Here is a 71,920-nt window from a genome sequence, read left to right as displayed (position 1 = left end):
AAAACACACACACACACACACACACACACACACACACACACACACGTGAGCTGGGCAGTGGTGGCGTACGGCTTTAATCACAGCACTCGGGAGGCAGAGCCAGGTGGATCTCTGTGAGTTCAAGGCCAGCCTGGTCTACAGAGTGAGCTCCAGGACAGGCAGCAAAACTACACAGAGAAACCCTGTCTCGAAAAACCAAAAAAACAACAAGCTAAAATACAGGTCAAAAAGCTGTCCACGGGGAGAAATAAAACAGGCTATAAAGAAAAATATCAGCCAGGCAGGCAGCGGTAGTGCATGCCTTAATCTTAGCACTCAGGAGGCAGAGAGAGAGGGATCTTTGTGAGTCTGAAGCTAGCCTGGTTCACATAGTGAATTCCTGGACACCCAGAGCTACATAGTGAGACCCTGTCTCAAAAAAAAAAAAAAAAAAAAAAAGCCGGGCGTGGTAACACTTGTCTGTTTCCAGCAACTCAGGAGGGGGAGAAAGAAGGCAGACCTGAGAAAATCAAACAAGTAATATTTGACGCAACGAATCTACTTCTGGATCTATAATCAAAAGAAGCAAAGAGTAGACAGATCTGGACACACCAATGTCTCACTACAGCCAAAAGTAAAAACAACCCCAGGTGGAGGGCATACAAAGTGGGGTGTATCTGTTCCAGGGACTAGTACTGAGCTGTAAAAAGAAGACAATTCCGATGCACGCGAATCTCAAAAGGTTTAAAATGTTTGGCCTAAACATCATGTAAAGCCAGACAAATATAACTCCACAAATGTGAGTTACCTGAAAGAGTCAGACTTATAAGACCATACAGCAGGAAGGGGCCAGGGCTGAGTGGGGATGGGAAACGATCACGTCATAGGTAAAATACTTGTTTGGGTGATGAAAACTTGTGGAAATAGAGGTAATACACAACATTGACAATGTATTAATGTCACAGATCTCTGCACACTTAAAAACAGTCAAGGGCCAGCCAGGTGTGATGGCGCACACCTTTAATCCCAGCACTCAGGAGGCAAAGGCAGGCAGATCTCTGTGAGTTCAAGACCAGCCTGGTCTACAGAGTGACTTCTAGGACAACCAGAGCTATACAGAAAAAACCCTGTCTTAAAAAACCAAAACCAAAACCAAAAAAAGAAAAGCCTCTTCCAAAGGGCTGGAGAGATGGCTTATTAAGAGCATTGGCTGCTCTTGCTGAGGACAGGTTTAGCTCCCAGCACCTACATAACGGTTCTCAGGCTTCAGTAACTCAAGTTTCAGGGGATCCGAGACATCCTTTTCTGGCCTCTGTGGACACTACATGCACATGACACACAGCCATACATGAAAGCAAACACTCATACACATACAATAAAGTAAATAAATCTTTCTTTTTTAAAAAATCAAAACATAGGAGTATACTCAGTGGTAGAATGTGTGCCGAGCACAGGCCTTGGGGTTCCAAACCCAATTTTTTATATATATATATATATATATATATATATATATATATATATATATATGACTCTTTCAGATAACTCACATTTGTGGAGTTATATTTGTCTGGCACACATACACATACATACACACACACACACACACACACAAACACACACACACCCCAGGTGGGCACAGTACACATGCATCCCAGGGACCAATTTTCTAGCCAGCCTGAAACCTCTAGCAGTGACCCCATGTTTGGACATCTTTGGGAAAGGCCACCTATTCCTCAGGGGTGTCCTGTAGGCAGGGCTCTACCAGGCATATGCAAGAGTATCACAAGGACAGCTCAAGGCACACGTATAATGGACCCCAGGTATCCTCTACATGCCCAGATGCTTACAGATGAAGCATCACCTTGGCCACAATGGGTCAGCCTGCCACCAGGCCCCCCCTGCCACTCTAGAAGACAATCCCTGCTTCCTAGCTGTGTAAGTGACGGCCAAAGAAAAGGCCAACTTGCAAACATCCAGCCACCAGCCTGGAGCACACTCTGATGCTCATGCATGCTGCTCACCTGGCGGGCTCTACTGCCCGCTACTGCCACTAGGCTGTTACCAAGAGGAAGTGGTGTGACCAGTTGCAGTCCAAGGTCAGTGGGTAGCAGGGCCCACACCAGGCAGTACAGCCACCCAGCCTCTCAGCCCCAGCTGGGCCATCTTAAAAAGATATTCTCGGCCGGGCGGTGGTGGCGCACGCCTTTAATCCCAGCACTCGGGAGGCAGAGGCAGACGGATCTCTGTGAGTTCGAGGCCAGCCTGGACTACCAAGTGAGTTCCAGGAAAGGCGCAAAGCTACACAGAGAAACCCTGTCTCAAAAAACAAACAAACAAAAAAAAAAAAAAAGATATTCTCGGACTGCAGGAAAAGGTCTAAGACACAGACGTTGGTGCACAGTCCAGTGTGGCTCAGCCGCATGCTGAGGGAGTCCCTGGGAGGGGCAGAAGGCTCAGGTGCGGGCCTCTGGCTGGCCGGGCACTGCCTCTCCCTGTGGGAGAATTCCCACCGAGCTCCACCTGGTCTGGCTCCAGAGGGTTAGCACCTCGCCTTAATCCTCCTTTTGTTTCCCTTGTGGCCCTCTGAATGAATCTTCTCCGAAAGTCTTCAGACGGTGCAAAGCCTATGCAAATGTGGTTGAGAAAGAACCCGAACTCCTCGGGTATCGACTGAGATTTTGCATTTGGCATTGTCCCTTTGGAAAGCTTAGATCGGAGGTGTTGGGGTACGAAGATTAACTTGCTAAAAAAAAAAAAAAAAAAAAAAAAAACTAGAGGACAATAAAAGGGCCTTTAGCTAAGCTACAGAGGTTCAGTCGGAAGGTTCACTCTGCAGCTGGTAAGGGCTAGATTCATCCCTGAGGTGTCTCTGTCTCATGATTCCATGGACCCACGTGAACCTACCCCCACACCCAGTATACAGCATCTCCCCACAGCAGAAAACTGCTGGCAGCTGTAGCACAGGCCGACACGCAAACACTGTTCTGTAACAAAGGACAGAACTCTTGCTGATGTGATTAAAAAAAACACTCTGACAAACAAAGCTTAAAGGGAGTACAGGTTTATCTAGCTAACAATTCCAGGTTAGGGCCCGTCACTGCAGGGAAATCAAGGCAGGAACCTGAAGCCACTGGTCACATCTCCCATCCATAGCAGAGAGAAGTGAGCGCACGCACGCTCACTGTTGAGCTTCCTCCACTCTCAGAGCGCAGGGCCCAGACCCACGGGACGGTGCCACCCACAATGAGTGTCTCCCACCTCAGTTAAGGAAATCATGGCCATCGCCCACAGACATGCTCACAAGACAACCTGTTCTAAACAACCTCTCACTGAGACTTTCTTCTCAGGCAATTTGAGATTGTGTCACGTTGACAACTGGAACTAACCACACAGACAGGCTCCACCAGGACTGTGGGTCCCAGGGGCTGCAACTGCAGGGATCCGGCTGGACCCAGGGGCTGGTGAGGTAACAGAGCAGACCTGGGAGGGATCCTAGAAGGGCCGAGCAGAACCCCCAAATGGCCCTTTGGAGAAACCTCATGAACCCTTTTGAGGCCAGTGTGGTGCCAATGACATCCACAAGGCAATAGGGACAAATTGGAAGCAACAGTGCCAGGCAGGGGGACAAGTAAAGACTCAGTCCGGCTTGGAAAGACCTCAAAGAATGGGTCAGCTGATTGTTTTACCATTAGGGAAACTGAGGCACACAAATGAGGTCACTCCAGGGCTCCATACGGAGGCAGAAAGCTGTGGTGGGACCCTTAAAGCAGCCCTAGACACCTGCACCAATGCCCACGGCCATGCTGAGGGCCCCTCAGGGCACATTAGCTTCCACTGGAACTCAAGGTTACCATAGTAAACGATGGCCCAGCACATCAGGCAGGACTCACTGGAGGTCAGTGAGGTGCCAATCACTCCCACAGGGTGGCAGGCAGGGGATAAACTGGGAGCCCAAGGCTGGAACTACGTAATGATTCCTTGGGGCTCAGAGCACAGGGACCAAGGTACACTCACCACGTTGGCAAAGGTTCCATATCCTGACCACACATATCTCCACATTGCTTAGGGACCCCAGGACACTTGCTCATGGCCCAGAAAGCAGCCCCCTCTCAGTGAGGTGGGGCTTTTGACTTAGGGCCGCCCCCAGAGGCATGGATCTCCAGCATCCTAACCCACCTCCCAGCCCCACACTGGACAGAAAATTCAATTCTGCGGCCTGCACTCAGCCCCCTTTTAAAGGGAACCTGGGTACCCAAGATGGACTCCAAGTGTCTCCCTCACTGTGGTGGTGAGGGAAGGAAGGAAGGAGGAACACTGTGTCCTCCCAGGCTTCACAGATCCCACAGGTGCTGGCAAGGCTGGATGGTCAGCTCAATTCTGTAGATGTGGAAACTGAGGCTAGGAGCCAGCAAGCCACTCTCCAGAGGCTGGAGGGAAAGCAGGGTAGACCCGCCAGCTAGGCCTGGGGCCACCTCCCTGTGGGCCCCACAGCTGCCTCCACCCGTCACACTTGGACTGCTCTGCCCCAGGCGGCTGGCTCAGAGCCCACGTGAGGCTTTCCAAGCAAATGTGAGCAGAGTCACGAAGCCCAGAAGCTGGGCGCAGCCCTCAGCTCCCACCACGCCTGCCCCCACAGACTCCTGTTTCCAGAGACTATTAAGTGATCCAATTCGGTGCCTCCTGACCACAGTGTCCAGCTCCCTCTGGGTCTGTGAGAATGCTCAGTCCACACTCTCAGGACCCAGGCTCCATTCAGATGGGTGTGAAGGGAAGCACAGACTGGCTGGAAGCCAGCACAGACTGCCTAGCTTCTGAACCTTCTGACACAGTCCCCCCAGCTCCTTTGCTGAAAGCCACAGGCAACCAGGACCAACTCAACCAGTGAGTAAACAGATAAACTTTGGTCTAGCCGCACAGTAGAATAGCACTCAGCCATAAAAAGGGCTGATGTGCTGCCACATGCTACAAAAAAGTCAGAACACATACACGAAATGCAGCCAGGTACAAGATGGCTAATTCTATCTACTCAGCAGTCTGAGGCAGGGGGATTGCTGGAGCCCAAGAGTTCAAGGCCAGCCTGGGCAATACAGAAAGACACTATCAGCCCCCAAGACGTGACTAGAACAGGCAGATCCCAGAGACAGAACCAAGACTGCAGCAGGGAGGTGGGAAGCCACCGTTCAATACAAATGGGATTTGCTTTGGAACAATGAAAACGTTTTATTAATTGATGGTTGCAATCCTCATGTGTGTGGCCAATGCCGGGGTCATGCATGCTTTAAAGAGGTGTGACTCCTAGGAGGTAACCATCAATTCCAATATCTTTTAAGATTTATTTTTATTTTGTGTATGAGTAGTTTACTTAATGTATGCACCACGTGCATGCAGTGCCCACAGGGGCCAGGAGAGGGCATCAGATCCCCTGGAACTGGAGTTACAGATAGTTATGCGCTGCCACATGGGTACTGGGAACTGAACCTTGGTCCTCTGTAAGAGAAATAAGTGTTCTTAACCACTAAGCCATCTCTCCAGCCCCTTCAATCTCAGGGTTTTTTTGTTTGTTTGTTGGTTGGTTTTTTTGTTTGTTTGTTTGTTTTCTTTATTTCCTGGGTTGATTATTTTTGGATGGGAGCTAGGTATTAAGAAGAGGCTGGCCTTGAGCTCGGGACCTTTCTGCCTTCACCCCTGAATGCTGAGATGCCAGCATGTGCCAGCATGCCCAGCTTATTCCAGAGCTGCTGGACAGATGGCTGTTGCTCTTGCAGAAGATGAATGTATTCCACAGCACCACATTGGGCAGCTCACCGTGGCCTGCATGGACTTCTAGTTCCAGGGGACCCAATGCCCTCTTCTGAACTCCAATGGTGAACTGCACTCATGCATGTACACACACACACACACACACACACACATAGTTTAAAATAAAAATAAATCTTTTTTAAAAATCAGTTCCAGAGGGGTTGGGGATTTAGCTCAGTGGTAGAGCGCTTGCCTAGCAAGCGCAAGGCCCTGGGTTCGGTCCTCAGCTCTGGGAAAAAAAAAAAAAAAAATCAGTTCTAGAGACAAGCATGTGCACACCTTTAATTCCAGCACTCCAAAGACAGAGGCAGGAGGATCTCTGTGAGTTCAAGGACAACATGGTCTACATATCCAGTTTCAGGCCAACCACAGCTGCAATGAACTCTGTTCTCAAATTAAAAAAAAAAAAACAACCAAAGATAATAGTAATAATAACCAGTACTCGGGAGGCAGAGCCAGGCGGATCATCTCTGTGAGTTCGAGGTCAGCCTGCTCTACAGAGCGAGATCCAGGACAGTCACCAAAACTACACAGAGAAACCCTGTCTCGAAAAACAAAACAAAACAAAAAAAAGTAATAATAACCTCAATTCCATACCATTCACTTAAGACAGCACTGGCTGACTCCAGCCTGCTGTTCAATCCTCCTTGCCTCTGGGTCACACGTACCAACTGACCTCTCTCAGCACTGAGGACTGGCCCTCGAAGACTGGGGTCTTGAACCTCTGGTCCACATGCCCAGGGTGAGGACTCATTTCTTCCATAGCTTTATACCAACTCCTATGGCCCATGTGCCCCTCCTCATGGGCACCCAGACACCAAAACTGTCTATGTCTGCCACCCTGTCCCATTTTACCCAGCAAGCTTAACCTGGCACCAGTCACCAGAAAAACAGGTACAGCAGTGAGAGTCACGGGTGCTCCCACTAAGAAGTTACTACAGGTACAGCAGTGAGAGTCACGGGTGCTCCCACTAAGAAGTTACTACAGGTACAGCAGTGAGAGTCACGGGTGCTCCCACTAAGTTACTAAATTGTGACAAGAAGGATTTTCATGGCCATGTTCCTGGGGAGAAAAGCAAGGGCAGAGTCAGCTGCTTACCTCCCCCTGGCAAGTGCCACGGCTGGAACTAGACCTTGGGCCACAGGGCCCGGTCCACATCGCTTTACTTCCCCACTCTCATCTGTGGCCAGAGTTAAGTTCCTCAGTTACTGGATATCCAAGATCACAACACAGAGGGAAAGCCCAGACCAGGGCCTGGGAAGATGCACAGCTCAGCAGTAAAGCGCTTCCTGTACACGCGTGAGACATACCCAGAGCCCCCTGTGAAGCCAGGCATGGTGACATGCTTATATCAGTGAGGCCCAGTTCCCAGGGACAGACCTTGTCTCAAAGAACATGGTAGATGGCTCCTGAGGAATAGTACGGAAGGCTGACCTCCAGCCTCTGTGTGCACACGACGGCTCCTAAAGAAAACTACAGAGTTTGACCTCTGGCCTTTACATGCACAGGCATGCACACATATGAACACACAAAAAGAAAAAAAATCCAGACCATGTAGCAACAGCCTCCCGAATTCCCGGGCCAGGAAGATCAAAGGCCATGTCACACAACTGTCCCTGAAGCTCTGCCACCGCTAACCAGCCCTGGGCTAGGGATGGTGCTGAGAGCATTACATGCACCTTACACAAGCCACCAATGGAAGAGGGCGCCAGATCCTTATACCAAACACAGAGAGGCTATGTAAGCCCCCCAAAGGCAAACAGCAGCTAGGAATAAAGCCCTAGCTGGTCTGACCATCCTACCCTCCAGCCCTGAGGGCACCCACTTGCAAAGCCAGTGGCAGAATCCTCACCTGGCTGCTCCCCACCCCCACCTCCTGTACGAATTCTGCTAGATGCCTGAGCAGTGACACTCTATAGTCAAAAAGGGTTCCAACTCTGCTGGGAACCGCGGGGTGGCTCTCCCCAGAGACGCTCAGGACAAATGTTGGATCAAACAGGTTGCCTGGGTAATTTGTTGCGCAGAGGGATCAAGGAACAGGATCCTCCTTTGGAAGGGACTCCACTCAGCATTTAGTTAACCCAATATAACCCAACATGTGCTGGCTGGGCCCTCCCAGGGGTGGGCAGGCAGGCAGCCCACATCTGCAAGAACCTCCTCCAGGGGGCCAGACAGGCTAGGCTGGTCCTGGGACAAGTGCTTTAGGCGGGCAGGAGGGAAGCCCAGGGTTGGTTTCCAGGCTGGGGAATGCCGTTCTCCACACGGGGACCACTAGAACAAAGGCTTTTCTGTGGGCCCACAGCTTCAATTTGAAACAGGAAGCAATCAGGAAAAATAATTAGCTGCCCACTTACTGCCTTCTCTCCAGACTCCCAAAGCGTGAATCTCACACAGACATTTGGGGGGCGCACAGTCACCAAGAACAGTCAAAATAAGAGCCTCCGGGAGATTCCTCCTTTTGCTTCCATTTTAGGCCTGGATTACCCCATCAGCTGGTACTCCTGGGGCCTGGCTTCCTAATGTTAAAATAATCGACTCTATTTTTGCCTCATACACCACCAAACTATAAAGATGTTCCGTCTAGGATACCAGACGACAGGCAGGGGATTCCAGAAATGTCAACCCCACCTCGGACAAGAAAGTCGGCTTACAAACCCCACCTTTAAAACAAACAGCCCCCCCACCTCCACCCCCACCCCCATACCCCTTCTGCAGCCACGACCCAGGCATTTCCGGAAAGAGCAGCGCTGGCCTGGACTTCCCACGGCCTGTCACGGTTTTGTCTTCGCCTTGTTTTGCTAGCACCAGACATGGCCGGAAAATGTAAACATGATCCCCAGGGAGACAAGTTTAGGGGGAGACTCCCTCAGAGCCCTCAGGCTAAGGCTGAAAGCTCCAGAGCTAGAGGAAGCCAGCCCCCTCGCTCCCCCCAAAAAAAACCTGGGTGTAAGGGACTGCAACCCAGGGAATCTGAACACAGAGAGCCAGGCCCAGCCACCTCCCTCAAGTGTCTACCCTGGAAATACACAGGGGGACAGCTGTTCGCCTTAATAAGGCCCAGACAAAGGGACCCAAAGTTGTCCCCCTACCCCACCTCAAACTGCCATCAACACCATTCAGGAGTTCAAGACTATCTGCCGGACCCTTGGACAGCCGCACTCCAGAAAAACAAAACACAGCACACCCGAAAACAATGATTAAATGGCAAGAGGCTTGCTTTAAAAACCACATGGCAATCTCCGAATTAAAAGAACATGTGTAGCATTTCCAACTCCTTCGTTTCTCGAGAGTCCGCCTAACCTCAACCCCACCCCCCAGGACACACCAAAAGTTAGAACGTCCCCCAGCCGGCCACCTCTCCAAAGGTGGGTCCGAATGAGCCAAGATCATACCTCCCCACACCAAGGCACCCACGCAACCGATCCCGGGGCTGGACACTGGTTATCGGTGGCCAGGCGCCACCGTTTGGGGGTCACTGGGATCATGGGGCCACCTGGCAGGTGTCGGTCGGTTTGGAAGGCTGACAGCCACGCAGGTCGAAGAGACAGCAGCCAGGGCCAGGCCGCCCCGCGCGGGGCTCTCCGAACTTCCTAGCTTGCAACTTCGGGCACTTCCCAGGGCTCGGTAGGCCAGCCGCCGTAAGCAGGCTCGCGAAAAGTTTTCCCAGTAGTTCGCGACAGACCAGGCCTGCCCGGGGCCACCGCGATGCCCGGGGGTGCACTGCCGAGCGCGCCCCGCGCCCCGAGGCTTGGGCAGGTGAGGGCCCGCCCGCGCCGCACCTGGCGGGCTCGGTCCCCGGGGAGGGGCCCCAGCGGGAGAGACAAAGGGCCCGCGCGCGGTCCCCCGGCGCGCGCTCCAACTCGCCCGCAACTTGCAAAGTGACTGCTGCGGCCCCGGCCATTGTCCCCCGCGCCCACCTTACCCGCGGCGGGGGCCAGGCTGCAGCACAGCGCCAGCAGCAGCAGCGGCGGCGGCGGCGGCGGCGGCGGAGGGGCCCGAGTCGGCGCCGTCTCCATGTCGTCCGGCGGCCGGGAGCGCCGCGCGCTCACTCGGGCTCCATGGCGCGCGCGGCGGCGGTGGATCCTCACGGCTCCCGGCGCCTCCTGCTCCCGCCTCGGGCGCCGCGGCCCAAGACGACGCGGGAGGAGGGAGCGGAAGCCGAGCCGGTCTCCGCCCCCCGCGCCGCCCGCGCCCCCCGCCAAGCCGCGCCCTCCCGCGGGCGCCCGGGAGCCCTGTAGGCGCGTCCCTCCGGCCCGCGACAGAGAGGCCCCGCGAGCAGGTGAGTCACCTGCCGAGCCCCTACACTGACCGGTGGGAAACTGAGGCAAGGGGAGGAGCCAGGAGGCCTCAGAGCTGGAAGTCGGGGGGGGGGTCCCCCCAGAGCCAGGTCTGGACGTTTCACAACTGCTTGCCACCTGGCCCAGAGACACCCGGGCACACTTGGGAAGCGCGCGGGAACAGGCGCAGAAGTGGGTGGTGCTGGAGGAACTGGGGGCTTTTACTTTTAGATTTATTCTTATTTTATGTGTTAGACCGTTTGCCTGCATATATGTGCACCACATGTGGGAAGGAGTCTGAGGAGACCAGAATAGGGTGTCATATGCCCTGGGACAGGAGTTACATACAGGTGAGTGTGAGCCACCATGTGGATGCAGAGAACCGAACGGGATCCCTGCTAGAGCAGTAAGTGCTTCTAACTGCTGAGCCTCCTCTCCAGCAAGGCCTTCCAGAACCTCACACCTTGGGCAAATCTAGGTGTAATCTCTTCATGTCCTTATAAAGTGAGAGTGGCAGTGTCCACCTTGCAGGGAGAGAGGAAGAACATACCTGGGTACCCAGTCCCTGAGGTGACCTCATAAAGCCAGTGGTCAGGAAGGAGCAGCTGCCTTCCTGTGGTTTGTGCTAGGAAGAGACAATCCAAAATAAGAGCTCAAACAAGCAAGTAAACAGAGACATGAGCAATGGTGCTCATGCCTGTAACCCCAGCTTTGAGAGACTGAGGCAGGAGGAATGCCATGAGTGCGGGGCCAGCCTGGGCTACAGCGAGACCCTGTTTAAAAAGGGTTCATAGAGTCCTTGATTGCCTAGCGTCCGCCCAAGGACCTGGGTTCATCACCACCCCCAGCTCTGCACAGACCCGAAAGGCGTAGCACAGGCCCGGGTGATCAAACTGAAGTTCAAGGTCAGCCGGCAAGATGGCTCCAGTTGACCTGAGTCCTAGGATCCCACAGTGGAAGAAGAGAATTGACTCCCAAAACTTGTCTTCTGACAGGAAACCCTGAAGACCAAGGAGCAGCTCATGGGGGAGGGCCTATCAAGGAGGGTAAAGCCGGGGCCCAAGCCCCAAGTGTCAAGGCAGAGGTTTTAATGAGGAAGCAGGCCAGTGGTGCAGGGAGAGCGGTCTCCTAGGGTGGCTGTATCCAACCTGAGACCGGAAGAGGAGTCAGGAGGCCTCCAGAGGCCTTGGAGGGCCTTTGCAGGGCCTGGAGCAGCCAGTGTCCTTGCTGGTTCCTGCTCACCCAAGCCCAACCCCCACCCCCTCTTCAACTCAGAACACACACCGGCTTCTCTACCCCACTCTCACCCCCCTTCCACCTCAAGGCCTTCCACTTTCAGCCTTGGTTTTCCTTGGCCTCATCTCACGGCATGTTAAATCACCAGCGAGCGTGTTAAATAAGCCAGATCCCACCTTTCTTCCCCTCAACAGCTTGCTGAGGCTCCCATCCAAGCAGAGAAGAAACAGGAGCCTTGGGGCTCCCCACAGCCTGACCTATCCACACCTCCTTTACCTCTCAACTTTATCTCCCGGGCTGCTGGCCCCTTGCAGAGACACCGGGCAAGCACACTCCTGCCTGGAGGAGGGCCTCTCTGCCAGGCTCTCTCATCCCATTTAGTTCCTGAAAACCACACTGACGCTTCCCCCCACCCCGTAGCCCACCCTTGCCAACACAGACTGCCTCTCCTCTGTACCAGCTGCCACTTAACAGGTATGTGTTTACTTCTTTCTCTTTCTTCCATTATAGCAGATATGCCAAGATTTGTCTGTTTAGTGTCCTGGGCCAGGGCCAGGGCCAGGCACGTAGTCGGTGTTCAATAAATAATAAATGTCCGTTAAATGAGCAATGGAAACAAGAGTTCTGATTTTCCTTTCATTCAAGGAGGCCCCTGAGTGCCAAACAGGGTTGGAACGGACGCTGAGGAAACAAATCCAGGCCCAGATGGGAGGTGGTGCTCCAAACAGGATGAGAAATGGCACCTCCGCCTTGCCCTGGGCTGGGCTGCTGGAACCTTGGGTCAGACTCGGTCCAGCCTTCAAGCCCAAGCGCCCTATTGCAGATTCCCTCTCTCCATCTTGCTCTCCACAGCCACCACAGCTGAATCCCACCTCTGTCTCACCAAGAATGCCAGGCTCCCGTGTCCTCCAGGCCCCCGAGGCCCATCCTGTCCTCTCTCTGCTAGCACGAGCCTCTGGTGCTCTGCATCGAAGCCCAAGGCTGTGCATCCACCCACACTCATGTGCCATTGCCCTTCCACTGTTTCTGGCCCACAGACCCCAAGTCTCTAGGAACAGGACAAGCCAGCAGAGGCATCCCAGAGGTATCTGGGTTGCAGGTTGGGAGCTGGAGATGTGAGGGGCTGTAGTGGATTCTTCAAGAAGAGCCCTGGGCCTTGCTGAGGGCACTAGCTATAGAGAGAGCAGAGGGGGACTACTGCAGTAAGGGATGGTTGAAAGTCCAAAGCCAAGTTCCAGACTTGGAAATGGCACACCAGTGAGATGGCTCAGCTGGTGGGGACACTTGTCACTAGGCCTGATGGCCTGTGTTCAATCCCTGTGACCCACATAGAAGGGGAGAAGACAGATTCCCACAGGTTGTTCTCTGACTCCCACATGTATGCTGCAGCATAGGCACACACTGTGTTGTGGAACAACACTTTTCCTGGAGAGACATGTGGCTACTCACCCCAGATAGGGAGCCCACGACAGACCAAAGTAGAGACACCACCAAAGTCCAGCTTGGCAAACCCTGAGTTTTATTGGGGTCGCTGACAGGGATATGGGTGAGGGGTTACCTATAGGAGCAGAAATGACTCAGTGACAGCTGCGTCACCAAAGGTCACCCCAGCACTGTGGCAGTTCACAAAGCTGGGAACCTGGAGCTCACTGCACAGCCTGCAGGCGGCTCACCAGGCTGGTGAGTCCTTTTCCAGGGGCCTCAGTTGTCCTAAACCTCTTCCAGAGAGTTCGGCTGGCTTCTGCTTCCAGGCAGCCGGTCTGGTCTCAAGAGTCTTCTTTGCAGCTTGGCCCTATTCCTCTGAGACAGATTCTCAGCTTCTATCGCATATTATGGCAGAGAGGTCTTAGGGTTTCTGTAGCTGTGAAGAGATACCATGACCACAGCAACTCTTTTTTTTTTTTTTTTTTTTTGGTTTTTCGAGACAGGGTTTCTCTGTGTAGCTTTGCACCTTTTCCTGGAACTCACTTGGTAGCCCAGGCTGGCCTGGAACTCACAGAGATCCACCTGGCTCTGCCTCCCGAGTGCTGGGATTAAAGGCATGCGCTACCACTGCCCAGCCACAGCGACTCTTATAAAGGAAAATCATTTAATTGGGGTGGCTTACCTTTTTAGAGGTTTAGTCCATTGTCATCATGGTGGGACATGGTGGCCTGAAGGCAGACATGGTGCTGGAGAAGGAGCTGAGAGTCCTACATGCTTGACCTCCAGGCAACAGGAAATGGTCTGGGACACTGGGCATGGCTTAAGCATATCTGAGCCCTCAAAGCCCACCCCGCACGTTGACTCATTTCCTCCAATAAGGCCATACCTATTGCAACACAGCCATGCCTCCTAATAGCTTATGGGGGCCAATTACATTCAAACTACCACAAAACCTAGTGAATATGGTCGGTTCCAGGGACTTCCTGAAGTTATTTTGAGTTGTTTACCTTCCTCCTTAAGGAGCAGCCCTGCAGAGTAGAATATTTCAATCTTGAAGGAAATGTTACACAACACACCAGACAGAGCACATAAGCACATGTGCACGTACCTGCGTACACACACATGCAATGAATAAATAAGTAAATTTTAAAATAAATTGGATGTGATGGTACACATTTTTATTCCCAGCACTTAGGGGGCAGATGCAGGTGGATCTCTATGAGTTTGAGGCTAATCAGGACTATACAGCATTGGGAGTCCTGTAGCCTAGTCTTGGGTCAGCATATGACTACCTGTCTAACAGGTTTCTTCAGGGTAAGGCACCCGTGAAAACAAATTCTCACTTGGTAAGGACCAGTAAACCACAGGTGATGGGTGATGTTGCTCTGTATGCTATGAATCTGTTGCTCTGATTGATTGATAAATAAAACCCTGATTGGCCAGTAGCCAGGCAGGAAGTATAGTATAAGTGGGACAAGGAGAGAGGAGGATGCTGGGAAGTGGAAGGCTGAGTCAGGAGACACTGCCAGCCACCGCCATGAGAAGAAAGATGTAAAGTACTGGTAAGCCACAAGCCACGTGGCAACTTATAGATTAATAGAAATGGGTTAATTAATATAAGATATAAGAACTAGATAGCAAGAAGCCTGCCACGGCCATACAGTTTATAAGTAATATAAATCTCTGTGTGTTTACTTAGGTCTGAGTGGCTGCAGGAGCTGGGTAGACACAGAAATACATCAGCTACACACAGGACAGCAAAGGAATTTGCAAAATTCGTGCAGCTTGCAAGCTCTTTTCTCTCATTATATTGTTGATTCTTTGGGTGGGTAGTTTTTAGTTTTACTTTGTCAGTCGCACATGCAACAGCTGTTATTTTCCCTGGAAGTTCTGCTCTTTCTCAAATATTTTCCCCTAAGATTCAGCAGGGGCCTATGCTTCTCAAATCTCTTACATGGAATTACTAACTACAACTCCTAATCCTGGGAACTTTTCTGACTCAATAGAGACAGTTAGGTACATATGAGATAACAACACTTGGAACATCAACCATGTCTCACAGTTCTGGAAAGGAGAGTAAGGCATGCACACACAAAATAGGAAAAAAACCTCAGGGATACACATAGTGCCAACTCGTGAGAGTAAGTTCCCCAGACACCAAGCATATAAAATCAATGATAGGATCTAGTATAATCCAATGGGGAAAATGAAATGTAAAATATGGGATGGATACATCCATCTTACCACACCCAGGAGCTTGTGTTGGTAGGAGAAGTACGGCAGAGTGGTATGGGAAAAGAGTGCCTTACCAAAGTCTGCCTCTTACAGAGAGATTGAGACATGGGGCCCTCTTGTAGAAAAGGAACTAATAAAAGCATATCTTGCAGACATGAAGGAACTATCTGGGTTTGAATATCGTTGTCCTTAAAGCATTGTACCCACATCTATGACTTCTTAACTTTGTAACCTCAGTAGCCGCCAGCTGACATAAGTGCTGTGAGAGCAGGATGTGTCTGCAAAAATGCTGAACTGTGTCTAGAATAAGGTGATGCAGGGGGTGGGAAGGTGTATTTGGGGAAGCATAAAGGGGAACAATGGGGACTTTTATAATGATTATGATGTATTTTTTAAAATATGATGTATTTCTTAAAAGTCAAAAACAGGAGCCAAAACTAAGGCTGTTCATGTAAGCCTGGTAGAAAAAAACTCTGTTTAAGTAGAAATAAAGATGGCTTGAGCTATTCGGGGCCACTGGAGTGTAATCCACCTGGTGGTCAGATTTCTCCCTTACGCTGAAGCCCCTTCCCCGTCTCAGGACCTGAACCTGAGCTGAGGGTGGACCCCGGCAATACAGTGAGACCCTATCTCAAAAACTGAAATAAAGGGGCTAGAGAGATGGCTCAGCAGTTAAGAGCACTTGCTGCTCTTTTCCAGAAGACCCAGGTTCTATTCCTAGTATCCACATGGCAGCTCACAACCATCTATAACTCCAGTTCCAAGGAATCCAATGCCCTCTTCTGGCCTCCACCACATCAGGCACACATATGGTCACAGACATACGTACAGGCAAAACATCAATACACATAAAAATAAAATTTTCAAAAACTAAAACTACATTTATAAGGGATTTGGAGAAGTAGAAGATCCAATGTCAGTTAATTATTAGTGATTAGAAGTAAAAATACACACACACACAACTTCAGGACATCAAGAAGTAGCCAATGATTGCCAAGTGGAAGATTGAGGCTTCTAGCCCCCAAATCACATCAGGGCAGTTTCAGGTGGCCAGACTCCAATTTGGACCTTCAGAAAAATCCAAAGAACACATCAGAATTCATCGCTATTTCATCCTGCAGACTTGTGACATCACAGGGTCAGCCATTTTTAGACCCTTTAATAACACAGTATGCAATCAGAGAATGTGCTAAGCTCCAACTTCCCTGGAAGGTCGCCTGCCACAGCTCCTGACGGTGACGCACTCTCTCAGGTCTGGTGTTTGGTAGTTCTCACCCTTAGCCTGGTCCTCAGATGCAAGTTCCAACCCGGGGAAGTAATGAAGGCCAGCACCTGTCCTATCTAATCGTTTCCGGGGACAGGGCTCAACCTGGGTCCTCATAGGACCGTCAGGGAATCATGTCTCCGTGTCTCTGGTTCCCCTCCCAGGCAGAAACCGCTGACCAAGCCATTCCAAGCACCAGAGCCTGGCTGGCAGGGTGACACCAGCAGTCACAAGTGTGTCTGGGGCTCTGTAAGCCACAGCATCCTCCTTCAAGGAGCTGAGAAGCACCCATTCCATACGAATGCCCAGTGAGCACTGTCTTAGGGTTTCTATTGCTGTGAAGAGGCACCATGACCACTGAAACTTTTCTTTTTTTTTTGGTTTTTCGAGACAGGGTTTCTCTGTGTTGTTTTGGTGCCAGTCCTGGATCTCACTCTGTAGACCAGGCTGGCCTCAAACTCACAGAGATCTGCCTGGCCCTGCCTCCCAAGTGCTGGGATTAAAGGCCTGTGCCACTGCCGCCCGGCTGACCACCGCAACTCTTATAAAGGAGAACATTTCATTGAGGTCACTTATATTTCAGAGGTTCAGTCCATTGTCGTGGTGGGGAGCATGGCAGCATGCAGGCGGACATGGTGCTGGAGAAGTAGCTGACAGTCCTGCATTTCGCAGGCAACAGGAAGTCGACTGAGACACTGGGCAGTATCCTTAGCATAGGAAACCTCAAAGGCCACCCTGACAGTGACACACTTCCTGTAACAAGGCCACACCCACTCCAACAAAGCCACACCTCCTAATAGTGCCACTCCCTTTTGGGTCCATTTTCTTTCAAACCACCATAAGCACCCATTCCTCAGAGCTGGCATCAGACACTGTTGCCTGGCAACCTGCACCCAGAACTGGCAAAGGGAAGTTTCAGTGGGCACTGGAAGGCTTCGGTGGGTCAGCACGGTCTTTGAACTGGCTGAGATGAAAGGCTTGGACTGATTTTCCCCTCTGAGCCTTAGTTTCTTCATTCCCACAGTGGAACTGGAGCAGTGGCATCTAGAGGACCTATCACAGTGCTGATTCAAGCCTCAAGACTATGAAGCTTGTAACTCAGGTTTACCACAGACCCAAGGCTGGACAGAGGGTAGATGGACCAATGCTCCCTCCCCAGACACCCCCTCCTTTTGTTGTTACTTGACTTTGGGGATATTTGTTTTGAGACAGGATCTCTTGTCGCCTAGGCTGGCCTTGAACTTATTATGTAATTGAGGATAACCTTGAACCTCTGGTCCTTCTGCCTCCACTTCCTGAGTACTGGGGATTACAAGCACATACCTCCATGCTGCATTTATGAAGTGCCAGAGAAGCTGGATGGTGGTGGCACACACCTATCTATAATCCCAGCACTCGGGAGGCAGAGGCAGGTAGATCTTTGAGTTCAAGGCCAGCATAGTCTACAGAGTAAGTTCTAGGACAGTCAGGGCTACTCAGAGAAATCCTGTCTCAGAAAAAAAAAAAAAAAAAGGACCAGAAATAGAACCCACAGCCTAATGAATGCTAAGTAAGCGCTCGACCAACTGAGCTACCCCAGCCTCAGCCCCTGCTTCTCCCTCCAGAAGTGAGTCATCTGTCCTTCCTGACTCTGGGGCTGTTGTTTTAGCCTTCCTCATCATTCAGAGGTGGAGGATCTTGCCTTATTCAAAACAACTATTTCATTCTCATTACAAGCTAAGGAGGAGATGTACCTGAGTGGGTTTCTTTTGTGAATACCTGTGGGAGACTTGGAGTGGACTGAATGTGGCCCTGAGAAGACAGAGACACACTGGAATCCCCAAGCCTGTAATTATTAATGTGCAGTAGAATTAAGAGAAGGCTCCTGAAATAGATTGTCCTGGACCCTCCAGGTAGACCCTAAATCCAATGACTGATGTCCTTAGAAAGGATAGCTAAGTGTGGTGCTGCATTCCTGCATACCGTACTCAGGAAGCTGAGGCAGAAGAATTTCCAGTACAAGTATCCTGAGCCAAATGAATTTGGAACCTGCCTGGGCAACTTAGTGAAACCCTGTTTTGAAATAAAGCTTTTTAAAAGGGTTTAGGGGCTGGAAAGATAGCTTTGTGGATAAAATGCTTGCTTTGCAAGCCTGATAACCTGAGTTCAGATCCCAAGAACCCTCATAAAAAGCCAGATGCATAAATGTATGCAATCCCAGTGCACCCAGGAAATGGGAGGTGGACACAGGGAAATCAAACAAAGGAAGCTTGAAGGCCAGCCACCCTGACATACACGGCACTGAACAAAGAGACGCTGTCCCAGACAAGGCAGAAGGAGGATCAACTCCGGGCATTGTCTCCTGATCTACACAGGTGTGCCATGTTAGATGTATAGATCTAGATCACATCTACACACACACACACATACACACACATACACACACACGTACACACACAAACAGATACGCACACACACACCTTTTTTAAAAAGTTTTTAAAGGGCTTGGTGTGTAACTGAGTGATAGAACATTCATCTAGCATGCCTAAGACCTAGCACTGGAAGAAAAAAGTCCCAGCACTCAGAAGGCTGAGGCAGGAGGATGGTAAACTCAATGCCAGTTTGTGCAGTAAGATGGAGAAAAAAGGGGGCCAGCTAGATCAGACAGATGGTTCAGCAGGTAAACGCTTTTGTCATCAGACAGTGTGAGTCTGATGACCTGTCAATCACTGGAACCCTTGCGACCGAGGAAGGTGAGGACAAACTCCACAGGACAGTCCTCTGACTTCCACACACGCACCATGGCGTGTGCGTCCCTCACAACAATAACAAATTAAATTTAAAAATGTAAAGGGGGCCTGGGAAGAGAGGAGGAAGGGGTAACTGTGGACGGGATGTAATGCATGAGAGAAGAATAAGGAAAAAAAGAGAAGAAATGAAAAGAGAAGCCAGGCATGGTGGTGCACACCTTTAGTCCCAGCACGTGGGAGGCAGAGACAGAGAGACAGGCCGAGCTAATGTGAGTGGAAGGCCAGCCTGGTCTACTAAGCAAGTTCCAGGACAGTCAGCTACACAGAGAAACCTTGTCTCAGAAAAAAAATAAATTTAAAGAAAAAAACAGAGCTAAGGATGTAGCTTAGTTGGTAGAATGCTTGCCCAACACATACAAAGCCATGGATTTGATCTATAGCCCCACATTAACTGGGTGTGGTAGTTTATGGCTCTCATCCTAGCACTTGAGAATAGAGACAGGAGGATCAAAAGTTCAAGGTTAGCCTCAGCTACATAACAATTTCCAGGCCAGCCTGGGCTATGAAAGACCCTGTCTCAAGGTAGATGGGTTGGCTAAGGATACGGCTGTATGGTAGAATGTTTGCATGGTATGTGAAAGAACCTGGACTTAGTGATCAGCACTATTTAAAAAAGAAAAGAAAAGGAAGGTAAAAGCTGAGGATGTAGCTCAGTGGTCTAGCACTTGCCCAGCAGCAGAGGACCTGAGTTCAACTCCCAGAATACCCCCTGCCTTGGTTTGCTTTCTATCTCTGTGATAAAACACTTTGACCAAAAGCAACTTGGGGAGGAAAGGGTTCATTTCCTCTTACAGCTACAGACCATCATGAAGGAAAGTCAGGGAAGGAGCTCAAAGCAGGAACTGAAGCAGAAGTCGGGGAGGACTCCTGCTTACTGGCTCGTTCCCCAGAGCTTGCCCAGCCCTGCTCTCTTCCACCACTCAGGACCACCTGCCCCCCACGTCAGTCATCAACCAAGAAAACGCCCTACAGACATGCCCACAGCCCAATCTGATGCAGGCATTTCTCAGCTGAGGGGGCTCTTCCCAGATAACCCTGGCTTGTGTCAAGTTAACAAAATACTGACCAGCGCACTCTGCACTCCCACCTACCCACCCCTAAAGTAAGCTGGGTATCTGCCTGCAGTCTCAGGTATTTGGGGGGTAGGTAACACAAGAGGCTTCCAGTCTGGGCACCAGAACAAGACCCATCTCAAAAATAATGACAGGGCTGGAGGGATGGCTCAGCTGTTACAGGCTAGGCTCACAACCAAACTCAAAAATAACAACAGTCACCCCAATACAGACAGAGAGCAGTTAGAGACAGGCAGAGGACAGATGCCTCCATGGAGAAGAGGCAGAAAGAAGAGTACTAGAGTACTGGAGCCTGGAGCCTGGCAAGGCAGAAAGACCCCCCTGGAGCCCTCTTCAGGAACATGATCTGCCATGTCTTGATGCCTAATTTAATGGGAATCTGCCCCAGGAAATGGGCAAAGCTCCTAATGTTCACAGGCCCATTTCAAGATAAGAACATGGAGCTGACCCAGGTATCTCTGTTTGCACACTAGGATGGCAAAGGTTAATCCCTACCAAGTCTGGTATTTGTTGAAGGGTTTGTCCATGCTGGCCAGAGGGTCATAGGGCAACACCTGCTCCAGGAAACGTAGCATGAGCCATGGGCTAGGATCCTGGACTGGATAAAAAGGAGAAAACAGGTTGAACAGCAGACCAGTATTCCTGTCTCTGTTTGCTCACTGTGGACACAATGTGACCAGCCATAGTACCACAATGTCTTACCATCTACCCTCATGCCTTCCTGCCATGATGGACTTACGTCACTGAACCATGAGCCCAAATAAACTGTCCCTTCCATCGGGTGTTTTCCTGTCAGCCTTCAAGTCAGGGACCAGAAAAGGGACTAAAGCAGAGGGTGATTGCAGCAGCAGCTGTACCAGGCCCGAGGAAAGTGTTCTACACAGCAAGGCCACCTGTTCAGGGCCGAGGCTGATGGGGCGGTGACGGCCACATCCTTGACCTTTAATTTATCAAGCAGTTCCAAGGCACATATGTCCACATGGCTCTCTGAAGCTCTCCTGCCACACCACTGCCCGCTCCCATTCCACCTCTCCTCACTTACACTCTTTTTGTTTATTTGTTTGTTTGTCTAGAGGCAGGGTTTCTTCCTTCCTTCATTTCTTTCTTTCTTTTTTTGTTTGTGTTTTTGTTTTTTTGTTTTTTCAAGACAAGATTTCTCTGTACAGTTTTGGTGCCTGTCCTAGATCTCGCCCTGTAGACCTGGCTGGCCTCAAACTCACAGAGATCCGCCTGGCTCTGCCTCCTGAGTGCTAGGATTAAAGGTGTGTGCCACCACCCTCCGGCTCTTTCTTTCTTTTTTAAATAAGATTTATTTATTATGTATACAGTGTTCTGCCTGCATGTATGCCTGCAGGCCATAAGAGGACACCAGGTTCCATTATAGATGGTGTGAGCCACCATGTGGTACTGGGAATTGAACTCAGGACCTCTGCCAGTGCTCTTAACTGCTGAGCCATCTCTCCAGCCCTAGAAACAGGGTTCTCCTTGTAGCCCTGGCTATCCTAGAACTTGCTCTGTAGCCCAGGCTGGCCTCAAATTCAGGAGATTCACCTGCCTCTCCCTCCCGAGTGCTGGGATTAAAGGCGTGCGCCACCACCGCCTGGCTACACTCTTATTTTGGATGGTGAGCCGCCCTGTGTTGTCTAGGGCTGATATGCTCCTGGAATGTGGCACTTTGAGGCTACAACTGGGAAAGCCTCCATCAAGTAGGTCACTATGTGGCCTAAGCATGTTTGGGACCCCGGCAAGAGAATGAAGCAAGCACTTGAGAGTTATAAATCACACTTCAACACATAAAAAAAGGTGAGATTTTTGTAGACAGAAAGAGACAACAGAAATGTCCTGTACAGCTGGCAAAATGGCTCAGTGAGTAAAAGTGCTTGCCACCGAGGCTGGTGACCCAAGCTCAGTTACCAGGACCCATCTGGTGGCATGCAAGAACAAACTCTCAGAAGCTGTCCTCTGTCCCCCCCCCCACATGCTGTAACATGCATATATGTGCACACACGCGCACACACACACACACACACACACGCACATGCACACGCACACGCACACACACGATAAATGTAGGGGCTGGAGACATGGCTCAGAAGTTAAGAGTACCTGGTGCTCCTTCAGTGCCCACATCCAGATGGCTCACCACTGTCTCTAAGACCAGCTCCAGGGGAACCAATGCCTCTGGCCTTCCTTAAGCATCCGCACTCACATGCACAACCCTTCTCATAGACACATAACTTAAAATAAGATAAATTTTAAAATGTTAGTTGCTTTTCTTTTGCTGTGATAAAAACCCCATGACCAAGGCAACTTATAAAAGGAAGGGTTTATTTGGGCTTATGGTTCCAGAGAGTTAGAGTTCATAACTGTGGAGCCAAGGCATGCAGCAGGAGCAGGAAGCTGAGGACTCACATTTTGAACCACAAACAGGAAGCAGAGAGAGTGAATTGGGAAGTGTTCAAGGCTTTGAGACCTCAAAGCCCACCTCCAGTGATATAATTCCTCCAGAAAGGCCACATCTCCTAGACCTCCCCAAATAATGCCATCAACTGGGGACCAAGTATTCAAATGCCTGAAACTATAAGGGACATTTAACATTCAAACTACCACTAAATTTAATTTTTAAAGCAATTTAAGAAAAAGAAATGGCCAGGGCCTGGAGAGAGAGATGGCTCAGTGGTTAAGAGCACTGGCTGTTCTTCCGAAGGACTGGGGTTCAATTCCCAGCACCCACAGGGCAGCTCAGAACTGTCTGTAACTCCAGTTCCAGGGGATCCAATACCCTCACACAGACATATATGCAGACAAAACGCCAATGCACATAAAATAAAAATAAATACATTTTTAAAAAAGAAGAAAAATATCCTAATAATCATATCCTGCTTAGCTAGGTGGTAGTACAGACCCATAATTTACCTACTCAGGAAGCTGAGGCAGAAGGATCACAAGTTCAAGGCTTGCCTGGGCAACTTAGCAAAACTCCATTCAAAATGTAGAATGTGGGGATAGAAAGATGGCTCAATGGTCAGGAGGACTGGAGCTTGATTCCCAGCACCCACATGTCTGCTTACAACCATCTGTAACTCCAGTTCCAGGGGATCTGATGCCTTCTTCTGACTCCCTCGGCACCAGGCACACACATGGTGCACAGACATCCATGTAGGCAAAATAGCCATTCATATAAAATAAAAATAGATAAGTCTTTTTTTTTAAATATCTAAATGCAGAGCGCAGAGGCAGCAAGCTGGCTCAGCAGGTACAGACACTTGCTGCCAAGGCTGACGAGCTGAGTTCCATCTCCAGGACCCACACAGTAGAAGAATGGCATGCATGTCCCCCGTTTCCACTCCTTCCACAAATACACAGAAGCACAGAAAATGAGCTAGTCCTTGGACCACTGAGACAGCTTGATGGGTAAAGGTGTTTGCTGCCAAGCCTGACGTTCTGGGCTTGATCTGGTGACCTATGTGGTGATCTATGTGACCGGGGAGTAGGTGGGGCATGACGTCACCAATCGATGCCTCCAGGTCTGGGGCCGGGAGCAGCTGGCTGGCGGGGTGTGGACAGGGACCCATCCGTGGGGAGATGCAGCGAAAGGACCCGGACCGGGGGTGTGGTCCAGCGGAACACTGTGCACAGAGTCATAGCACTCTGGAGTGGGTCGCTCTCCTCGAGCCTTTCTACAAGACACATTCTACCTCACAGGCATCCTGAGGATAGACCTGGCAGCAGTGACAGGAAGGACAGGAAGCTGTCCCTGAGAAGTCAGAGGAGGGTGGTGGCCTCAGGGTTGTGGCTTTGAGTCCATGCTAGTCTCTATGGCCCCTGCTCTCTCCACTGGGGTCTTAGCGTCAGCAGCCCCTAGGCTCTGAAGGGAGTCAAGAGGAGACTATTGGGGCTTCCTGGGGCCGACAGTCTAACTGGTGATCCCAAAGACCATTCTCCGGGGCATGAAGTCAACAAAGACAAGGATACTACCCAAGCTCTCCACTAAAGCTTCCAGGCTTGGGGGACACAGCGGGGAAGTTGAGAGCCCTCAGCTTGGGGGTACCTGGCACTGGGAACTTGTCTCCTGTCAGAACAGTACCCCTGCAGGCCGGGGCCACCCGCCTCTCTCTGCCTGTCCCGCAGCCACTCTGGCCAAAGAGCACCACGGGTTGAGGTAAACACTGGCACCCAACCTCACTGTCAGCACACTACAGAGAACTTTGCACTGAGACTCTGTTCACACAAGGAAGGGACAGGTTGTCTCGGGTCCTCTGGCTGCCCTGTACAAGCACTGGGATGGGTTACTTTGGGAGAGCTGTGGAGCCTGGCTTGCTCATGAGGTACAACTCATGGGCCCTCCAGGAAGATCTTAATTCATGACCATTTTATAGAAGGGGACGTCAGACCTCTTGGCAAGTGAAGATGGAGGTGAAGGCCCCTTACTGGGTTGAAGAGGTTGCTCAGCGGTGAAGAGCACTGGCTACTCTACCAGAGGATGCAGCTTTGATTTCCAACACATATACATACACACATATACACACACACACACATACACACATACACACATACACACATACACACATACACACATACACACATACACACATACATACATACATACATACATACATACATACCTTATACCTGCTCTCAGGAAGGGACCTGGCACAGCCTGGCCCACATGGCCTCAGGCCTGCAGTCTGCCCTGTGGCCAGGAGGGGGCAGCAGCATCTTGCTTAGCTTTTGCAGTTGAGCAAAACCACCTCTGCGACCAAGATTTGGAGGGTGGCAGAGTGAGGTCACAGCAACTGTACACACCCTGTGCTGTCCAGACCAGGGAAAGATTGGCCACTGAAGCAACCCAAACACCCATCTTGCTGCCTACTACTGCCTACTGGGTTAAGAGTAGAGCCTGGCTAGGTAGTGATGAAGTAAGATAACCAGTCTGATTCAGTGGCCTGTGGTAACTCAGCTTCAGCTTCTTGCTTTTGCTGAGACCTCTTTACCTTCCAGTATGCCCTACCCACATCCACACCCACGCAACCCTGTCCAGGGCTGCAGCACAGGAGGCTGTTCCCTTTCCCCAGCAACTCCATACACAGCCCAGGCCCAGCCCTCCCACAGCTGGACCTGGCCGCTGTCCCCTCGTGCCTCTGCTGTCTTGCAGTGCTGTTCCCTGTGTTACAAAGTTTTGCCTTGCTTTTCTGAGCGCCTCGGTGGAGCGCTGCCTAACATGCCCTCCCGTACCCTCCTCTGCTGGAGTATTGTCAGCAACGTGACACTTCTGCTTGTCTCCAGGGTCTCCCACTAACAGTGAGCTTCTCAGAACATGGATCCTCCAAGTCCACCTGGTCTGCCTGTGACTGACACAGGCAAGACATGTTCTGGAAGGAGCCCTCAGGCCTTCATGCCCACAATGTGTGCCCACCACTGAATCCCTTGTGACCTGGAGCCACAGCCGTGGGCTGCAGCAGGGCTGAGGATCTCTGATTTGCACCTAGGGATTCTCCCCAAGCCTGTGCAAGGTCAAGGACAGTTCCCACATGCAAGGCTGGAGCTGCTGGGGGGAAGCTGTAGCAGCTGCCCCAGTCCCTGAGCCCCAGTGGGCATGCTGGGTCCTGGGGCAGGGGAGCCCTGGGCAGACCTTCACTATCAGCCTGGGCTGGGCGTCCACAGGGGCTCAGGATTTTCATCATGGGCAGCAGACCAGAGCTTAGGAAGGAAGCAGTATGTGTTAGGATTCTGCCATTCCTCCAGCTGCACTGACCGCACATGTACAGTTCAGTAGCTGAGCAACGGGGTCTTACATCATCTTACGCTGCATGATTACATAGTGCACGCAGAGTAGTCACACAATCTGTGCATGTGTGGCATAGCTCTGTAAGCCCACAGGCGCATGTGCAGGAGAATCCTTAAAAAGCCAGTCACAGACTCCTCCTCTCTCTTCTGCTCCCTGCCCCCATGTGTCTTTCACATCCCTGGTCACTCTCTTCTGCCCCTCCCCACTCCACCTATTAAAGCTCTGATACTGAGTTTTGTCGTGCCTCGTGACCTTTCTCGCACTGTAACAAGCGCCATATTTTAAAAACAACATTGGTGCCGTGACTTGGATGCTGGCACATGCTATCCGAGCGGCTGCTGCATAAGTGCTTCCAGGTCCCTGTTTTAAATGTGTGTGCTAGAAAAGGCCATGCTGGCTAGTGTGTGCTCTGCCCCTCGGGCCATCAATGGAGCCTTGTTCAAAGTGCCACCTAGAGAGGAATACTGGTCAGCTGACTGCCCTCATGCACCTTGTGGCATGGGGACATCAAAGACCTCCAGCAGACCTCCTAGGCTTGGCCATGGGTTCACAGGGAACCCAGGATGCAGCATGGGGTGATCCATTTCCTTCCTGTTGGGCACTGAGCCACTTACTCAGTCCTGAGGGAGTTTTGGAGTACCACCTCTCCTTCTCATTTCCCTATTGTCAGGGTAGGGGACAGCCTTTCCCACCTCACCAGACCCCCTCCACTTAATTGTACTTTCAGGGGTACCTAATGGGAAGAGATTTTCCAGCTAAGGTAGGAGCTTTCATTTCACTTTCTCCCTCCATGTGTCTCACTCCAGACCGGTCAGCGGTGCTTCTCCTCCTCATGCACAGTGACACAGACAGGACCCTGCTCGCTCTCAAGTCCCAGAGGACATCAGGATCCACTGCCTTGTCACCAATTCCAGAAGAATGAAGTTTCACCCCACAAGCTTTTCTCTTCCTGGTTCCCTCTTCTAATTAACTACTCAGCCAATTGTTACAGGATCACCATAGAACTGGAGTCCAAGGACCATCAAGTATATACCCAGGCGGTAAGGAAATAGTAACAGCCCAAAGGTATTTACACCCCCAGACCCAAAAGTGTCTGGGCTCTGCAAAAACAGACTTTAATATAACCATCTATTACTGTTAAATGCTCTCAGCAATTGATCACCTGTGTCTCCTGGATGCTAAACTAATAAAGGAAACAGGTGCCTTAAAATAATCTGTCTCTGATAAGGCTTATCTCAGGTAAAAATTAAAAGCATGTTCCAAATCTCTCTCCTCTCTCTCTCTCTCTCTCTCTATCTCTCTCACACACACACACACACACACACACACACACACACACACAGACATGCTGCAGGCCGCAGGAATATATCATAAGAACTCAGCTGGTTATGGCAAAGTCACTACCTGGAGGAATTAGGGAATTCCTCCAGAGGAAGCCAAATCCCAAGGAGTTTTTGGTGTTACTTGGCTTGTTATATATCAGCTGTATTCTGTTATGAAAATCATGTGTGCCTTCATAGTTTTCCCAATTGACTTTTCCCTAAGAAGGGCTAACAGTGTAGACTGATCACTCTCTGGGCATACCCATTCCAGGTATTTGGAGAACAGCCTCAGGAAAGGCCTTCTCTGGAATCAGATATCTCCCTTGGCCACTTTCAAGGACTAGCAGTAATAACAGTCCACATGCAAGTCTCCTGATTTAAGGTAAATTCCACAAGGAGACACCGCCTAGGTCAGGTGGATGTTAAGTAATAGCTTTGCACAGTTTAGCTCAGATCCTTCTTTCTTACAGTCTTACTAACTTTATAGACCACTAACTCCTTACCTAACCACTTCTAGGAATATTTAGATAACCTTCTGCACTGACAGCTATGCTCAGCCAGAACCCCAGTTCAAGCCTCCCTGTAATTATCATCATTGGCAGCATCCGGCTAGATGGAGGAAAGTACCTTATCAGAGATACCACCGTACTTTCTAAGAACAGACTTAAGCATCCAGGCTACCCATTTGAGAAGGCCTGGCAGATGTGCCAATTAAGCTTTACTTCCTGCTTTCCCAAACCTTACCTCTAGTTCCAGATCTCCCTTTAACTATCACCAAAGGCATCTAGCTGTACACAGGTTGCCTAGCGACCGAGCACACTTTCCCCCACCCTAGAGAAAAACGGCAGATAGCTTGGACAGATAGGAGCCACAGGAAAAAAGAAGACGGTTTTATTTTCTCCCATTGACCTAGCAACTTATAGATTCTTAACATTTTCTACTAATCACATTTAAGAGTTTAATAGCTGAGCACATAAGATCCCTCTTCTTAGATATTACCCGAATTTAGCCTTTAGTTAATTCATTTCCCCATTGGTCACTTCCTTTGGGGTTGCAAATGATAATTTAACAGTTATTGCTTCCCTATGTGATTCCTATCACCCCTCCGTTTGACCCTGGAAGCCTGGCTTTGCACTGCTAAGGGATTACTCCTTGTAAGTGTATATACACCAGGACTTCCAGGGCACAAGGAGGACAGAAAAGAGAAAAGAGAATGAAAGAAATAAACGGGTAAGAACTTGAGAGGAACAAACTGAGATGGGGAAGAACTAGATTGAAGGGCTAGAAGAGAGGACTAGAGGAACAAGATGAAAGATGAGGAAGAGCCAGATGGGGAAGAACAAGATGAGGAAGAGCCAGATGAGAGAGAAGGAGATGGGAGAGGAGCTGATAGGGGAAAGAACTAGATAGATGAGAACCTAGAAGGTACAGAACTAGATGAAGGAATTAAGATAGAACCTAGAGGGGACAGTAGATTAATATAGAGAAATCAGGCAAGAAAGGAGCTAGACATGAGAACAGAACTGAAGTTGTGTATAAAGGATGTTATGCCAGAGGAATTAAAGCAAGTGGACTATAGAGCTTGGTGTGCTGAGATTCTATTTCCCAAAAATAGTCCTCACCATTAGTAGTTCTCTCTCCTGAGCCCCTGGGATGTATAATATTAAGGCTGGTCCCTCCAATATTATATAAGACACACACACACACACACACACACACACACACACACACACACACACACCAATATAAGCAGAGTACTAAACACTACAATGTTATGGTCACCAACCCAAGACTTTAATATTCCCATGGCTGCTTCTTAATATGTTTAAAATTAAACATATTAAGCTCCAGATTTCTGAGCTCCAGAGAATCCACCTGGACAGGTCAGTGAGCTCTGGAACCAGCTTGAATCCACCTAGACAGCACTTTGTCAGATGATTCCCAAAGCAGCAGACAACCCCAGGATGCCTGTCTACCTCAGAAGCCCCCCTTCCCACACCCCCCAAGAGTCAACTGACACCCACCAAGTCAACTGGAAGCAGTTTTTTGGGAGAAACAACACCCCTATTCCTGTCCACCCACCTTTTTTATAATAAGCAAAATGTCTTGAATGTTAGAATTCTGCTGCTCCTCCAGCTGCATGACTACACAGTTCAGTAGTTAAGCAAAGGGTCTTACATCATCCATGCGCTGCGTGATTATGTAATGTGCACAGCGTGGTCACGCAATATGCGCGTGCATGGCGTAGCTCTGTAAGCCCACAGGTGCATGTGCAGGAGAATCCTTAAAAAGCCGGACACAGACTCCTCCTCTCTCTTCTGCTCTCTCCTCCTCCCCACTCTCTCTCTCTCTGCACGTGTCTTTCACAGGCCTGGTCATTCTCTTCTGTCCTCCCCCACCCAATAAAGCTCTGATACTGGGTTTTGTTGTGCCTTATGACCTTTCTCGAATGGTAACAAGCGCTGTATTTAAAACCAACAGAATGGATTCTCCTCCACCACCCAGGAGCCTGATGGGGCTTGGGGGGAGGGCCTGGAAGATGCAAAAGGCAGTCCTGATGTGTAACTCTTCAACTCTTCAGTGCAGCAGGCCTGGGAAGCTAAGACAGTCTCTCCTGTCAGTTTTCTACTGAGGTAGTCCCTTATCTCAAATATTCATGCTCTCTTTAATTGAGGGAAATAAGGTCTTTGCTCCACACTGGGGTAGCAAGTTTGTGTCAGTGTATTAGTTCATTTCTATTGCTGTGATACAACACCATGTCCAAGGAAACTTATAAAAGATAGAGTTTATTTGGAGCTTACAGTCTCAGAGAATTAGAGTTTATGATGGCAGACAAGGCAACAGTGTCTCCAGCAGCAATTAAGAGCTCCCATCTTTAACCACAAGCAGGAGGCAGAGAGAAAACTGGGAAGAACAGGCATCTTTTGAAATCTCAGAGCCTGCCCTGTAGATGTAACCAACCATCTTGCTAAATAAGAAACACAGAACCAATGCAAAGAAGAAAGCCAAGAGATCAGAGCTAAGAGCCTTACCCGTCTGCTGCAGCTAGCCTCTTCAGCCAAGAGAGACCTACTTCCTGTGTGTTTGTCTTTATATAGATTTTCTGTTCTGCCTTCTCACTGGTTATAAACCCAACCACATGACAGCCTCATCACTGCCTGTTTGTACAGCCCTCCAGATCTTCTATGGTTGGTATTGAGATCAAAGGCGTGTGTCTCCAATGCTGGCTGTATCCTTGACCACACAGAGATCTACCTAGCTCTGCCTACCAAGTGCTGGGATTAAAGGCGTGCGCCACGAATGCCCAGCTCTGCTATGGCTTGCTATTAGCTCTGACCCCCCAGGCAACTTTATTTATTAACATACAAATAAAATCACATTTCAGTACAAATAAAGTATCGTCATACTGCCCCAATGACACATCTCTTCTAACAAGGTCACACCAGTCTTAGTTATCATTCTATTGCTGTGAAGAGACACCATGACCAAGGTAACATTGGAGAAAGCATTTACTGGGTGCTTGTGTACAGTTTCAGAGGTTTAGTCCATGGCCATTATGGCAGGGAGTGTGGTAGCAGCAGGCAGTCATGGTGCTGGAGCAGCTAAGAGCTTACATCCTGATCCACTGGTGGGAGGCAGAGAGAGCATCAGACTGAGCCTGGAGTGGGCTTTTGAAACCTCACAGCCCACCCCCAGTGAGAGGCTTCCTGCAACAAGGCCACACCTCCTAATCCTTCCCAAACAGTTCCACCAACTGGGGACCAATTATTCAAACACAGGAGCCTATGGGGGCCATTCTCATTTAAACCATCACAGTGTGGGTATCCATTACAGTCTCCAGAGACCATCAGGTCATGAAGACTTGCACCTAAGTCAACGGAGTAATCCCTAGATGGATTCCTGACCTGACAGTATTGGGAAGTATAAGGTGGGAGACGGAAGGAAGTGGGCTGCTGGAGGGGTATCCTTGCCCCTTCCCGGATGTCCCTGTCTTCTGTGCCATCTGTGCCATGTGTACGTGTGGAGGTTGGAGGACAACTTTTGGGAATCAGTCTCTCCTTCCACTGTATGGATTCTGGGAATTGAACACAAATCATTAGGCTTGCATGGCAAGTGCTTTGACCTGCTGAGCTATCTTGCCAGTTGTGAAAATTGACTTTTTTTTTTTTATACAGAGTATCACTATGCAGCCCTAGCTGGCCTTGAACTTGACATGTAGACCAAGCTGGTCTTGAACTCACAAAGATCCACCTGCCTCTGCCTCCCATATATCAGGACAAATGGCCATTATTCCCTGTGCTTTTTTTTTTTTTACTTCCTATTTTGAGATAATTTTGACTTACAGAAGTTTTGTGAAGATAGTATCCAGTTCCTGGTTCCCCATATGTTAACCCAGTTTCCCCCATAAGTTAGCGTCTTATGCAACTACAGAACCATTGCCAACAGAAAGAGATTAACCCTAGCACAATGTTAGGAACTTGATACAGAGTTGGAATTGGGCTAGTTTCCCACACAGGCCAACCTCCTCCAGTAACTCTGAACCCATGCAGTTAGTGCCCACTTCTCTTTGGGCACAGAACTTCTCCAGTCTTGAGAGTTCACAGCCTCTTTTTCTGTTTTATTTTATTTTTTTATTTTTTTTTAAATTTTTTTTTGGTTTTTCGAGACAGTGTTTCTCTGTGTAGCTTTGCGCCTTTCCTGGAACTCGCTTTGGAGACCAGGCTGGCCTCAAACTCACAAATATCCGCCTGCCTCTGCCTTCCGAGTGCTGGGATTAAAGGCGTGGGCCACCACCGCCCGGCCCTGTTATATTTTTTTAATGAGCATGTCTATGTGTAAGAGCTAATGCATGCAGGTGCCCATAGAGGCCAGCAGAGGGCATCAGATACCCTGTAATTGTTATAGAAAGTTGTGAGCCGCAGTGTGGGTGATGGGGATTGAACTCTGGTCTTAGAACCTGAATCCTCTGCAAGGGCAGTAAGTGCTCCTAACCAACGAGTCATCTCTCTTGCCAGCCCCCAAGTCTGTAATACTGGGGCTGGAGCCCAGTAACTAACACATGCTAGACAAGCACTCGATCACTGACCTGTTTCCCCTGCCCTTGTTTTGCCTTTTGCATTTGGTGACAAGTTCTTGTTAGGTTGCCAAGGCTAGCTGTGAACTACCTCTACAGTCTGGGTAAGCCTTGACCTTGCAATCCTCCAGCTCCAGCCTCCCAAGCAGCTGAGATGACACACCTGCACCTTTAGCCTGGCCATAACCTTTACTTCTTCACCTCATCCTTGCACAGCTTGGGTTCTGGAACCCTGACTAGGGGCAGTGAGGGATGAAGGAATGATGCACACATGTACAGGAAAAGCTGGGACTGGGTGAGCTGTGCTCTCTGATGTAGAAGGCACAGCACCCAGGAAGCTCAGGCTGTTTATAATACAGAGTGGAAGAGGGAAGTTAAACATACAGATAAACAAGGAGGCAGGCTTAATTCATCTCAGTAGGAACAGTCTCTGTAGGGGAGCAGTCTTTGGGCTGGGGGGACTACTGTGGACATTTTTTTCACATTGTCAATATTCACATTCGAACCAGAGGAAGGCTTTTCCACCTCCCTGATCTTCATCCAGGTAAGGTTTTGCCGTTCACATAGACCGGAGGCACTGGGATCTTTAACATGGCCATGCTCATGTCAGCAAGACACATTCAATCAGGAATCAAATCATTCTCTCCTGTAGTTCTCCACATTTTTGTTTTATGACACTCTCACTGTGTATAACCCTGGCTGGCCTGAACCTCACTCTGTAGACCAGGATGGCCTTGAACTCAGATATCCACCCACCTCTGCCTCCCGAGTGCTAGGATCAAAGGCATGTGCCGTGACACCTACTATCTTTGTCTGAAGAGAGAAATGAGAACAGACACAAATTTTGACATTCCAGGAAAATGTGCACAGAACTAGACACAACTGACTTTCAAAAGTATGTTCACTGAGCATTGCTATTATGTTTCTCCTAGTGGGACTACTTGGGAGATGAAAACAAACACAAAGCCCTCCCTCAGGTGGTTTCAGCAAGCCCACGCTTTGCCAGGCAAATTCCAAACAGCATGAAACAGAGGTTGAGCTGCAGGTGTGCTGGTGGCGCAACAGTGAGGCTTATAGTCTTGCCTGAACCCAGAGCAGGGTCCATTGGTCCCCACACACCCTCAGCAATTTGGTCTCTGAGCCCAGGACCCAAGTCAGGCTATAAAACTGGAAACAGGCCAGGCAAGGTGGCACATGCTTTTAATCCTAGCAGGGAAGCAGAGGCAAGAGGATCTCTGTGAGTTCAAGGCCAGAATGATTGATATAGCAAACCCCAAGCCAACCACGGCTACAAGATGAGACCTTGTCTCAAAACAAAACAAAACTGGCAATGATAATCAATCATTCCTCTACAGACAGGTTTACGTTTAGATTGGGGTAGGGGGACCGGGGGACCGAGAAGGATCTTACACAAATTGTCATTCAGTAACAGAACTTGCTAACTGACTTGCAAAGCCTACTTCACAGATGGATGATCTCTGTGAGTTCAAGGACAACCAGATCTAGGAAGAGTTCCAGTACAGCCTGGGATACAAAGAGAGACACCGACTCAAAAATGTATGTTTGTGCACTGGAGGCCAGAGGGCAATCAATCACCTGGAACTGTCCTTTCATATGGTTGTGAGCCACCATGTGGGTGCTGGGAATTGAATGGGGTCGTCTGCAAGAGCAGCAGTGCTCTTAACCGCTGAGCCATCTCTCCAGCCCCAATGTGGTTCAAATTAAAAGCAAGTCCCACAGGCTTTCCATTCCGTCCCACTGTCATGCCACGTGTAAAATTCCAAAGCCCTTTGTGAGTCTCTTTCTCGACCTGGAAAACAGAAGCAAAGGTCCTCTTGCAGAAGTAAGTGTAATGCCTGCCCTTCGGGTGAAGTGCTTAGCCAGAAACTGGAAGGTGCAGTGAGCGCAAAGCAAATCTTAGTAGCCAAGCCTGTGAGCAGGGACTGGAAGAGCGGCCATAAGGGGTTGAATGGCAGAGAGGCAGGGAAGGAAGTTCAGGAACCGGGCCAAAGGAACCGCCCAAAGTCCCTCACGAAGCCTTCGAGAGCCGCCCACCCAGACGAGTACATCTGCGGTTGCCTGGCCCGGGCCCATCTCCCAAGCTTCTGCAAAAAGACGTGTACATAGACACAGCCTAAAAGTCCCAGGACCGTTCACTTCCGCTAGACCGGCTCCAAATAGCTCTTTCCGGCTGGGACAGGACCAGGTTAGAGGCCAGCTCCCCAAGCAGGCGTGGCCTATTCAAACCACGCCCATCGCCCGCGGCCGCGCGTGCACAGCGACGGCCTATTGGTCCCGCCTTCGTGACGTCTTTCCGGGGCGGTCCGGGTGGGGCCCAGCGCTCACCCGCGAGCTGAGCGAACTGGGTGTCGCTGCGGTCCACGTCCCCGCGGCGCGGGGCTGAATCGCTGAAGTGGCTGCGCTGCGGTGCGAGGGCCACAGGCCTACCGCGCCCGGGTAAGCGACCCGCGCTGCCATCCAGGGGACTGTCGTGAAGGCCTCATAAACCGGTTGGGGATGGACAGCGAGGTGCGGGGCGGAGGAAGGATGAATGGGGACGTGGTGTGCTAGGCGGTGAGGAATGGAAGCGAGGAGGAGAAGGGAGGAACGGGCCGAGCCCTTGGAGGAGCATGGATGCGCAGGAGGAGGAGGTGGGCTGACGGCGATCGCCGACCTGCCAGAACCCAGAGCTGGGCAGTTTGCGAACACTATGGACACTTGAGAGTAGGCGAGTCCTGCATCAATCAGGCGGTACCCTAGAAAGTGTTGGCCTCAGAAATAGTTGACCCTTTGGGTGACTCAGGCCTGCCCCCCAAATCCTTTCTGCCTGCGAATGAGGAAAAATCATCCTGTTTCCCTCCCTGCTCCTTTGCGCCTGCCTTCCCTTGTGTCCGCTAGCTTGTGCGCTTAACGGTCTGGCTGGTGCTTAGGAATCCGACTAGAAGAACTTGAATTACTTACGCCTCCACCCCTAGGAAGCAGCTCTAAATTTTCAGTGAAATCAACCAGAAAAATCTTTAAAATACAAGTTTTCCATTTATAAGTTAGACCTGACTAATGGACAGCGAAATGCTGGCATGACAAGCTTTAAAACAAGAGACCTTTGGCAAGCCGGGCGGTGGTGGTGCACAACTTTAATCCCAGCACTTCGGAGGCAGAGGCAGGTGGATCTCAGTGAGTTCGAGGCCAGCCTGGTCTACAAAGTGAGATCCAGGACAGCCAGAACTGTTACACAGAGAAACTCTGCTTCGAAACAAACAAACAAACAAAATGTAAAAACAAGAGACCTTTGGCATTTTAGTGGTGAGACCTGAACTCCCAGAAACCTTGAGCTAAGCAGTGTAATTAAGTAATTAAGATAATATCTAACGTTCCAGGATCATGGGCTCATGTCTGTCACATGAACACATCCTTTAGATCACAGGGCAATGTCCAACCAGGTGATGTGTCAGGATTAGGTGGCTGTAGTTTGTCTTGTACTAGCTTTCTCAATTTCTGTTGCTGTGTATGTGTAACTTCCCCAGCTTGCAGTAGATATGGGACCTGCTGATAAGGATTACTAATAGTCATTGCCAAGCCTGGACTTCTCGTATTGAATCTGTGTATGTTAGGAAAAAAGTTCACCAAATCGAGGTCTAGTTTTATGTGATTTGTAATAACGATCTATTCATCTCAGATCACAAAGGAGTTAAAAGTCAAGGCAAGATTAAGAATGCAAGATATCCAACACTAGAGGAATTGGGAGGCATCTTAAGGGCACAGTCTAGAAAAGGAATGAAGTTGACACTTGGGGACTCAGACACGTCACCTGGCTGAACTCTGGTAGGAGCAGTCCAGGAAATACAGACTTAGAGTCTTGTGTATATAGACATTACCCTGTGGTCTTAGTCATGTGTCCATGTGGCAAATGGGAATTTGGAACATTAGATACTGGCCTTCTTGTGTGAGCTGGCAAAAGGTGCCTGCTATGTCTTGCAGATCCTGTGGGGAGCTGATTCCACAGAGGAGGAACTCTCAGCACTGTCTGTCCGTCTGTCTAGCCTAGTCTCTGACTTAAAATGTAGTTTTTTATTATTATTTTTCCTTTATTTATGTGTATGGGTGTTTCATCTGCATGCATGTCTGTGCACCATGTTCATGTATTAGCCTTTTAGGCTAGAAGACGCTGTCAGATCCTCTGGGACTAGAGGTAACAGACTATCATTAGACGGTGCAGGCCTGTACCCTCAGCACTGGGTAGAAATAGACGGGGATCCTGGGGGCTAATTGGTCGGTCAGTCTAGTCCACTTGACAAGTTCCAGTGGGTTCATCAAGAGACCTTGTCTCAAAATATGTAATATAATATAATATATAATATATGGTAGGTGGCTGGAGAGGTGGCTCGAGATTAAGAGCACTTTTAGAAAATATTTAAAAATATTTTTGCCAGGCAGTGATGGAGAACGCCTTTAATCCCAGGACTCGGGAGGCAGAGGCAGGCGGATCTCTGTGAGTTCGAGGCCAGACTGATCTACAGAGCTAGTTCCAGGACAACTAGGGCTGTTACACAGAGAAACCTTGTCTCAAAAACAAACAAATAAACAAACAAACAAATATATATGTATATGTATGGGTGTTTTGCCTCCATGTATGTCTGTGCACTATGTGCATGCAATTCCTATAGTGGCCAGAAGAGCGTATTGGATTCAGAACCACCTGGTCCACACTGAGAATCTAACCCTGGTCTTGTGGAAGAACACCCAGTGCTCTTAACTGCTGAGCCATCTTTCCAGCAAGGGCTCAGACTCTTCCTAGTGACACACGCCTTTAATCTCAGCACTTGGGAGGCAAAGGCAGGCAGATCTTTGTGAGTTCAAGGCCAGCTTGGTCTACGTAGGTTGGCCTTGTTCTAGGCCAACCAGGCCTACACAGTGAGACCTATCTCAAAACAAACAAAAATAGATGAGTTCTCACTATGAATCCCTGGCTTGGAAATTGTTATTATAGATCAGATGACCTAGACCTTTTGCCTATACTCCTGTTTTTATTTCTGAAATACTGGGATTCCAGGTGTATACAGCCATGCCTGGGTCCTTATACAGATCATGAGAATACTGAGGTGCAAACTCTGACTTAAGGCTCCCTAAAGTGCTCTATTAAAACTTATTTCTGGTCACACGGATGTTCTCTTATTGGTCAGTTTGTAAAGGTTAGTGTAGCTCCCCTTCTCTGATGTTGTTTTGTTGACCCAGGATCTCACTCTGTAGTGGGGGTGGCCTCGAACTTGCCTCTGCCTCCCCAGAGCTGGAATTATAGGCATGTGTCACCATGCCTAGCTCTATATGTGACCTTGACATTGAGACTATTCTTTCAAAAAGTGGAGGCAGGACCATGCCAGGAGATGAGGTCACAACACCAACAAGAGCCTTCTTGCCTCTTCTTAGTGGCTCATTCCTGTTTCTGTGGGAGAGACTTCTCGACCCGCCCACTGGCTAGGAGTGAGTGACTAGGAGTGACACACAGCACAAGCTTTGAGTGTACACTGTATGTTCATCAGTGAAAGCTAAGCCTAATAGCTCACACTTACATCCCAGCATTTGGGAGACTGTGCAGGAGGATTGCTATAAGTTGGGGGCCCGCTTGAGCTACATAGTGAGTTCCGAGCCAGCCTAGGTTACAGTGTGAGACCTGTCTCAACAACATGGCTCAGAACACAAAAGCCTGTACTTCGCTCACTGAGGACCTGAGTTTGGGCCCTAGCACTTACGTTTAGACCACAGTTAGTTGTAACTCCAGCTCCAGGGTAATCTGATGCCTCTGGCCTCTGGGGGCACCTGCTCTCACATGCACATACACACACAGATATACATGAATATGTGAGGTTAAAAAAAAAAAAAGGAACCTTAAAACTCAGCTACAGCAACTCCTAAGTGAGAAGCCTGTCTGGGTTCCACTAAGTGCCAGTTGCCTCCTAGAAAATGGGTTTCCTAACAGATAAATCAGGGCCAGCAAGATGGCTCAAGGAGTGAAGGTACTGGCCACCAGGCTTGCCCATCTGAGTTCGGTCCCTGCAGCCCATGTGGTGGAAGGAGAGAATAGATTTCCTACAGGTTGTCCTTGAACCTCTACACATGGCTCTATAGTACACATACACCCAGCCATGTACATATAATTACTTGTTTTAATTAAAAAAAAAATTCCTGCCAGGTGGTGGCACACACTTTTTAATGCCAGCACTGGGAAGGCAGAGGCAGGTGGATCTCTGAGTTCTAGATGGACCTGGTCTACAGAATGAGTTCCAGGACGGCCAGGGCTGCACAGAGAAACCCTGTCTTGAAATGCTCCCCCACAAAAAACAAAAAAACAGACAGACAAACAAAACAACCCTACATGTAAGGGAGCTTGAAAGATGAGTCAATATTTACAAGTCCCTGCTGTTCTTGTAGAGTTCAGTCCCAAGCATTCACGTCAGGCGCTCATGAATGCCGTAACCCCAGCCCCAGGGGATCCAGTGCCCTCTTTTAGCCCCTGCAGACATGTATGCATCTGCACACACACTCATAATCATGCACATAAGAAAATAAATGTTTAAAAAAATCTCCTTGGCCAGGCAGTGGTGGCTCATGTCTTTAATCCCAGCACTTGGGAGGCAGAGGCAGGAAGATCTCAGTGAGTTCGAGGCCAGCCTGGTCTACAAAGAGAGTTCCAGGATAGCCAGGACTATTACATAGAGAAACCTTGTCTTCAAACAAACAAACAAAATCTCTATGACCCGCCCCCCCCAAAAAATCTCCATGTGAACTTGTCAACAACTGCTCTATTCCACACTGCCTCTCAGTTGAAAGAAAATGATAATTCAAATCCAGTTCTCAAGATGGCCATTGTTGACATTCACTTAATGCTGCTGCTGTGTCCATAAATACACATTTATGTCTTCAGTTCTAACAACCGTGAAGTAGTTTAGCCATGAATGGCACAGTGTTGACAGAACCATTCTGGAGTTGTGTTCCTGTAAAAATATCTGTAGATCTCTGTCATGGGGGCGGGGTTTGGTATGTGTGGGGGTAGGGGTGTGTGTGTGTGTGTGTGTGTGTGTGTGTGTGTGTGTAGACCAGAGGTGGACACTGAGATGTCTTCCTTGTTGCCTCGCCACTGGTTTTATGTAGGCAGGGTCTCTCTGAACCTCAGGTTTGCTGTTTCAGCCAACCTCACTCAAAGCCCTGGGACCCATCTGTCTCTGCTCCCCACAAACCTGGGGTCACAGGTGCATGCTGCCGTGTGCAGCTTTTGCATGAGTGTTAGGGATCTGAACCCAGGTCCTCGTGCCTGTCCTGTGTAGTAAGCCATCTCCCAGCCTCATGGATCATGAGGAAACCTGGAAGCCACCATACAGCCAAGGCTGGCCATGGACTCTTGCTCTTCCTCATTACACCTGCCAACTACTACAGGCCTGTGCCACCAAGACTTCCATTTTTGGACTTCTATCCAGTTCCTCCTTTAGAAAATTCTTCAGCTGGGTGATAGTGGTGGTGCACGCCTTTAATCCCAGCACGGGAGGCAGAGGCAGGCAGATCTCTGAGTTCAAGGCCAGCCTGGTCTACAGAGCGGGTTCCAGGACAGCTAGGGCTGTTACACAGAGAAACCCTGTCCTGAAAAACCAAAGCAAACAAGCAGAAGTTCTTGTGTCAGAATTGCTTCCTCAGAAGTTGTGACATTGACAGCCCTGATACATGTCCTTTCCCAGCCCCGAGCTGTTGAGTGCGGCTCCTTCCGGGGCCGCCTCACTGGATGTTTGTCCCTGCTCTTCCTAAGCAGTGTGGGCTCTCTTTCATCCGTAGGTGTGTCTGACACCGCAGAGCAGCATCTGCCTCTGTCCTACATGTGCCTCAGCGAGTGCCATGGCCTGGGAGTGCCCTGCCCAGCCGCTCTCACCTGCAAAGCCAGACTTATCATGGCAGGTACAGGATGCCAAGCCCACAGCTGCCCGAGGAGGACATCAGCCTGGCCTCCCAGTCGGCACTGAGCAGCTGCCTCTGGTGAGTGTCCCAGGCGCTGCCTGTTTGGGGACCAGACAGGGAACCTAGAAAAAGCCCTGGGGTGGTGGGTTCGTAGAGTCAACAGAAAGCCACCGAGTCAGCGCCTCCCTGGCTTAGCTGAATCAGCTACCCTGAGGTGGAGGGAGGCTCTGGAGCCACAACTGGCAAACTACAGCTTGTGAGCTGTGTCGATAAAGTTTTCGTGGGACACAATCACTGCCATCCATGGTTGTCTCTTCCCTGGACTAAATAAGTAGCTGAGATATGGCCTGCATGATTCCCTGTCTAAAATATTGGCTGCCTGGCCTTTATAGAAAAGGTTGGCCCACCCCTGTCCCAGATTTGTAGTGAGTGGGCAGCAGGGGGTACTAACACCTGGAGTATGTTTAGGGAGCTGAGGCCCTCCCTAGCCACTAGAAGTGCCTGTCACATCTTTTCTCCTTGAACTCACCAGCAGACTTCCCACCCAGGGCTGGGGCCCAGGGAACACCCTGGACCTGCTGGCATCTTTAGGGTATCAGTAGATGAAAGTAGTCCAGGGACCATCTAAATGCCTTCATCACCATGGCCCAGCTGCCTTGCCTCAGCTCAGAGCTGTGTGGTGGTATTGTGTTCCCCAAAATATTGTGCACCCTAATAACTTATCTGGGGTCAGAGAACAGAACAGCCACTAGATACTTAGGCTAGAAAATAGTGGCACTCACACCTTTAATCCTAGCGTTCCAAAGGAGAAATCCCTTTGGATCTCTGTGAGTTCAAGGCCACATTGGAAACAGCCAGGCATGGTGACACACGCCTTTAATCCCAGAAAGTGAACCTTTAATCCCAGGGAGTGGTGGTAGAAAGGAAAGATATGTAAGGCGTGGAGACCAGAAACTAGAACATTTGGCTGGTTAAGCATTCAGGCTTTCCAGCAGCAGTTCAGCTGAGATCCATTTGGATATGAGGACTCAGAGGCTTCCAGTCTGAGGAAACAGGATCAGCTGAGGAACTGGCAAGGTGAGGTAGCTGTGGCTTGTTCTGCTTCTCTGATCTTCCAGCGTTCACCCCAATCCCTGGCCTCAGGCTTGATTTTATTAATAAGACCTAAGATTCCTGCTACAGGGCTGAGCCTGGGTTCTCTGTGCGAAACCTCCGTTTCAGCTTTTCTCTAGGACGCTGGCTGCCTCTTCTCACCGCCCACCTTCCCTCAGAACAAACAAATAAGACTCACCCAGTACCAGGGAGGAAGAGTTTTCACCCTGTTGGCAAGGCTTGGCTTTCTCCTGCCCTAACTCCAGCTGCTTAGGGAAAGAAAGTGGGTCTCGTCAGAAGCCGAGACCCAGTGGAATTGGGTCAAAGGCTTTAGGCAGTGGGAGGCAAGACACAGGCAGGTCGGCATTTCGCTCATGGCTGCTGAGTTGCTTCTTCCTGGGCTAAGGCCTGGACCTCTGGGGAGCCTGTGTGCTGCTGAGCAAAGGCCTCTGACCAACTTGCCTTCTTCACCCCAGATCCCTGGGCCAAGCAGAAGGCAACTGTTACGAGCCTGAAGGGCTGGCCGGCTGAGAGGCTCAGAGACCACCAGCCTGCTTCCAGCTCACCAGCAAGATGTGGACAGCCCTGGTGCTGGTTTGGATTCCCTCCGTGCTCTTATCTAGAAGCCATATGGTGTCTGAGGAGCCACGTAAGTGAGTGTGTGACCACCAGGAAGGCCCACAGGAGCCTGAGCCCAGAAGAGAGGCAGCTCCAGATCCCTACCTTTCCAGCTGCAGGGCTGGGCTGTCAGTCAGGTCTGGATAGAGGGAGCACAGGTGGGGGCCCCAGTGTGACCAAGCAGCAGAGACCTGCAGAGTTGCCCTGTCTTCTAGAGTTCATTTGTTGGCACATCAGTATTGAGTGTGCTCCTGCCCTGCTGGGCTCTGCGTATCCCCAAGAATTCCTTCAGACAAGCCTATCCTTAAGGCGAGGCTACTTAGAATTTGAATGTCTGCAGCTACTTTTCTGTACAAATCTTGGGGGGGGGGGTGTACAGGGGCTGAGGTTTGCTTTGTTTTCATTGGCTAATCACATAATGTGAGCCTTCTGACTTGATGCTTAGGGATTAGATCCAGTTACAAAGTTCTGAAGCCTCCACAGGCTGGAGCCTCAGAATGGGCCAAGGAATCCTTAATTCAAGGTGTCATGGGCTATGGGCAGCTGTTGTCAGCTGTGGAGGGGAGAAGAGAAGATACTGGTTCATATGTCACTTCCATCAACACCCAGGGCTCTGGTTGGGGAGTATGGTGCCAACCAGCCAACACAGGGGCCATGATAGCTAAGGTGACAGCCCATGATCCCTCCATGTGGTTCAAAGTATTCTATCTTTTTCCCCTTCTGATTTTAAGGACACTTAGTCACAACCAAGATGTGGCCTAAGGCGGTAAAGCAAAGGATGCCTAGGGACGCAGATCTAAGGGCTGATAAACCGACCGAGAGAACAGCCACAGTGCCGCCTGCTTCTGTCACATTGACCACAGGGACCTGGGCAGCCAGCCTGAACTCTACCAATGTGACAGCGGAGATGACAACACACTGGACTAACAGGAGCACTCCAACAACCAGAGAGGACACTACGGACAGTGTGACCTCCAGGACTCTTGTGCCGCCTACATCGTCAGGCCCCTCGTCTGTGGGGCACACTCTACCCATCACCACTGCTGGGCTCTCCTCTCTCAGCACACCACGTGCGGAAGTGCCAAGTACAAATGCCAGGACATCACCCAGAACAGCCACAGTGGCAACAGTGGCCCCACGCACCATGACTGTTGCTGCAGGCACCATAAACACAAGCGGTCCCACAAGGGCTCCGAGTCCTACCAAAAGCACACCTGCTAACACATCCACCATGAACCCCACACCCACCTCAGGTGCCCCGACACAGGGTACCACCATCCAGGTGACAACAGGACAGCCAGTGCCTAGCACAGGGAGATCAACACCTAGTCCTGTAAATACCACCCTGGAGCCTACCACTACCCGCCCTGTGACTTCAGTGTCCTCTACAGTAGTGACCACCACCCAGACACAAACCAAGGAGCCAACTGCCAGCACAGTGCCAGTGCCTCCCACCAGCCCGACCCCTGAAGTGGAAGCCACATCCCCCACCACACAGCCAAGCCCTGCATTACCTACCCAGGGGACAGGTGGGCCAGGCACACCCTTGACCACAGAGCGGGTGGAGACCAAAGCCACAGCCAGTACTGCCTCTGCTGGGCCGACACCCAGGAGCTCCGGGGACCCAAAGGTGCCAACCACAGACTCATGTCAGCTCAGCACCCAAGGCCAGTACCTAGTGGTCACCACTGAGCCCCTGACTCCATCCTTGGTGAACAAAATGTTACTTCTGGCGGTGCTCGCTCTTGGGGTGACCCTGTTCATTGCAGTCCTGGTGATGTTTGCCCTGCAGGCCTATGAGAGCTACAAGAAGAAGGACTACACGCAGGTGGACTACCTGATCAATGGCATGTACGCTGACTCGGAGATGTGAGGGCCCCAGGAGGCCGGCCTCTTCCATGGCCTTCTGTTTTGCCTCAGACGAACCAAGTGCTTCCAGATCCTCTCGGTGCAATTTCAGAGCTGTGCCACATGCGTAGACACATTTAATCGATGTCAGATCAACTCCACGATCAGGAGAGAGCTGCCTTTTCATAGTTATTTTTTTAAACGATCACATATGCAAGAGTGGCCAGGGTCGAGGGGGCTTGGCCCTCCGTGTGTGTGTGTGTGTGTGTGTGAAATCTTGACCAGAATTAAAAGCACTGATTGCTCTCCAACTGGCTTGTGTGGCTCTGTATGCCCTGCCCTTAGTCTCCTAGTGCAGCCTTTGTGATGTCTGGGGGCTTGCTTTTGTAAACTTATAGTATGACATGAGTCCCTGGAGGGCTCCTGTGTTCAGGCCACTGCTTTGGGCTCCCTTTGATGTCCAAGTGCTCAGCAGAGGCTCCAGCCAAGTCCTGAGCTGTTCCTGGGTGCTGGCAGTTGGCTGCTTGACCTCTCAGGAGCTGAGCCTCTTGGAGCCCAACCTGGGTATGAAAGAGCTGAATCCAACACAGTCCATAGAAGAGCCAGCTTGGCCTTTACACTCCCTGCCGGAACATTAGCTACCCTGCTCAGCCACAGAGGTGGGGTAATGGGTCCAAGACTAAGGATGCTTAGTCTCTTGTTTCCAGTCAGAAGCTCAGAGCCTTCTCTACAGGACAGTTCTGGATTCCAGGTCCTTGCCATGAGCAGCAGTCACACACAGCCCAGCCACTGTCCTCCTGTGAATGCATGGAACACTTTGAGCACTCACCCCAGCAGATCAGCATCCCAACCCCCAGTTTAGTGGGCACTGAGGCTCAGTAGCATCTCATTCATCAAGGGTCAGGCAGGATAAAGCCTGCCTGTGTTCTGGTTTGGGTCTTGTTTCTTGGCAGTGCTGGGGATGGAACCCAGGCCCTTTTGTATGGGAGGGAAACATTCCTGCTGAGCCATTACCCCAGCCCTGACCCTGGTCCTAGAGTCCCAATTCTTTCTTCAGCTGCCCTGCTTACCAAGCTGATCCTTGGCCTATCTCTACCCACATGCCCAATGTAGCAAGAGCACATGAGCCACACGGCAGCCACGATGGCCTAGATTCTCAATTCTGCCTCGTACAAAAGGGATGGCAGGTGGCCTGTAACAAAGGACAAAGTAAACCCCTGGGTCATTTGCAGAACTGTACAGGGTGAGGTGAAGGGATCAGAATTACCACACAGCTCTTGAGGCTTCCAACCCACCTTATCTAGTATTAAAGTCGGCCCTGCCCTGCTGCCCCACCCACTTCAAGCAGTCTGTACTGATAGCTGACTCTTCTCGCTTCTTTCTAGCAGACGCACCAGACCCAAGTGCATGGTTAATCATTGCTGTTGGCTCCAGCCATGGCTGGGAAGGTGGCTGGTTCCAGCCTCTGGTTTGGCTGCCTCGCCGACCTGAGCTCCAGGCCAGTTCACAACATTGCGGATCTGAAAAACTGCCTATTAGGAACACAGTACTAGGGCCAATCAAGGTCTTTGAGCATGCCCTCTGCTCAGCCTCTGTATGATGAGGGGCGGGCTCCCCCTCGTGGCTCATAGAATTTTTTTTCTTTTCTTTTTTTCTTCGAGATAGGCTCTCTTGTGTAGCTCTAGCTGTCCTGGAACTCACTCTAGACCAGGCTGGCCGGGAACTTGGCACCTGCCTCTGCCTCCCGAGTGCTGGGATTAAAGACTTGCGCCACCACCCCTGAACCCACGTCGGTCGCGTTTCAAAGCCTGTTCTCAAAGATTGGGAGCCCAAATCCTTTCGGGGTGTGGGGAGAAGTGGATTGAAGTGAGTGAGAGTCAGTTTACGACAAGGAAGCAGTATACAGGCCAAGTTGCCATCAAGGTCACCCACCAGGCAAGTGGCAGGCCGAGATTCACAGACGGCCTGCAAATCAGCGTTGTGCACTGAGGTGGCCGGGGAGAGGAGGTTTCATCTTCCAGGCGACGCGAACACGCGCGCGCTAAGACAAAGGGGGCACCCGGGGCCGGTTGCGCCTGGGGCGGCCCTGGTCGCGGTGGCGGAGATCCCCTGGTGCCCCCTGGCGGCCGAGCTTCTCACCGCATCCGGCCAGCGGCTGTACCCACCCGCCTCGGCCACTTAGAACCACAGTCACTCCACCTGACCCTGATCCTGAAAGGCGCCCCAGGATGCTTCTACTGGAATACTTATTCTCGCAGGAGCTGGAGGGTCTGGTCCCCACTTGGGGCCAGCAGGTGCTTGAGGGAATGACGTCATGTGCGCCTGAAACCCCTCCCCTCTCCCAGGCATCCTGGAGTTAGTTCTGGGAACCCGCAACACCTCAACATGGTGAGCCTGCTCTTCTGTCCCGTAACCAGCCCAGCTTTGGGGGTCATTCGGAGCAAGGCACGCGAAGCATCTTTATATCGCCACTCTGCTAACAGCTCATGTCTGTGAACGCTTACTTTGTGGCCTGCTCAGATAGCCCCTGCTACCATCTATTCCTTATCTCAGAGGACTGTCTTCCTGCTTCCCCCACCCCACCCCACCCCCGGCTCATCCTCCACTTAGCAGCCAGGGGGATATTTTTAAAACAGAACTCAGATCTTAATGCTCAGTTCCCTAGGCTGGCCTCCCACTAGGACTGGAGGATGGGGGGAGGCAAACACTTGAATTAGAAATGCACGCGGCCGGAGGGGAGTGTTAAGAGAAGCCAGGGAAATGGGGGGGATCCAGGCAGTGGCCTGCGGGCTAGTTAAACCTTCAAGAATGACTCAAGGCTGGTGAGTGTGGGGAGAAGAGGCAGTCAAGTGACCAGAGCAAGGTGAGAAGCCTGTCCTCCCGGGATTTAAGCAAAGAAGCAAGGTTGTCGTTAGGTTTAGATTTTAAACAGATACTTAATTGCACTTCTGTGTGTACAGTGACACTGAAGTGACTTTAAACAGCTTACGGGTGGCCAGGCAAGACGGCTCAGTGTGCGAGGGTGCTCCTCCTCAAGCCTGAACAGCTGAGTTTGATCCCCACAAGCCACATTGTCCTCTGACTGCCATACAAGCACTGTGCACATGCACACACTCACACAATGTAAATCAATAGATGGGATGTAATTTGTTAAAAGGTTAAAGAGAACTGAGAAAGAGGTAAAGGGGAAACACAACCTGAGACCCCCAAAGACAGGGGAAGGGCCGGTTTCCGGTTCCTTATGTGTGTGTGTGGAAATTTCCATGATGAAAAGTTAGAGGGAAAAGGGAAGGGAGGGAAGGAAGGGTGGAGTCCTGACTTGAAGCTCCCAAGTATAAGATCCTTCTGGCTGCCACAGGGAGGAGCTATGGGAAGTTGTTGGGTCATCCCAGGAGCCAGGACTTGGACCAAGATCACTACAGTCCCCAGAGAGAAGCCAGGGAGGGAACTTGGAGACTTTGGAGGCTGAGCCCATAAATTCACTTTCTGTCCCTCCCTCTCCCTCCCTCCCTCCCTCCCGCCCTCGCTCTGTCAACCCAGGCCTGGCACATGCTAGGTAAGGGCTGTACTACTGACCTATACGCCACTGACTCTTGCTGTTTTAGTTTTGTTGGGTTTTAAATTTTTTTTAGATTTATTTTTAATTTTGTGAATAATTTGCCTGCATGTATGTATGTGTACTTCATGCATGCCTGATGCCAACGGAGGCCAGAAGAGGGTGCTGGATCCCCTGGAACTGGGGTTACAAACAGTTGTGAGCTGCTGTTTCCTCTTGCAAGAGCAGCCAGTGCTCTTAACCACTGAGCCATCTCTCCAGCCCTGTTTTATTTGGGTGTTGTTTTTAGGAAACCTGTGTAGCCCAGGGTAGCACTGAAATTTTTTATCTTTTCTTTCCTTTCTTTCATTTGTTTTTGAAACAGGATCTCATTATGTAGGTCTTACTGACCTGGAACTTGCTATGCAGACCAGGCTGGCCTTGAACTCACAAAGATCTGCCTGCCTCTGCCTCCCAGGTGCTGGAATTAAAGTGTGCGCCACTAAGCCCAACTGGCCTTGAACTTTTGATCCTTCCTCCTCAGTCTGCTGAGTGCCAGGATTGATTACAGGACGGTGCCAGCATGTCCAGCTTCTATCTCCTCTGGGGAGGGACATGGGGCGTGAAGCCTAGGTTCCCTGATGCCAGTCTCTGAGCTGAGCGCTAAGACACAAAGTTGCCCGGTTGAATCTGGGGACACTGTAGTGGGGGATTTGGATGGCAACAGTGATGAGCATCCAGGGCTTGCAAGGAAACGGCCTGCCTGTGGTCCTTCGAAGGCGGCAGCAGCAGTCAATGAACAGCACAGCACTTCGCATGCGTTCTTGTTCGTAAAGGCGAAGAACTGTCAAGAGCTGGAACGGCTCCATTCAACGCTGGGGGCTAGAGAGACAGCTCTGTGGTTTAGAGCACTGGCTGCTCTTCCAGAGGGCGTGGGTTGCTATTCCCAGCCCCCACATGGTAGCTCACATCCGTCTGTAACTACAGTTCCAGGCGTGTGACGCCCTCTTCTGTCCTCCGCAGGCACTGCACACATATGGTGCACAGGTGTAAAACATTCATACATGCTGGGTGTAGCAGGGCACAGCTGTACTGTTAGGCGGAGACAAGAAGATTTTGGTGAGTTCGAGGCCAGCCTGGTCTATATAGCAAGGTCCAGGCTAGCCATAGCTACAGAGAGAGAGACCCTATCACACAAACACACACACCAAAACCAAATCAAAACCAAAATGTAAAACACTCACACACATTAAAAAAAAAAAAAGCATTAGTCTTGGAGTTGTAGGTAATGGAAATAATATTGCCTCAAGATATGTTCTTTTTTTTTTTGTTTTTTTTGTTTTTTGTTTTTTCGAGACAGGGTTTCTCTGTGTAGCTTTGCGCCTTTTCTGGGACTCACTTGGTAGCCCAGGCTGGCCTCGAACTCACAGAGATCCGCCTGGCTCTGCCTCCCGAGTGCGGGGATTAAAGGCGTGCGCCACCACCACCCTGCAAGATATGTTCTTTATTCTTAAACTTTAAAGTTTATTCATCTTTAATTGGGTGTGTATACACATGGGGGCCAGAGGCACCAGACCACCTGGCTCTGGAGTTTCAGGTGGTTTGGAGCTGCAAACAGGGGCAGAGAGAACTGAACTCCAGTCCTCAGGGGCAGTAAGTACTTAACCACCAAGCCATCTCTCCAAACTGACTTTAAAAATATCATTACATTCATTTATTCTGTTTGTGTGTGTGTGTGTGTGAGAGAGAGAGAGAGACAGACAGACAGACAGACAGACAGACAAATGGAGAACAGACATGTGTGTGCCCTAGGTAGAATATGTGCGGAGGTCAAACAACATTCGGGAGTTGCCTTTTTCCTCCCACCATGTGGGTCTCAGGATTAAACTCAGGTTCCCGGACTCGGCACCAAGTGCCCTTAGCCCCAGAGCTGTATTGCCAACCCTCAAGACACATTCTTGGAGCAGAAAAAAAGTAAAAGAAGGGCTAGAGAGATGGCTCAGAGGTTAAGAGCACTGACTGCTCTTCCAGAGGTCCTGAGTTCAATTCCCAGCAACCATATGGTGGCTCACAACCACCTGTAATGAGATCTGGTGCCCTCTTCTGGCATGCAGTCATAACATGCTGTATACATAATAAGTAAATAAATATTTATAGCCGGGCTATGGTGGCACATGCCTTTAATCCCAACACTTGAGAGGCAGAGGCAGGAGGATCTCTGAGTTCGAGGCCAGCCTGGTCTACATAGTAAGTTCCAACACAGCCAGGGCTATGCAGAGAAACCCTCTCAAAAAACAAAAACAAAACAAAAAAGTTATATTTGTTTTTTATTGCCTGCACACCTGTGTTTCACAGGTATGTCAAAGTTAGGGCACAATTACAGGAGTGAATTCTACCCTTCTACCACGTGGGTCCTAGGGATTGGATCAGAACTTCATTCTTAGCAGCAAGAATCTTTACCCACTGAGCTATCTCACCAGACCAAGTTTTAAGTTTTTAAAAAGAAAATTTAGGGGGCTGGAGAGATGGCTCAGAGGTTAAGAGCACTGACTGCTCTTCCAGAGGTCCTGAGTTCAATTCCCAGCAACCACATGGTGGCTCACAACCACCTTGAATGAGATCTGGTGCCCTCTTCTGGCATGCAGTCACATATGCTGTTTACATAATAAATAAATGCATTTTTTTAAAAAAAGAAAAGAAAAGAAAATTTATTCGAGTACTAAAGGGAAAAGAAAAATCCCAAGCCTCTTCGGAGGAGGAGAGATAAGTGCAAGATAACATCTGCGTTGTCTGCAGTTGCCCAACAGTGAAGCCAGCTTCGGAATGCCCTGAGATTGCCTCGGCCCCCGGCAGGCCTACCCAAACACCGCAAGATGTGAGCTGAGAACACAAACGGACAAAGGAAACACCTTAAATACTAGTTAGAAATCTTGGGACTGGGAGATGGCACAGTGCTTCAGAGCCCTGGCTGCTCATGCAGAGGACAGGGATTTTGTCCTAGCACCTACATGCTGGCGAATGACCGTCTGTAACTCCGGTTCTATGGGATCTAGCACCGTCTTCTGGCCTCTGTGGGAACTGCAGGAACACGATGCACAAACATGCATACAGGCATATGTTTGTATGCACACACATACAACATAAAACTAAAAGAAAATGTTAAGTCAAAACAAATGTGAAAATTCCAGAATGAGAAAAAAATGAACTCCCTGTCAGTCTGGCCGACTTTTTCCTATTTCCTCACTCTCAAACAGGACCAGTCACGACATTATGATCCTTCAGAAGGGTGTGAGTGAGGGGATGGACCAGACGAGACGGGCACTAGAGCCCAGGTGGTGTTTAGAAAGTATCCAGGCCTGGATATGAGGAGATGTTGTCTCCACAGCCTCTCTCTCTCTCCTCTCCTCATGACTCAGAATGTGACCATTGTTTTAGCTATTCCACACCTTTTAATTCCCATATGAATTCTAATTTTTAAATGAAATTAATTTAAATAAAAATATGTGTATGTGTATATATCTCTGTCTGTGTACGCCATGTCTGTGCAACTGCTCTTAGAGGCCAGAAAAGGGTGTTGGATCCTCTGCAGCTGGAGTCACAGGGAGTTGTGAACTGCCTAAGGTGAGTGCTGGGGACCAAACTCAGGTCCTCTGCAAGTACAGGACATGTTCTGAAATGCTGAGCCAGTCCCTCACTTTACGCTTTACATTTATCCATGTGTTTACTTGTGTGTAGAGTGCAGTGCAGTACCACAGCATCCTTGCGGAGATCAGAGAACAATGTGTAGGAGCCAGTTCTCTCCTTCCAGAATGTGGGTTCCGGGGATTGAACTTCAGTCATCAGGATTTAGCAGTAGTTAACTTTACCCATTAAGACATCTCCTCAGCCCCTCCAGGTAAATTTTAGAATCAGCTTGTCAATTTCTTTTTTTTTTCTTTTTTCTTTCTTTCTTTTTTTTTTTTTTTTTTAAGATTTATTTATTTATTATGTATACAGCATGTATGCCTGCAGGCCAGAAGAGGGCACCAGATCTCATTACAGATGGTTGTGAGCCACCATGTGGTTGTTGGGAATTGAACTCAGGACCTCTGAAAGAGCAGTCAGTGTTCTTAACCTCTGAGCCATCTCTCCAGCCCTTTTGTTTGTTTTTTTGTTTGTTTTGTTTTGTTTTGTTTTTTGAGACAGGGTTTCTCCAGCTGCCATGCCTACTGCTCGCCGCCTTGCTTCCCTGTCATGATGGACCTTCATTCCCCTGGAGCCACAAGTCAAAATAAACTCCTTCTATACGTTGCTTTTGGCCAGGGTGTTTTATCACAGCAACAGAAAAGTAACTGATAGGTTGTCTGGGGTTTTTTTGTTGTTGTTTTTGTTGTTGTTGTTTTGTTTTGTTTTGGGGTGTGAGGTAACAAGCCATGTGACTGGATGTAGATTAAAATAAATGAGTTAATTTAAGTTATAAGAGCTGGTGGGACAAGCCCAAGCTAAGGCCAAGCTTTCATAATTAATAATATCTCCCTGTCATTATTTGGGAGCTGATGGTACTGAGAAAGACTTGCTACATATGGCATCCAACATCGGGACTCAAATATCCAAACATAGGGCTTGAGAAAGCTAAGAAAAGTTCTGGATGAGGAGCTGGATGTAGCTTCCTAGTCCTGCAGTGTCTCAGGTGAGCTGGTGCTCAGCAGCATAGAGAGACGTGTGTACTGGCTGCTGCCTGTGGGCTGGAGCCAGCTGCCAGCACCGCTGCCAGTGCCATGCGTTAGCACCATGCGCTAGGCTGAGCCATGCGGCAGGCTGACATGGCAGTTTACAACTTGTCTCATTCGCTCAGAGACCAGTGCAGATGTTTAGTAAAGCCAGGCCTAGACACAGAAACCTCTAAAAAGGTACAGTGTGTTTAAAACTGTGCTTAGATGCTGAAGAAAGAAAAGAAAATGACTATAGACAGTCATGGGAAAAAATAAAAAGTTTAAAAATAATAGTAAAGTCTTCCAAAAGAAAGTAAAATAGTATTTTCTTTTTAAAAAGCCACATAAAGATGGGAAATACATAGGGTGTCTGGATACTGTTTGGTGCTTCGTTGACTTTGAATTTTTTGAATGCTGATGAGCGAAAAACAGCTACTGAGAGACATTGGATAGTGGAAGGTACTGCTAAATTAAACCAACCTATATACTTTAGGGATATTTTGGCTTCAAAATGAAAGTCGGACAGTGTGTTGCATTGGAGGAGATGTTGTGCTTTTGTTTCCACAGGAAAGAAAAAGCTATGGATTCCTTCAAAGTTAGCTGAGATCAAACTTGACTGAGGGAGACTTCCTGAGGATCTTGGCTACAGACATGAGGGAAAGAGCCAGGAAAGATATAAGATAGTTGATGTATAAGCTGACCCCTTGATATGGGAACTCCTCAGAGACTAGATGAGACATAATAAATCTTGTTGGCTACAGAGTCCCCATGACTTATTATTACGTTATCCTTTCATATAACATGGATAGAGATTTCTATTACAGTTTGGTTATACAGTCCAAACAAATTTGCAAAGTTAACAGATGTCTTTCATTTAACTGCACAATCATAGAACAAAAAGTCATCTTCAGCTGACTTATGCAAACTGCACATTTCATACTTGTGTTAATACAGATATATATATATATATATATATATATATATATATATATATATATTACCTTAAAAGTTTGTGGGTTTTCAGGGGGGAAAAAAGGACCAGAAAACAATAAAAACAAATAGCCCTGGTGATCCAGCTTCTCAGAATGCCTCTGTTGCAGTTTCCTCAAAATTCTGCATCCTGAACATCTTCAAAGCTACTAGGTGAGATGGTCCAGCCTCACAGACTAATCCAGTCATGACTTCAGATAAGCTTTACACTTTCCCACCACACAGAAACTAAACAAAAAATAATACAGCTAGCTCTCAGAACTTGACCATTATCCCAATTTTCTCAGAGTCCCCCTAAAGATGCCATCACCCCCAGGAAGCAGGAAGCAGTCTAGAGAACATGATGCCCACATTCCCAAGAGATGGGGTGGGTAGTTTTGGTCATGTGGTGGGCCATGGATGTTTGTCATCATTTAGGGGTGTTGGCTACAAGTTGTTATTTGTCATGGTCAGGAAAAAGTTGAACAGAGGAGATTAGATTCAGGGATCTCTTTCTGAAGGAAAAAGGGGGATATACTATAGAAATGATGGGATAAAAATGGTGGATTGTTGAGTCTACTTTTGAACAACCACTAGTCTCAAATATTTTACATTTGTATGGATTTTTATATATTAATACAAATTTAAAGTTATTGTCATTATACTATATAAATGTTTCTATTCTTGTTTAAGGTATTGTACCTATGCAGCTCATTTTAAAATGTAAAGTTTTAGTCCTTGAAAGCTATTTAGGATAATAAAGAAATATAGGTTAATAGTCATCTATAACAATCATACTTATAATGATGTTAGGTATTCTTTCAAGGTCATACAGAGATATATTTTAGATAGGTAGGTAGTCTTCAAACACTTCAAAGACCTACAGAATATGGCATTTAAAATGACTTTTCATGACAGTGAGACATGTCTGCTCCTGGCAGTACCAATCTACTACAAAAAAAGGATGATGGGCATCGAAGAACTTCCATATGGAGTTTGCTTTCTTTGTGGCAAGAAACTGCCCTTGCCTCGACTGCTGACAGTATGCTGTCCAAAGTGGACAAGCAGGATACAAAAAAGCCAACTGCCAAACTTTGCCAAGATAGGGTAGGACAGTCAATTAAAAATTCCTGCTTCACAGAAAAGTCTGTCTGATATTCTAGGCCTGTAGGCCAAAGATTGATGCCCCAGTGTTAGAGAGGAACCTTAGGTGACTGTCCAGGAAGCCAGCTGTTTCTGTCATTTCTTTTTTCTTTTTCTTTTTTTTTCTTTTTTTTTTTTTTTTTTTTTTGTTTGTTTGTTTGGTTGGTTGGTTTTTTGGTTTTTCGAGACAAGGTTTCTCTGTCTCTGTATACTTTTTGGTGCCTGTCCTGGATCTCGCTCTGTAGACCAGACTGGCCTGGAACTCACAGAGATCCACCTGTCTCTGACTCCCAAGTGCTGGGATTAAAGGCGTGCACCACCACCGCCTGGCTTGTCTCCGCCATTTCTACAGGAAGTTGCTTGCTCTGTATTTCCTGTTTAATCAGGTAATATTGTACTCTTCTTGGGTTTCTGATGGAGTTGAAGACAAGATAGTTATAGTTGCAGTTTTCTTTGTTACTGTAAAAATTCAAAAAGGAAACTCAGAAAAGAGGTATAAAATGTATAAGGTTGAGAGACATATGTTTATCTAAGAAAATGTTTTGAGGTCTAAATAGATAGTTTTAAGATGATAGTACAAGTTATGATAGAAAATAGTTTAGGTATAAAAGTTTAAATTCATCAAGATAAGATAGATAGTATTTTCTCCGGATACACCAAATACAAATGGACTGGACATTGTGAATGTAATTCTTACCTGATAATTGTTCTTACTGTTTATAGTTTTATTATGTTAGAGTTAAAACCTTTCCTTTTTTTTTTTTTAGACAAAAAGGGGAAATGTTTTGGAATATGCCTTTACACTGTGTGAAGATGTATATCACTGTGATTGGTTGACTAAAGAGCTGAATGCCAAAAAAAAAAAAAAAAAGATAGCTGGGCAGTGGTGGTGCATACCTTTAATCCAGCACTTGGGAGGCAGAGGCAGGTGGATCTCAATGAGTACAAGGCCAGCCTGGTTTCAGAGCAAGTTCCAGGACACCCAGGGCTACACAGTGAAATCTTGTCTTGAAAAACAAAACAGCCAGGCAGTGGTGGCACACGCCTTTAATCCCAGCACTCGGGAGGCAGAGGCAGGTAGATCTCTGTGAGTTCGAGGCCAGCCTGGTCTACAGAGCGAGTTCTAGGAAAGGCACAAAACTACACAGAGAAACCCTGTCTCGAAAAACCAAAAAAAAAAAAAAAAAAAAAAAGAAAAAAAAAAAAGAAAGAAAGAAAGAAAGAAAAACAAAACAAAAGAGCTGAACAGGCAGGAAGAGGTTAGGCAGGACTTATGGGGACAGCGAGGTTCTAGGGAAGAAGAAAGGTGGATCCTGAGCCAGACTTGGAGAAAGCAGCATGAACAGTACGGAGAGATGAGGTAACAAGCCATGTGACTGAATGTAGATTAAAATAAATGAGTTAATTTAAGTTATACGAGCTAGTGGAGCAAGCCTAAGTTAAGGCCAAGCTTTCATAATTAATAATAAGTCTCTGTGTCATTATTTGGCAACTGGCAGTACAGAAAAGACTTGCTATAGGGACATGTGTGTATGTATGTGTATGTGTGAATGTGTGTGTTCATTTGTGTGTATATGTGTGCGTGTATGTATGTATGTGTGTTTATGTGTGATAATCACAATCACAGTGAACCATGGGGCTAGAGAGATGGCGTAGTGAAAAGGGTGAGTTCAGGGGCTTGTGAACCACCTACTGCACGCCACCTGGTGTGAGTGTTGGGAACTGAACTCAGATCCTTTGCAAGAACAGTAGATACTCTTTTTTTTTTTTTAATTTTTAGATTTATTTATTATTGATTTTATGTGTATGAATGTTAACCTGCATGAATGTCTGTGTGCCACATGAGTGCCTGGTACCTGCAGAGGTCAAAAGAGGTTGTCGGATCCCCTGTGGTTACAGATGGCCATGAGCCACTATGTGGGTGTTAGGCATCAAACCCCGGTTCTCACACCAAGTGTTCTCAATTGCTGAGCCATCTCTCCAGCCTGTAACGGGCACTCTCAACCACTGAGCAATCTCTTCTAACCACAGTTATCTCTCTCTAGCCGCAGACATACGGCTTTTTATATAGATATCTGTGTGTGTGTGTGTGTGTGTGTGTGTGTGTGTGTGTGTGCGCGTGCATATACTGTGTTTGGGTATGCACATGACTAAAAGTGCCCTTGGAGACCAGAAGGGAGCATCAGATCCCCATAACTAGAGTTATAGACAGTTGTGAGCTGCCATGTGGATGCTGGGAATTGAATCCAGGTCCTCTGTAAGGGCAGCTAGTGCTGTTAACCACTGAGCCATCTCTCCAGCCTTGATTTTTCTTAAATCATTTGAAGTGGGAAGACTGACCTTTAATTCAAATTTTGGGTGGGAAGATCCACCTTAAGTCGGGGTTACTCCTTCTGGTGGTGTCTTGTGTAAAGGACATGGGAGAAAGTAAGCTTTTGCTCTTTGCCTGCTTGCCTCCATCTTGAAAGTTCCTTCCTTCCCTGGCTTAGAGTCTATTTCCTCAGGATTCTGTGTATCCTGAGATTAGCTGAGGCATTCAACCTCATGGACTGAATAACTACTGAATTCCTGGACTTTTCATTGTTAGACAGTCTTTGTTGGCTGAGTTAGACCACAACCTGTAAGCCACTCTAATAAGTAAATAAATACACATATATACACAAACATACATACACACATGAATATATATACACAAATACATACAAACATTCATACACATACATGCACACACATTCATACAAACACACACATACATACATATATGCACACATACAAACATATATACACACACATACACATACACACATAGCGGTTTCTAATTTCCACCTGATGGTTTTTAAACTATCCACTACTTTGAGGAATGTCACTTAGCCTCCAAATATTTGGAGAATTTCTAGAAATATTTCTTTTTTCACTTCTGGTTTAGTGCACTGTAATTAGAGAATTGTTTTTTGTTTTGGTTTTGGTTTTTTGAGACAGGGTTTCTCTGTGTAGCCCTGGCTGTCCTGGAATGCACTCTATAGACCAGGCTGGCCTCGAACTCACAGAGATTGCCTGCCTCTGCCTCCTGAGAGCTGGGATTAAGGGTGTGTGACACTACTGCCTGGCAAGAATGAATATTTTTAAATTCGTTGCTGTCTCATCTAGGAATTGAATTTTTCACATATGTAACATTTTCTAGAGAAGTTGGTTCCATCAAGCTATTTGGCAGTGGTGGCCACATCTTTATCCGTGCTGGGCCCCTGACAGCTGTTTTATCTGCTAATGAGAAGGGGGTGTTAAATCTTCTGCTAAAATCAGGGTTATTCATTTCTTCTAGTTCTTTCTTTTTTTTAAGATTTATTTATAATTATGTATACAGTGTTCTGTCTGCATGTATCCCTGCATACCAGAAGAGGGCGCCAGATCTCATTACAGATGGTTGTGAGCCACCATGTGGTTGCTGGGAATTGAACTCAGAACCCTGGAAGAGCAACCAGTGCTCTTAACCTCTGAGCCATCTCTCCAGCCCTCTTTCTTTCTTTCTTTCTTTCTTTCTTTCTTTCTTTCTTTCTTTCTTTCTTTCTTTCTTTCTTTCTTTCTGTCTGTCTGTCTTTCTTTCTTTCTTTCTTTCTGTCTTTCTTTTTTTTTTTTTTTTCCAGAGCTGAGGACCAAACCCAGGGCTTTGCACTTGCTAGGCAAGCGCTCTACCACTGAGCTAAATTCCCAGCCCCCCTCTTTTTTTTTTTTTAATTGGTTTTTCAACACAGGGTTTCACTCTGTAGACCAGGCTGGCCTTGAACTCACAGAGATCCTCCTGCCTCTGCCTCCCGAGTGCTGAGATTAAAGTTGTGCACCAACCATGGCTGTCCAGCCTCCTAGTTCTTGCTATACTTGTATTTTTTGTATTTATTTTTACCATTTCTAATCATATGTGTGCATGTGTGTCTGTGAAAGCCTGAGGCGCTGGATCTCCTGGAGCTGTGGTCACAGGCAGTTATGAGCCACCTGATGTGGGTGCTGGAACTTAGGTCCTTCAGTACATTTTCCTAAACACTGAGCCATGTCTCCAGCGTATGTATGTATGTATGTATGTATGTATGTATGTATATTTCTTTTTGATTACCACGTGTTTATTGGGGGAAAGAGGGGTGGGGCCCCTTCCATCTGTGGGAGTATTCACACGCTCTTCAGCCATTCCAGGCTTGGGCCCTGAGGGTCTCGGGGGTGGCTGGGCACATCAGACATGTTCCCATTATCTCTCACAGGCACTGAGTAATTGCAGGGTGTGGCTGGTTTGATCTTGGTGGCACTTGATGTCAAGGCTAAGTAAGGGCATAATTAGAGTGAGGTTCCCAGTGGCGCTGGACACCACAGGCACTGGTTCCTTTGCCCTGGCAGTTTTGAGGAAGGTGGAGAATCTCCCAGCCATCTTGGCCTCTCAGACCCTATGTTTTTAAAGACAGAATCTCCACATGGCCCAGGCTGGCCTGGAACTCACAGAGATCTGCCTGTGTGCTCTAAGAGTGCTGGGATGAAAAGGGTGTGCGCCTTTTGAATCTGTGTGTGTTCTGACGTTTGTTATGGCCTCTCAGTAAGCCAACTTTTCCATACTGATATTCTGCTGATAGTCTTTACCCTAACACACACTTGGTCCAATATTAAAACATACACTGTAGTTACTGTTAATATGGTTTGTTCTTTTTCCATTTCTTCTTTAACCAATTTGGTTTTCATATTTAAAGTTCATTTCTTACACAGTAGACAGATAGGTCATTTAAAAATATTGATTTCTCTCCGCCAGATCATTGTCATCACGGACATGAGTCGCGTGCAACCCACCAAGCTGGCTAGGGTAACCACAGCGCTGGACAGGACCGGCTCCTTGGGGACAGTGCACGCAGGTGCACGTGGAATTTATGGATGACACCAGCCGCTCTATCATCTGAAACATCAAAGGCCCCTTTCTAGAGGGTGATGTGCTCACCCTATTGGACTCAGAAAGAGAGGCTCAGAGGTTGGTGCTGACCTTGCTGCTGGGTCCTGGATATCCAACACTTGGCCCGTGATGACCTGCAACTATTAAATAAAGCATTTGTATTGTTTTAAAAAATATTTATTGATTTCTGTTTTATGTGGATGGGTGTTTTGCCTGCACATATGTCTATGAATTATTTGCATGCATGGCCTTCAGGGCCAGAAAAGGCCGTTGGGTTCCCTTAGAACTAGATTTACAGATATTTGTAAGCTGCGATGTGGGTGCTGGGAATCAATCCCAGGTCATCTCTCCAGGTCACTTTAAAAAATACACTTTAGCCCGGTGGTGATGGTGGTGGCACACACCTTTAATCTCAGCACTTGGGAGGCAGAAGCAGACAGATCTCTGTGAGTTTGAGGCCAGCCTGGTCTACAGAGCGAACTCCAGGACAGGCACCAAAACTACACAGAGAAACCCTGTCTTGAAAAAACAAAACAAAACAAACAAACAAACAAAAAGATAATTAAAAAAGAATACACTTTATCTGACAGGCAGTAATAGTGCATGCCTTTAATCTCAGCACTTGAGAGGCAAATGCAGTACAGAACTCTGTGAGTTCCAGGCCAGCCTGGTCTACAGAGCAAGCTCCAGGATAGGCTCCAAAGCTACACAGAGAAACCCTGTCTCAACAAAACAAAAATACACTTTATCCAGCTAGGCAGTGGTGGCACATGTCTTTAATCTCAGCACTTGGAAGGCAGAGGCAGGTGGATCTCTGTGAGTTTAAGGCCAGCCTGGTCTATATAGTGAGTTTCAGGATGGTCAGAGCTACCCAGGGAAACCCTATCTTGAAAAACAAACAAAAAAGATTTAATTTTTATACATAGATAATGTGTTTGGATCAAATCCACCTCCATTCTCTCTTCTTTAATTCCTCCTTTATTACCCAAGTATTACTTTTCTCTCCCAAATTCATGTGTCTGTCTGTCTGTCTGTCTTTCTCTCTCTCATCAAACACCCAGGGTGCATTTAATGCCTGTATGTGCATGTGTGTAGGACCATCTGCTTGAGCACAGGGAGCCTATCTGGTCCCGAACCCCTGAAGAAAACTGACCTTCCCACTCCAGTAGCCATCACCTGGGGGTGGAGTTCATGAGAGCCTCTGCAATCCATGCTGACATAGTCTTGTCATTGGGGTGTTTCCATAATTGACATTCAATGTGATTATTGATATATCAGCTTAAGTTGTGTACATGTGTATCTTATGTACGTATGTGTATGTGCAGGTAGGTACACATGCGGATACTCGTGTAAGAACTGGGATCCTGCTCTACCATCCTCCACCTTATCCCCTTGAGCCAACGTCTCTCGCTGAACTGGAGTGAGGCTGGAGGCCAGCAAGCCCAGGGAACCTCTTGTCTCAACTCCACAGTGCCGTGGTTGCAGACATGCACCACGCATCATCTCCACAGTACCGTGGTTGCAGACATGCACCACGCATCATCTCCACAGTGCTGTGGTTGCAGACATGCACATGGCCATACCCAGCTTTTCCCATGGACACTGGAGATTTGAACTAACTCAGGTCCACACGCTTGTACAGCATGTGTTCTTACCCACTGAGCCATCTCCCCAGCCCTAAGCACATCACTATTGGTGTTTTATTCGTCTCATTTGTTCTTTGTTCCTCTTTACACCTTTTGTGTTAAGCATTTTCCAGCTAGGTGATTAGCTACGATGCTTAGATTTTATTTTGGTGCTCACATTCCAGCTCCACCTTTAAGGGATGCCAGAATCCATCTTCAAACGTTGCTGGAAGAGTTACACTTGTGTTTCCCACTTCCTCCTCCCTGGTCTCCACGCTAGCGTGTCATTCACCCATTTTTATTTAAGCCCCATCAAAACCCCCACTGTTCCAGAGAGCCAGGAAAAGAGGGGCTGGTGAGAGGACTCGTGGTAAGAGCCCTTGCTGCTCATACAGAGAACCTGTTTGAATTCAGAACCTCTGTCTGGCTGCTCACAACTGCCCGTTACTCCAACTTCAGGGACCCAATACCTTCCTCTGGCTTCCACAAGCACCTGTATTTGAGTGGTACACATAAACTCAGACACACACACACACACACACACACACACACACACACAAATAAATCTTTAAACAATAAATAGATTACCAGGCGTGGTGGCACACGCCTTTAATCCCAGCACTCAGGAGGCAGAGGCAGGAGGATCTCTGTGAGTTTGAGGCCAGCCTGGTCTATTAAGAGAGTTTAGGACAGCCAGGGCTACACAGAGAAACCTCTTCTCAAAAAAATAAACAAACAAATATATATATATATATATATATATACATATATATATATATATATGTAGATCAAGCATGGTAACACATAAATTTTTTTTTTGGCTTTTCAAGACAGGGTTCTTCTGTGTAAGTTTTTTGTTTATTTGTTTGTTTGTTTTTTGAGACAGGGTTTCTCTGTGTTGTTTTGGTGCCTGTCCTGGATCTCCCTCTGTAGACCAGGATGGCCTCGAACTCACAGAGATCTGCCTGGCTCTGCCTCCTGAGTGCTGGAATCAAAGGCATGCACTAATGCCGCCCGGCTGGTAACACAACTTTAATCCCAGCACTTGGAAGGCAGAGGCAGGTGGATCTCTGTGAGTTCAAGGTCAGCCTGTCTACATAACAAGTTGTAGGTCAGCCAGGGCTACATATTGATACTCTGCCTCAATATATTAATTAATATATAATTACAATAATTTTCATTGCTAAAAAGCACTCCCTAGGAGCTGGAGAGATGGCTCAGAGGTTAAGAGCACTGGCTGCTCTTTCATAGGTTCTGAGTTCAATTCCCAGCAACCACATGGTGACTCACAACCATCTGTAATGAGATCTGGTGCCCTCTTCTGGTGTGCAAACACACACACAGGCAAAACACTGTATACATAATAAATAAATAAATCTTTAAAAAAAAAAAAAGCACCCCCTAATTGGGTTGGAGAGATGAATCAATATTTCAGACCCTTTGCTGCTCTTCTAGGGGTCTGAGCTCTGTCCCCAGCACCCCATTTGACAGCTCACAATTGCTTGGAACTCTAGGTCCAGGGGATCTGACACACGAGAGTGTGTAAGCAATCTAGGAGATTGTATCTCCTAGAAAAGTTAGAGAGGTAGTTGATTGGCAAAGGCAGCCACATCTCCAAGTTTGAGGCCAGCCTGGTCTACATAGTGAGTTCCAGGACAGCCAGGGCTACATAGAGAGATCCTGTCTCAAAAAAAAAAAAAAAAAAAAAGTCAAAGAGACTACGCCCATGAAGCCTTACCAGTATGTCTGTTTAAATAAGACCTAAACAAGGATAACACCAGTAGAGGGCAAGCTCATGGGGCTTTAAACACAGACAAAGACCTACCGGCAACTCAAAAATGCTGAGAGTGGGAGAAATAGTCCTCCCAGGGAAGAGTGAGCCAACTGATTATCCAACACCAAATGGTCAGCCCTGAAAACACACAAACCAGTAACATTATACAGACTGAGCAGGTTGTGTTTATATGTAGGAACACACGCACACACCTCTAACATTGACTAAAAAGAGGCCATGAATTTGAGAGAGAGCAAGGCTGTGGGTTGAAAGAAAGGGAAGGGGGGTATGACATAATCATAATATAATCTCAAAAAATAAAAACATAATTTAAAAGAAAAAAAGGAAAAGAAAGAAAACCAGGAAAAGAGCTTTACTAACCTTGGGACAGATGAGGGGCCACACCTCTCCCTGGGCATGGGGCAGGTACAAGCATGCTGAAACCTTGTTAAAACTGTTACAACCACCATTCCTGTTGATAAGCTGTTTCTGTTTGCCCTTTAAGCATCCCTCTCCTGTGAGTAAGCAGAGACACTGGGGCTGGGGCGTTCTGGCTCTTTAATTAGCAGCTCTTGGTCTGTGTCTTGCTGTCTAGCATCCTTGAGCAGAAAGGCTGTCTACTAGTCAGCCAGACTACCACGATGCCTGGACCAGCCATCCTGAACATGCCGTGGACCCTTGGAGACAAGTGTGCAGATGATCACAGCTGACTGCCCCGGTTGCTGAGGCACATGCTGCTCCGGGGCAGTTTGAAACTGTTCCAGACACTGATGGTTAAAAGCCTGGTGAACCATTTCCACTGTGGCTGAAGGGGGAGCGTGTCCCCAGGTGGAGGGACTACTAGACTGGTGACAAGGCTGTGACTGGCCTAAAACACGAGCGGGAAGACTTGGGATGATCACCAGAAGCCAGACTATAAAGGCTGGAGTGGTCTGAAGGTCCCCAGGCTGTCTGAGCAGAACATTTAGACTCACCCTGTGAGTTACCGGAGACATTCTGATGTTCTTCTGTACCTGACGTTGCAACATCGGATCCAGAGACATTTCTTGGAGCTGAAGAGATGGCTCAGTTGGTAAAAACAGACTAGAATTTGATGCTCCAAAAACCCATGATAGAAGCCAGTCATACAGTGCAGGCCTATAACTTTAGGCCTGGGGAAGCAGAGACAAGTGGATCTCAGAGCTTTCTAGCCAGCCAGTCAAGTGAAATTGGCAAGTTCCTGGTTCATCGAGAGACTTTGCCTCAAAAAAAAAAAAAAAATACACACACACACACACACACACACACACACACACACACACACACACACGCACTATCTCTCTGACTGGAGAGATGATTCAAGGGTGAAGAGCACTTAAAAATGTTTTTAACCTTTATTTTATGTGTATGGCATTCTAACTGCCAATGTCTCTGGTCTGTGTATCACATGGATGCAGTGTCCTTAGAGGCCAGAAGAGGGCACTGTGGCTCCTGGAATTGGAGTCACATACCGTTGTGAGCTGTCATGTGGGTTCTGGGAATCAAGCTGGGGTTAGAGGAGGAGCCAGTGATTCTGACTGCTGAGCCATCTCTCCAGCCCTGATAGTACTTTTTGTTCTTACAGAGGATCCAAGTTCAGTTCCCAGCATCCACATAGGGCAGATCACATCCACTGTGTCAAACACAACCGAACTGGGAGGCACACAGCACTTGAAGAGCTTCTTGGTGCAGGGAGGCGGTGGCACACATCTTTAATCCCAGCCCTCGGGAGGCAAAGGTAGGCAGGTCTCTGAGTTCGAGGCCAGCCTTGTCTACAGAGCAAATTCCAAGTCTACACAGAGAAACCCTGTCTCAACAAAACAAACAAACAAAAAACGAAGAAGAAGAAGAAGAAGAAGAAGAAGAAGAAGAAGAAGAAGAAGAAGAAGAAGAAGAAGGAAAAAGAGCTTCTTGTCCAGCTAGGTTCCTGGCCTAGTGGAGTAAAGAAAACCCTTTACACCAGGCAGGAGGTGCGCCTGTGCTTCAGACGGCACCCCCTGGCTTCCTCAGCTCCGTGACTGAATTGTGAGAATGAATTGTGTATAAACAGAGACTGGGGAGAAGACAAAAAACAACTGAGGGATTTGAATAAAAAAATATTCGAGACTGAGATTTTATCAGCTCTGTAATGAAATAATTTTAAAATGCAGCCATGACCTGTCACTCACGCTCCTGTAAGTGACCCTAATGAAACCCACTGGGTCACCAGAGGCAAACAAAACAAAAACATTAAAAACAGGGGGGACCGAATAGGTTTTCTTTGTTGCTGTTTTTGTTTGTTTGTTTTTTGTTTTTTGAGACAGGTCTCAGTATGTAGACTAAGCTGGCTTCAAACTCATAGAGATCCTCCTGCCTCTGTCTTCAGAGTGCTGGGAACAAAGACTCAGCCACTGTCACTTCTTACTGTAGATGTCACTGACTCTCCCTTGTGGAAGGAAGAGTTTAGGCCTTTCGTAATGTCGTGAAATTATCAGCCCCAGCTGTTCTGTGAGCAGCCCCACAGGAGCGGCCCCTCACCACTACCCAAGGCTCTGTCTGTCCTCGGGAGAACTTATAGACGGCTGCGGTGGCACTGGTGGCACCGTGGGTAGATTGGTGCTCTGGGCTCTTGTGCAGCCGGAAGGGTTAGGGGCATGTGCACAGGATTTAAATGGTAGTGAGGGAAACAGGAAGTGAGGCCAATATTCTTACTCCTTTTGTTTAGAGAGTCAATGATCTTATGAAATGATCAAAGCAAAAAAAAAAAAAAGTTGCATCTATTTCCCCATTTCCACCATTTCTGGGGCCTTCTTCGAGCAGTGCTGGTTTTTCTCTAGAACACATTTCTTCCCGGCTGAAAGGACTTCCTTTGACACACCAGTTGGATAGTCTGTTCCCGCCATGTCTCATCTATGGTTAATCATACCCAAGACATGTTTCCTTCAGACACTGTAGTTTCAATATCTTCAAGTTCAACTAAAGAGTTTAAAAGAATTTTACATGTCCCTGCTTCACATTTAAAAACATTCCCTTTCTTTCTTTCTTTTTTTTTTTTTTTAGTTTTTTTTTTTTTTTAGTTTTTTTTTTTTTTTTTTTTTTTTTTTTTAAAGATTTATTTATTTATTATGTATACAGCATGTATGACTGCATGCCAGAAGAGGGCACCAGATCTCATTACAGATGGTGGTGAGCCACCATGTGGTTGCTGGGAATTGAACTCAGGACCTCTGGAAGAGCAGTCAGTGCTCTTAATCTCTGAGCTATCTCTCCAGCCCTTTTTTTAGTTTTTTGAGACAGGGTTTCTCTCTGTAGCTTTGGAGCCTGTCCTGGACTAGCTCTGTAGACCAGGCTGGCCTCAAACTCACAGAGATCCACCTGCCTCTGCCTCCTGAGTGCTGGGATTACAGGTGTGCGCCACCACCGCCCAGCTCAACATTCCCTTTCTTAATGTACACAATACAGTTCCTACAGCTATTTTAATGACTATTTAATTATTCTGTCATTACTGGTTCTGTTTCAGTTGTGAGTCAGGTTGTTTTTGTTTTTGTTTTTAGTTTATTTTAGTTGTTGTTTTTCTTCTTTGTATGCCTATCAACATTTCCCCCTGCGCGCTCTCTCTCCCTCTCTCTCTCTCTCTCTCTCTCTCTCTCTCTCTCTCTCTCTCTCTCTCTCTCTCTTTCTCTCTCTCTTAGAGATTTATTATTATGTATACAGTGTTCTGTCTGCATGTATCCCTGCAGGCCAGAAGAGGGCGCCAGATCTCATTATAGGTGGTTGTGAGCCACCATGTGGTTGTCAGGAATTGAACTCAGGACCTCTGGAAGAACAGCCCGTGCTCTTAACGCTGAGCCATCTCTCCAGCCCCTGCCTTACATCTCTTTATGCTGGTTTTTTAAATAATTCTACTTTGTTATGTGCTATTCTCATGTTCATATAAATAGTCTTGAACTTGGTTCTGGGACACAGTTACATTCTTTGGGAATAGCTGGACTCTCCCTGGATTTGCTTTCTTGTGTAGGACCAGACTGATGTTTAGTCTGTGGCTAATTCGCCCTGCTACTGAGGCAGAACCTTCCAAGTACAGTGCCCAAGGGTCTCTGCCTTGCCACTCTGCTGGTGGGAAGAAGCTAATTCTGTGGCTGGCTTCTCTCATCCCTCCAAGCAGTCTTCACAGACTAATATTCAGGTTAATTGCAGCGCCCTCTTACAGATTCCCAGAATGCAATTTCAGTACCTCCTCGTCTCTCAAGTCCCTCCATCTGTCTTCTTTCTGGTCCTCTGCCCCTGACCTCCAGCCCGGGGCCTCCACACCCAGATCCGTCCTCTCAGCTCAGGACAGCTGCCAGGCTGGCCTTCATTTCTTCTCCTTCCGCTGCAGACCGGAAACTCTTCAGATGGGGCCTTCCTCCTCTCACTCGTTTCTACCTTAGGCTAACAAATAAAACAAATAAATTAAAAAAACAAAAAAAACAAAAAAAAAAACAGAGGCCCGAGAGATGCCAAGCCTGGCAACCTGGACTCCAAATGCTGGAAGGAGGAAACTGACGCCTGGAATTTGTCTACTGACCTCCACGGGAGCGACACGGTGCACACATACACCATTCACACACACACACACACACACATACACCATTCACACACACACACACACACACACACACACACACACACACACACACACACATACACCATTCACACACACACACACACACACACACACACACACACACACACCATAATAAACACAAAACAAAATAAAAACAATGACCTTATCATAGCTCTTTAAAATGTTAAATAATTAGGTTTAAATGTAACAAACTAAGTGTGGGAAATTTAAGCAGAAAATTACAAAAATGCTGATGGAATATAAACACAAAGCCTGAAAGAAAAATGTGCCTTGGAAGCGGTTTGGCGGACCATGGCCAGGACTCACTCATCTCGGAATGTGGTTATAGGTTTCAGTCAGTCCTATCCAAATCCCAGGGGGCAGTATTCTAAGCATCAACAAAGACACTGGAAGAGTGAAAAACACCTGTAATCCTAGCACCTAAGAAGTCAAGGCAGCCTGGGTCTTGCACACACACACACACACACACACACACACACACACACACACACGGGGTGGGAGGGGGGAGAGGAGAGAAGAAAGACAGGACTCACAGACATAGATGTTCAATGAAGGTGAAAGGGGCAGGTCAATGAAGGAAGAATCGTCTTTGGACAAATGCTGGAACAGTTGAACATCCACAAACAATTGGAGGAGGAACTGGGGGCCGGGGGCTCTCAATGAGAGAAATTAGCAATTAGCTAATGCTAGGCTTATGCCTCAAATAAAAATTAAACAAATACGGAGCCCAGACTTTAAAGTAAAACTATGAAACTTTTAGAAGAGAACATAGGAGAAAATGATCTTGGCTTAGAAAAGTAATTCTTAGATTTGACACCAAATCGTGGTGCTTAAAGGAGAAAAATGATGAACAGGCATCACATTTTAAAACTTCGGCTCTGCAAAAGACAGCATTATGACAACAAGAAGCTCAGAGACAGGCTGGAAAAGAGGGTGTGAGTCTTGTCCTACAGGAGAAGGTTCTGGAAAAATATCTGAGTGGGAAGCACCGCAAAGATTCCTTTCCACCTAGACAATTGCACGGGCAGAATCTTGTCTGTTACAATTATTTTCCAACTTTTCAATCCAGCACCGGCTTACAAGCTCAGGGGAAGGGAGAACCAATACTATGCAGTTTGTTTTGGGCAATTTTAGCTCTTGGTGTGACAAGAGCTGTCCATTCTCCTGTCCCAGCCCACAGGCAGGCTCCAGGAAAGCCTGCAGGAGCCAGGTTAGAGTAGAGGGGTTCCGTCCTCCAAACCCTGGGGATGCCGGCTCTGATCTCTGACCGGCTACAGTTGGAGGTGCAGACAAAGAGGCAGGTGGCCATTGAGGGCGCACTTCCCCCACGTTGCCAGCCCCTCCCCCTAGCTGAAGTGACAAGACTGGAGATTTAAAGGGCCAATGTTCCTTTTTTCCCCTCCTTTTCTGCTTCCAGGGACCAGAATTTAAACATCACGGCAGTCAAGAACAGTTATATATGCAAGGAAAATTAGAGAATGATGATGTGTGCCTGGGGGAAGGAACAGGTCTTTACAAAGACCCGAAAGGACCTCAAAAATGTACTTCCCAGGCTGATCATTGCATAGAGATACTGTACAACAATGAAAATCTCTACAGGGCCTGTGAGATGGCTCAGCAGTAAAGATGCTTGCCTCTGAGCCTGATGATGTGAGTTTGATTCCTAGAACCTGCATGGTGGAAGGAGAGAACTTACTTCCAAAAGTTTTCCACTGACTGCTTCATGTGCACCATGGCACACACACAAAATAAATAATGAAAAAAAATCTTTAAAATACGTATTATTTTGCAAGTATTTTATTGTGCATGGATAAATATATAAATACACAAAAATAACTAAGCCCAGAAAACTCTCTGGAGGAGGAGAAATCTGATTTCTATAGTTAATACATTATTAGACTCACCCATCCAGTGTTCAACAACAACAAAAATCACAATTCATAAAAAGAAACAGGAAGCCGGGTGGTGGTGGCGCACACCTTTAATCCCAGCACTCGGGAGATAGAGGCAGGCAGATCTCTGTGAGTTCCAGGCCAGCCTGGACTACAGAGTGAGTTCCAGGACAGGCTCCAAAACTACACAGAGAAATTCTGTCTAGAAAAACCAAGGGAAAGAAAAAAAAGAAAAGAAAAGAAAAGAAAATAAAGTATGGCTTCTTTCTTTCTTTCTTTCTTTCTTTCTTTCTTTCTTTCTTTCTTTCTTTCTTTCTTTCTTTCTTTCTTTCTTTCTTTGAGACAGTGTCTCACTATGTAGCCTTGGCTAGCCTGGTACTTGCTCTGGCCTCAAACTCACAGAGATCCACCTGCCTCTGTCTCCCAAGCGCTGGGATTAAAGGTGTGCGCCACCACCAAAAAATTAAACTTCCTTAATTTTTTAAATTAAGGAATTTGGTGCAGGGGGTGTAGCTTAGTGGTCGTATGCTTCCTTAGTGTATGTGAAGCTCTCAGCACCAAGGATAAAACAAAACAAAACACTTTAAAACAATGCTTGAAGACACTAAAAGAACACTTGGTCAAAACCAAAGAAGTAACACATCAATAAATAGAAATATCAAAGAAACCAAAAACCTAAAAAGAAACAAGAAATTTTGGAGCTGAAAAGTATAACTGAAATGTTTGTGTGGGTGGGTGGGTGTGGGTGGGTGGGTAGGTGTAGGTGTGTGTGTGGGGGCAGCATATGTGTGGGTGTAGTACCAGAGAATGCCAGAAGAGGGCATCAGATTCCCTGGAACCTGTGTTAACCGGTGTTTGTGAGACACCTGATGTGGGTGCTGGAAACCAAACTTGGGTCCTCTGGAAGGGCAGCATGCACTCTTAACCACTGAGCTATCTCTCTAGGTCCTCTGTTCCTCTCACAAAACTCCTCCCAGGCTGAGGAGATATTCTGTGGATGAAGCATGTGTGTGCACGCACAAGGACTTGAGTTCAGATCCCCGCACCCATATAAAAGATAGATACTAGAACCCCAGCACTAGGCTGGCATAGGGAGCAGAGTCAGATAAGTTCCCAGAGCTCTATGGCCAGCTAGTCCAGGGGAAATGGTGAGCTCTGGGCTCGGTGAGAGAAGATGTCTCAAGAAAGAAGGTAGGGAGAGACTGAAGAAAACACCTGACCTTGTCCTCTGGACTCCACATGGCCACGCACAGGTGAGAAGGCCCACACACGTGTGCAGACACACGTGTGCACCACATATACACCACACACAGAGAGAATTGACATTTGCTAGAGGAATTCAAAGGCCAGTTTGAGCTGTTAGGAAAATCAGCCAACTTGAAAACAGGAGAATGGGAGAAATTATCTAGTCTGAGAAACAAAAATGTTTTGTTTTGTTTTTGAGGGAAAGTGAACACAATCTCTGAGACAGTGTGTAATATTCAGATAAGTGAGCCAACACACACTGTGGGGGTTCCAGAAGGAAGGAAAGAAGACCAGAAGGAATGTTAAAAGAAAGAATGTCCAGCTGGTGGTAGCGCATGCCATTATTCCCAGCACTCAGGAGGCAGAGGCAGGAGGATATCTGTGAGTTTGAAGCCACCCTGGTCTACAGAGTGAGTTCCAGAACAGCCAGGGCTACACAGAGAAACCCTGTCTCCAAAAACAAAAAGCAAAAAAAAAAAAAAAAAAAAGAAAAAGAAAAGAAAAGAATGTCTAAAATGTTCCCAGCTCAGATGAAATGCAAACATATTCAAAAAGGTTAACAGACACTAAGTCAGATGAATTCAGGGACCCACAAAACACATACAATAATTCAACTTCTGACAGAAAGATGCAATGAGAATTTTGAATGCACTCCACGGGTAGTGGCGCACGCCTTTAATCCCAGTACTTGGGAGGCAGAGACAGGAGGATCTCTGTGAGTTTGAGGCCAACCTGGTCCACGTAAAGAGACCCTGTTTCAGAAACCAAAATTAAAAAAATAAAGCTGGGCAGTGGCGGCTTGCGCCTTTCATCCCAGCACTCGGGAGGCAGAGGCAGGTGGATCTCTGTACACAAAGAAATCCTGTCTCAAATAAACAAATAAGTATAATGTTGAACAAAGTGGAGAGAAGCCATCTGTCACACACAAGGGAGTCTCAAAGAGGTCATCAGCATATTTCTCATCGGAAACTTGGCGACAGAGCAGGCGTATGCAGCCCTGGAGGCAAACAAGGGACTGGAGAGGTGGCTCAGTAGTTAAGAGCACTTGCTGCTCATACAGAGAGCCCAGGTTTGGTCCTCAGCATCCACAAGGTGGCTCACAACCACCTGTCACTCCAGCTCTAGAGGACCCAACACCCTCTTCTGAACTCTAAGGGGAGACTTCACCAGTGTGCACAAATCCACACTCTCTCACACATATACACACATGGAGGCAGAGAGCTGGCTCAGTGACTAAGAACATTTGCTGCTCAGACGGGGAAATTGGGTTCAGTTCCCAGCACCCACACAGTGGTTCACAGCTCCAGCTCCAGGGGACCTGGCGCCAGGTACGCAAGTAGTACCCTTACATACATCTAGGCAAACAGTCACACACACATTAAATAAATAAATAAATAAATAAACAAACAAACAAACAAACAAATAAATAAATGTTTAAAAAGAAAGAAAGAAAATGAGACAGCAAACAAAGACTCCTGTGTCCTACAGAACTGTCCTTCAAAAGTGAAGAGAAAGTTAAATACCGTAGCAGGTAGACAAGGGCAGGGAGAGCTCATTACACACAGACCTGCTGCCCAGCAAGGTGTGCTTCTGTGAGCCCTTCTAAGGAAAACGAAATGCCAGTAGACACGAGCTTCAATAAGACCATGGTGCACAGATGAGTCAAGGCACATGGATGAGCCATTGCATATGGAAGAGCTAATGCAAAATGACCGACCAGCCATTGCCCACGGATCACCCATTGCA

General features: G+C 48.1%; 1 protein-coding gene and 1 pseudogene across 1 annotated transcript; one reads left to right on the top strand and one right to left on the bottom strand.

The window, feature by feature from the left end:
* The first annotated feature begins 34,590 nt into the window (after positions 1-34,590).
* On the top strand, positions 34,591-44,069 carry C1H11orf24 (chromosome 1 C11orf24 homolog). The gene is made up of 4 exons (XM_059263684.1): positions 34,591-34,719; positions 40,081-40,278; positions 41,769-41,941; positions 42,642-44,069. Exons 3-4 carry the CDS (start codon positions 41,866-41,868, stop codon positions 43,781-43,783), a joined length of 1,218 nt encoding a protein of 405 aa, XP_059119667.1. The 5' UTR covers positions 34,591-34,719; positions 40,081-40,278; positions 41,769-41,865; the 3' UTR covers positions 43,784-44,069.
* A 14,185-nt stretch (positions 44,070-58,254) lies between these two features.
* On the bottom strand, positions 58,255-58,507 carry LOC131898307 (NADH dehydrogenase [ubiquinone] 1 alpha subcomplex subunit 3-like; annotated as a pseudogene).
* Between the last annotated feature and the right edge of the window lie 13,413 nt (positions 58,508-71,920).

Source organism: Peromyscus eremicus, chromosome 1 (assembly GCF_949786415.1).
Source record: "Peromyscus eremicus chromosome 1, PerEre_H2_v1, whole genome shotgun sequence".
Taxonomy (NCBI): domain Eukaryota; kingdom Metazoa; phylum Chordata; class Mammalia; order Rodentia; family Cricetidae; genus Peromyscus; species Peromyscus eremicus.
The sequence above is the reverse complement of the archived record's forward strand: the minus strand, read 5'-3'. Positions and strand labels throughout refer to the sequence as shown.

Excerpts from the sequence above, each read along its gene's own strand:
- C1H11orf24 (XM_059263684.1), top strand. The coding sequence starts at position 41,866 with ATGTGGACAGCCCTGGTGCTGGTTTGGATTCCCTCCGTGCTCTTATCT. Across the intron at positions 41,942-42,641 it reads TATGGTGTCTGAGGAGCCAC|GACACTTAGTCACAACCAAG; the intron begins GTAAGTGAGTGT and ends TCTGATTTTAAG.